Source organism: Sus scrofa, chromosome 13, assembly GCF_054392235.1.
Source record: "Sus scrofa isolate SSC_HxYL_T2T_F1_AM1 chromosome 13, Sscrofa_HxYL_maternal_Yorkshire_Landrace_v2.0, whole genome shotgun sequence".
Classification (NCBI taxonomy): Eukaryota; Metazoa; Chordata; class Mammalia; order Artiodactyla; family Suidae; genus Sus; species Sus scrofa.
Window position 1 is genome coordinate 213298438 of NC_139395.1, and position 53108 is coordinate 213351545.

Sequence of the window (53108 nt, forward strand, 5' to 3'; positions counted from 1 at the left end):
AGCGATGTGCTTTTTAAGCAAGCAAGGATGTCTGCTCTTTTCATAAAGAGCTTAATGTGCTGGAAATGCTGTAGTTGAGTGGGAAGCACCAGGATTTGAGATTCAGTGGAGGGCTTCTGAGAGGTCTGGCAGGTCCACGCAACGAAAAAGCTCAGCTTTGGCGCCACCTGGTGCCAGCTACTTAAATTTCAGCTATAACACCAAGGAAGAGAGAGGCCCATTGCTCAGAAAGGGACAAGAAAAGGCACTTAGACCACCAGAAACAATATTTTATGCTTTTTGTACTGTGAGCAGTTGTGCAAAAGAATAACCCAGAACTGGTTCTTTTATTTTAAAATTGTTGAGTCCAAGGAGTTCCCATGATGGCTCAGTGGAAACGAATCTGATCGTTTGCATCCATGAGGATGGTGGTTTGATCTCTGGCCTTGCTCAGTGGGTTAAGGATCTGGTGTGGCTGTGGCTGTGGTGTAGGCTGGCAGTGGCTACAACTCTGATTTGACCCCTAGCCTGGGAATCTCCATATGCCACGGGTGTGGCCCTAAAAAGAAAAAAAAATTGAAATTTTTGAATCCAAGATTATGACTTCTGGTAGTCATTTTTTTTCCTCATAGGTCAGTGGTGAGATGAGCTTGCAGGTTAGGTAGAGACCAGAGGGGTGGTGCATGGATGCCCTACACATTGCCTAGAACACAGGCGGTGCTCAATAAATGGACATAGCTGAGCTAGTGGCAACGGCTGTAGATATTATTGATGGACGGGGGGCAGATTAACCTTTGAAAGCTGGTCTAGTCATAGTCTGCAACTTCAGACAATAATTGAACTTTGATGCTTTTAGTAATTTCCTGAGAGAAGTTATTGCAACGGTTCATTAAAAACCATGTGACCAACAACCCAATTGAAAAATGGACAGAAGACCTGAATAGACATTTCTCCAAAGAAGATACACAGATGGCCAACGGGCACATGAAAAAATGCTCAACAGCCCTAATTATTAGAGAAATGCAAATCAAAACTACAATGAGGGACCACCTCACACCAGTCTGAATGCCCATCATTAGTAAGTCCACAAATAACAAATGCTAGAGAGGGTGTGGAGAAAAGGGTACCCTCTTGCACCATTGGTGGGAATGTAAGTTGGTACAACCACTATGGAAAACAGTATGGAGGTACCTCAGAAAACTAAATATAGAACTGCCATATGACCCAGCAATCCCATTCCTGGGCATATAGCCAGACAAAACTTTAATTGAAAAAGATACAATGCAATTATGTTCATTGCAGCACTCTTCACAAGAGCCAAGACATGGAAACAACCTAAATGTCCATTAACAGGTGAATGGAATAAGAAGATGTAGTATATTTACACAATGAAATACTACTCAGCCATAAAAAAAAGAACAAAATAATGCCATTTGCAGCAATGTGGGTGAAACTAGAGACTCTCATAATGAATGAAGTAAGTCAGAAAGAGAAAGACAAATACCATATGATAACACTTACATCTGGAATCTAATATGTGGCACAAATGAACCTATCTACTGAAAAGAAACAAACTCATGGGCATGGAGAACAGACTTGTGGTTGCCAAGGGTGAGGGAGCAGGGGTGGGATGGACAGGGAGTTTGGGGTTAGTTGATGGAAACCACTGCATTTAGAGGAGATAAGCCATGAGATCCTGCTCTATAGCTCAGGGAACTGTATGTAGTCACTTGTGATGGAACATGATGGAAGATAATGTGAGAAAAAGAAGAGATACATATATATCTGGGTCACTGTGCCCTACAACAAAATTTGACATAACATTGTAAATCAAGTATAGTAAAAAATAAAAATTAAGGGAGTTCCCATCATGGCTCTGTGGTTAACGAATCTGACTAGGAACCATGAGGTTGTAGGTTCGATCCCTGGCCTTGATCAGTGGGTTAAGGATCCGGCATTGCCATGTGCTGTGGTGTAGGCCACAGACGTGGCTCGGATCCCGAGTTGCTGTGGCTCTGGCGTAGGCCAGTGGCTACAGCTATGATTGGACCCCTAGCCTGGGAACCTCCATATGCCATGAGTGTGGCCCTAGAAAAGACAAAATAATAATAATAATAATAATAATAATAATAATAATAATTTTAAAAAATGTGAGAATCTGCAAGTGCATCTGGAGACGGGTTTCTTCAATGGCAGCAAAACACAAGGTTGAATTTCCTGGGCAAGACTTTCCCCCGAGGCTTAATCAAAGCTCTTAGGTCATGTGCCCAACCTTTGACAAGTTTCCAGAGACATCAGGAAGAGGAGACAGCTCTGCCCAAGACTTTCAGTGGGCAAGCAGGGAAGATGGTAATTATGAAAGGAGACTTGGGGGAAGGGGAAATGAGGGGATCCTTTCTCAGCATCTTGGTTCCTCCCTGTGTAGAATCAATGGGCTGGACTAGAAAAACTTTAATATTCTAAAGTCTTAGGAGTTTGTAACCATGGATGTAAAACACAAAGCTTTGCTGATGAGGATATGGAGCAATCTGGAATTTTCACTCGTTGCTGGCCAGAATGTAAGCTGGTACAGCATTTCTGGAAACGAATCTAGCAGTTTCTTTTTCTTTTTAGGGCTTCACCTGTGGCATATAGAGGTTCCCGGGCTAGGGGTTGAATCAGAGCTACAGCTGCTGGCCTACACCACAGCCACAGCAACGCTGGATCCAAGCCTCACCTGTGACCTACACCACAGCGAATGGCAATGCCGGATCCTTAACCCACTGAGCAAAGTCAGGGTTGGAACGTGTGTCCTCATGGATGCTAGTCAGATTCGTTAACCTCTGAGCCACGACGGGAACTCCTAATTTAGCAGTTTCTTATCAAACTAAATAAGCATCTGCGGTATAACCCAGATGAATACCCACTCTTGGGCATTTATCCCATAGAAATGAAAACTTACGTCCACACTCACACCTGTATATGGATGCTCAGAGGAGCTCTATTCACAATAGCAAAAACCTAAAAAAAAATTCAGATGTCCTCTAGCAAGTGAAAGGTTAAGCATCCCTATAATGGAACACGCCTCAGAAATGAAAAGAAATTAGCTCTTGACACACATGACAATTTGGATGGATCTTACAGGTATTATGCTGAGTGGAGCGGGGGAAAAACCAGTCTCAGAAAGTTATAGACTATAATTCTATTTATAGAACATCCCAAAATGACAGGTTTATAGAGAGTGACCAGGGGATAGAGAGTGGGAGAGAGGGGTGCAAGTGGGGGAATTTCTTGGTGGTGAGGGGGCAGCTGTGTACCTTGATTGTGGTGGTGTTTCCTTAAATCTCTACAATAGAGGAAATTGTACCAAAACACACACACACACACGAATGTAGGTGAAATGGTGGAATCTAAATAAAGTCTGTGGTATACACACATACACACACACACGCACACGCACACACACTTACCTATAAATGTAGGGAAAGTGGTGAAATCTAAATAAAGTCTGTGGTCTAGTAACTGCATTGTACTGATGTTGATTCTTTGATACTTTGTTACAGTTACCATAAGATGTTACCACTGGGGGAAGCTGGTTGAAGGGTACAGGAGATTCAGCATTTTTGTAACTTCCTCTGAGTCTGCAATGGTTTCAAAACAAAAATAATTTTTAAAAACAATGAATAGGAGCAAAGCGGTGGGATCCAAGCTGCCTCTGCAACCTACATCACGGCTCACGGCAACACCTGATCCTTAACCCACTGATGGAGGCCAGGGATCAAACTCATGTCCTCATGGATACTAGTCATGTTCGTTAACACTGTGCCACCTCAGGAACTCGGAATACAGCTATTTCTTGCCTATCAAAATAATAACAACAACAACAATAAGCAATGAATAGAATGGTTGTACCCATTCCTCTCTAACATAAAAATTTAAAAGGGAATAAGCCCGAACCTTGTTGAGGGCTACTGACAGTTAGTTCCTGCAGGGAGGCGAGCCCACCCGCCCAGAGCAGGGCAAGGCCATTTCTTCGGAATTTGCGGAACTGACCACGTGGGGACTGCGCTGCTTTGTGAGCCTGGCTGGCTTGACAGCGATGTGGGGACACCGTGTGGTCACTTTGAATACTGCAGCCTCTGGTTTAGATTTTCTTTTTCTAGCCTGAGCCCAGGAGAACCTATTCTGAACATCCTGCCTAATCAGGCTTGAAAGACCCTCAACTAGAAACTGGTCATCAGGAATTCTCCAGAGGTGGGCAACAGGTTCCTCTGGGACGTCCCTTTTCTGGATAGTCCTAAAGTTGTGCTATCTCCTTGAGGCCGTTAATCTGAAGCAAATTCCTTTTTTTTTTTTTTTTCAAGGCCACACAGTAGCATAGGGAAGTTCAGAGCCATAGCATAGTTGAATCAGAGCCACTGCTGCCAGCCTAACTGCAGCCACAGCAACACCAGGACGCTGGGGTTTAAATAGAGACCAAAAGGCAGGTATGATTCTTGGCAAAACGGAACGCCCAGTTTGCTGGTGAGACCGACCCCCTTCCCTGTTCCCCTGGCTGGACTGATCAGCTTTTCCCTCCAAAGGTCCAGGGGCGCTCTCACTGCTTCTAGGGGAGATGCGGCCCCGGGGCTGTCCCTTCCCGCCTTTCCATCCGGTTTCTGTCCCCACACACCTGTGGCCCCTGTGCTGAGGATTCTTCTCTATTTGATTCTCTTCCTCTTTGAAAAGCATCTTTGTAAAATAACGCTGGTATGATGGTAAGGCATCATTCAGTCCAGGTTAATGCATCGGGGAAGAAATGCACCTGCAGACGATGGGGCCAGCTTGGTCTGACCCTCATTTTTCTGCTCACAGAAGTTAAAGACACTGCCCTGCCGTGAAGCCCATGACACGGTGCACTTGGGCCTCGCTGAACTTGAGCAAGGTCAGGGAAAATAGAGGACCATGAAGCTGAGGCATCCTCTGGCTTTACCTTGCAAAGCAGGCCTGCCGCGACGTGGTGACCAGATTTTCATGCCTAGAAGCAAAGCTGGGAGAGCACCATGGATGAAGATTCCACCTGAAGAGGATAAACCTTACAAAATAATTTTATTAAAATACAGTTGGGAGTTCCCTTCGTGGCTCAGTGGTTAACGAATCCTAGTAGGATCCATAAGGATGTGGGTTCGATCCCTGGCTTCACTCAGTGGGTTAAGGATCTGGCCTTGCTGTGAGCTGTGGTGTAGGTTGTAGATGTGGCTCGGATCCCACGTTGCTGTGGCTGTGGCGTAGGCTGGCGGCTGCCACTTCGATTCAACCCCTAGCCTGAGAACATTCATATACCACGGGTGCTGCCCTAAAAAGCATTAAAAAAAAAAAAAAGCAAAAGTAAAGTATAGTTGATTTACAATGTTGTGCTGGTTTCTGCTGTATATATAGCAAAATGACCCAGTCATACATAGATCTACATTCCTTTTCTCATATTATCATGCATCACAGTTTATCCCAGGAGACTGGCTATAGTTCCCTGTGCCAGAAAGTAGGACTTTGTTTTTGATCCTTTCTAAATGCAATTAGGAAGTTTGCATCTACAAACCCCAAATGGTCTGTCGCACTTCCTCCGCCCTCCCCCTTGGCAACCACAAGTCTGTTCTCCACGTCTGTGAGTCCGTTTCAGTTCTGTAGATAAGTTAATTTGTGCCATATTTTTGATCCCACACATGTGATATCATGTGATATTTGTCTTTCTCTTTTTGACTTACTCACTTAGTATGAGAATCTCTAGTTGCTTCCACGCTGTTGCCTCGGCAGTATTTCATTGTTTTTATGGCTGAGTACTATTCCATTGTGTATGTATACCACATCTTCTTAATCCATTCATCTGTCAGTGGACATTTAGGTTGTTTCCATGTCTTGGCTCTTGTGAATAGTGCTGCAATGAACATAGGGGTGCATGGATCTTTATAAACAGTAACAAAACTTGCTTTGCTCTATCACTAAAGCCACATCTCCCAAGCATCCTACAAGGTTGCTTCTTTTGTTCCAAAACCAAAGAAGCCCACATGTTTGAGGAGTCCGTGGGGAAGCCCTATTTGTTGGAAATTGTCAAGTGTGTTTGCAGCTCAGAGAAGAAGAAAATTTCTAGTAGTTCCCCAGTCAAACAGTGTCATCCACTCAAGAACCATTGCCAGCTCTTGTAATAATCTGAAGCCGGGCAGGGACATTCAAAGCTCAGAGTGTAGCTGCCCGGAACTCCCAGTGTTTCTCAGCATGGCCGGCTCCAGTTTTTCACAAAACCATTATACCCACGCTAAGACCATTCACAAAAACCTGTTTTATGAGCTTCAGAAACATCAGGTACTATTAATGTTTCTGAAGTGGTGCTGAGGTTCTTCTCCAAGCATCTTTTTAAAAATGTTTTCTTCTTAAATTTTTCTTAAATTTTCTTCTTAAATTTTGTTGATTGTTGTGTTAATTTCTGCAATACAGTAAAGTGACTCAGTTATACATAGACACATATCCATTTTCTTTCAGATTCTTTTTCCACACAGATTATCGCAGAATATTGGGCAGAGTTCTCCGTGCCATACAGTAGGTCCAAGCATCTTTTTTTTTTTTTTTTTTTTTAGGCTACACCTGAAGCATATGGAAGTTTCCAGGTTAGGGGTCGAATCAGAGCTATAGCGCCAGCCTACGCCACAGCCACAGCAGTGCGGGATCCGAGCCATGACTGCGACCTACACTGCAGCTCAGGGCAATGCTGGATCCTTAACCCACTGAGCGAGGCCAGTGGATACTAGTCAGGTGTGTTACTGCTGAGCCACAACGGGAAATCCACATTCCATTTTGAATCCAAAAGCAAGTTCATGAGCATTTAAAACCATGCCCTTGGGAGGCAGAGGTGCCCTGTAACAATGTGGGCTGCAACCTGGTTTGGAAAGAGAACATTTGCTTTCTTGAACCTAGCATTTTACTCTCATTGGGGATGATGCAGAGGGAATCTCCTGAGAGCCTTTAGAAGAGGCCAAGAGGGCTGATGCCCATTGGGACAAAGAAGACACAGCTCTGCCCCTCTTCCACTTCCTTCTCCAGGCTGTAACAGACCCTTGGCTTGCATTTGCACTCTGCGTCTGCATCCATTTCATCAGGTCCCCATTGGATTCCAGTTGCATGAATTGTGTATCAGGGAAGACCTATGTAAAAACAAACCTTATAGAGCTACTCTACTGCAGGTGCTGGAATGTTCTTTTTCTTGGTGAGGCTGGTCAAGCTCTGCTTCTCACCGCCGTGTAATAGCAAAAGCTCACATGTGTAGGACACTTCCTCTCTTACTATGTATCAGGCTCTATACTACATGCTCTGTGTCCTTTCTTTCATCCAATTTTTAGGCCACCCCAATGAGGTAGGGATTCTTCTTCGTTTCATCTTACATTTGCAGAATCCACAGATCAGGAGTAATATGTAATTCGCTCATGGGTTTGCCAGCCTTCAAAGCCAAGCTCTTAGCTCAGGATTTACCAGCTTCTGGTCCTGCCCCCATTACCAAACCTTGGACTTGCACACTCTTTTGATGCTTCTTAACTTTGCACGATGAGAATTCAAGATGTGAGGTTAAACAGCCGGGGCGGCTGTAGCAGTGAGATTGGCGTCTGTTCCTTGTTTCACCAGCAGGTGGCACAGTCACTCCAGTGAAATTTCCTGGGGACCCATTTGAATGTCCAGCTTGTTTCTATGGAAGCACTTTCAGTCCAGTTGGACCATCAAACCATCACTGTCTGGTTGGGTTTGCCTTATCTTGTTCAGTGAAGACAATTTTCAAGGACACACAGTGTCATTAGAAGCTGGTGCCGAGTTTTAGAAATCCTTGTATTTCTTCAGATCACATCTAATTCATTAACAACTATAATTTGTAGGTAATTTTAAATTCCAGCCACCTTCCTCTTGCCCCCCAGTGAACTTCAAACCCTATTGTTTAGAGTACCATTTAATGAGAAAATCCACGATGAATGAAGGTTAACTTTTCTTTACATCATATTTACCTTACAGAGTAATGGCCAGCCCTATGACCTTCTAGTGACTTTGGTGGACGGTAGTTCCTGTAGCCGCCACTCAGGACTGGACTTGGCCCTTCTTCTGTGTCACTCTGACCCCCTTGCTGTGCCTGGTTTACTCAGCTGTAAAGTTTATAATACCTTCTGCATTGAGTTGTGACAACATGATGCTAATATAATAAGGGCATTTGGGAAGAACCTGGCTTGTGGTAAGTACTCCGAAAATGTTAGTTTTTATTAAGTCCCACTCTGCCCACTACGATAGATAAGGATAGACGAAGATCTTTGGGTAAGCAGAGTTTGTTCTGCTGGGGTTTCTTTGTTTTGTTTTATTTTTATTTATTTATTTATTTATTTTGCTTTTTAGGGCCACACCCTCAGCATAAGGAAGTTCCCAGGCTAGGGGTTGAATCAGAACTGCAGCTGCTGGCTTAGGGCACAGCCACAGCAACTCGGGATCCCAGCTGCACCTGCGACCTATACCTCAGCTCACGGCGGCGGAGCTAGATCCTTAACCCCCTGAGTAAGGCCAGGGATGGAACATGCGTCCTCATGGACACTGGTAGCGTTTGTAACCCCCTGAACCACAACAGGAACTCCCTCTTCTGCTGTTTTAAGGTCTCTGCACGTTTTGCAGACTTGTTTCCACCCACTCTGTAGACCACCTAATTGTGGCCAGTTTTATCAGACAACCGTGTTGTTTTAAGTCACTTGGAAATTATCCCACCAAGGGGTATTTCAACAAAATTGTGGCTCAGAGTTCCCATCATGGCACAGGGGGTTCAGACTCTGACTGCAGTGGCTCGGGTGGCTTCAGAGGTGAGGGTTTGATCCCCAGCCCGGTGCAGTGGGTTAAAGGATCCAGTGTTGCCCCAGCTGTGGCATAGGTCACAGCCGTGGCTTGGATATAATTCCTGGCCTGGGAACTTCATATGCCTTGGGTGCAGCCATCGACTGGCCTTCTCCTCAAGCATCCCCAGCCACTCAGAGATGGCCATGTCCCAGGGAGGACAGCTCACCACACTGGGGGCCCAGGCATGGCCCTGGCTGGAGCTGGCATCATGGAGCCTGAAGAGGGAACTTGCGCCACTCCTGCCCAATGCCAGACTCTGCAACCCCTCCGGTTTCAAGGTTAATTCCTAGCTGCTGGCTGGTATTTAACTTTCCACAGAAGATTAGATTAAATACTTGGGTTCATAAAAGCCTGGGATTGCAGGCTGGGTGAGCGAGGGCTTAGCTGGCTGCAGGCCGAAGCTGCTCAGCAGGCCAGGTTTACGCAGCATCCTAAAAGCTTGCCTGTCCCACCAAGAAGGCACGGAACAGCCTGACTTCACAGGGAGACATTCCCCACCGCTCACACACCACAGAGGCAAGTTTCCACGGCAAATTCTTAATTTCTTGAGAAATTAAGTTACAAAGCTCTCTATTTTATTCCCAGAAAATTATACAAGGAATGAGCTTCCTGGTACAAGGCCTGGCCCTCTCTTCCTTCCTTCCTCCCTTCCTCCCTCTTTTTCTCATTTTCTTTTTCTCCTCCTCCTTCTTTTTGTAGTGTTTTCCTTTCTCGTTTCTTCAGTCATTGCCTTTGGGTGCAAATTTAAGAAAAAATTTTTGATAATGGGCATTTCATGGTAAAGGTAGATCTTTCTCCTTTTCTATTCCCATTATAAAAAGGAAAGATGCGGCTGCCTTTTGTAGGTCTTGATGATGCTAGTGAGCCGCAGTCTTTCAGGGAGAGGGAACTTTGATTTGGGGATCGCGTGTGTGTTACTTACCTGACAGTGTCAGGCGGTCCTTGTCAGGGATTCTGCACATTTGTGACAGGTGCAGCTGGAATTAGGGGGTCATCGTATGACATGAAGATAAGGAAAACAAATTGATGGGCACAGGCCCAAGTTTGTTTGGTCATGTCCACAGCACCGGAAGTACCTGGGCCAGAGATCAAACCCACACCGTAGCAGTTACAGAACCGCAGCAGTGACAGTGCTGGATCCTTAAGCTAGGCCACTCCCAAGCCATGGTCTTGGTTTCATTTCTTTCACCCCGTGAGTTGACCCACCACAGGTGATGGAAACAGGGAGTTATTGAATTTTGTGACCTCTGCTAGGACAGAGTGGGTGCAGGGCACCAGCCCAAAGGACTTCAATCTCCCGTCTAAGCACTGTGACCGTGGATAGTTGACTTAACTTCACTGGGCTTAAGCTTACTCCACCTGCCAAAGGAGCAGATCAGCCCAAAGAATCTCTAGGGGCCCATCCTGTTCTTTGACTGAGCAAGAACCATCTATTAAAAAAACGCCTGGAGAAGTTCCCATCATGGCGCAGCAGAAACGAATCCGGCTAGGAACCATGAGGGCGCGGGTTCGATCCTTGGCCCTGCTCAGTGGGTTAAGGATTTGGCGTCGCTATGAGCTGTGGTGTAGGTCACAGATGCGGCTCGGATCTGGCGTTGCTGTGGCTGCAGTGTATGCTGGCAGCTGTAGCTCTGATTTGACCCCTAGCCTGGGAACCTTCATATGCCGCGGGTGTGGCCCTAGAAAGACAAAAAGAAAAAGAAAAAAAAAGCCTGGATATGTAGATCCACGTGTATGCGTTTGAACTTTAGGAAAGTGCCAAGGTTTGACCATTTTTAGCCTCTACCAACGGCAACCTCGAGTGATTCATCAGAATGTAAATAGTTGCTGCCTTCACATTCCTAAGGTGAATGCCTAGTACACATTCTGCTTAGAGGAGGGATTGATACCAAAGGCAGTCAACATCTATCTGCTACATAGTTATTCTGGGTAGCAGAAATGTGAATCTGTTTGTCTGAGCAGAATGTCCATCAGGGAAAGAGCTTTCCCACGCTGGGATGGTTTTGGCTTGTGGATGTGGAGCAGACACAAGGCTGCTCAACCACGTCTCATCGGATGGCATCTGGGCTTGACTTTCTCAGCCTGGCCAGGGATCAGCACTTAGGCATTTAATCCCCCCGGGCCCTTTTCAGTTCCATGATTAAGTCTTATCAAAAAGCATCGCTGATCTGCTTAGCAGCGGGGTTTGGTCCATGTGAGAAGAACTGAACAGTCAGCAGCGTTAGCTCTAACGGGCAGGGGAAAGCTGCCTTGCCCACACCTGGGAATAAAGCCAACTCTAGGGGAACTCAGCACAGAAGTCCTTCATCTCAGAGATTCTCGGTTGGGCTTGAGGGGCCCAGGGGTGCCCTGAAAGTGAATATAGAGCTTTGTGGGTGCCCACTTTTCTAGGAAAAAATAAAATCAGAGTTCCTGTCATGGCACAGCGGAAACAAATCCGACTAGGAACCATTAGGTTGCGGGTTCAATCCCTGGCCTTGCTCAGTGGGTTAAGGATCCAACACTGCCATGAGCTGTGGTGTAGGTCGAAGATGCGGCTCGGATCTGGCATTGCTGTGGCTGTGGCATAGGCCTGCAACTACATCTCTGATTCAACCCCTAGCCTGGGAACTTCCAGGTGGCTTTTTAGGCCACAGGTGCTGGCCTAAAAAGCAAAAAATAAAAATAAATAATTTAAAAATCATTGCTGTGGTAGTTTCCAGTTGAATTCTGCAGAACACAAAAGAAGAGCGTTCATTCATTCACCAAAGACATAATAAAGGTCAGCTGTCCACCAACCAGGGTGCAGGTCCCCAGTTCAAAGGCAACTGAAACAATCCCTGCCCTCTAGCTGCTCAGCCCTCATGTCCTTTGGAATCAAAGGACCTACTCTCTCAACATCAGTTTCCTCCTTTGTAAAATGGAAGTAACCATCTACCCTTTATTAGAGTGGTTTTGAGGCATTCCCGTCATGGCTCAGTGGTTATTGAATCCGACTAGAAACCATGAGGTAGCAGGTTTGATCCCTGGCCTTGCTCAGTGGGTTAAGGATCCAGCGTTGCCATGAGCTGCGGTGTAGGTTGTAGACGCAGCTCGGATCCCGCATTGCTGTGGCTCTGGCGAAGGCCGGCGGCAACATCTCCGATTGGACCCCTAGCGTGGAAACCTTCATATGCCACAGGAGCGGCCCCAGAAAAGGCAAAAAGACAAAAAAAAATAAAATAAAAATACTCTATTTTATTTTGATGGTTTTGAACATCCTGTGGATAGCATGCAGGCAATGGGTAACTGAAAACGGGCAAACCAACATGACAGTTTGCAAAAAGCAGCACTGAAAAGGTATCTCCAGCCCAGACTAGGAGGCCAGGGCAAAGCTTCTGGCTGGGATGACCACCTATTTGGATTTCTGAAACTATAAAAATACCACTTATTTATTTATCTCTCTCTCTATCTATTTATTTATCTATTTTCTTTCTACAGCTGCACCTGTAACATAGGGAAGGTCCCACGCTAGGTATCCAATCAGAGCTGCAGCTGAGACCCATGCCACAGCCATGGCAACACCAGATCTGAGCCACATCTGTGACTTACACCACAATGCCAGATCTTACCCCACTGAGCAAAGCCAGGGTTCAAACCTGCTCCCTCACAGAGAAAACATTGGGTGGTTAACCTGCTGAGCCACAACGAGAATTCCAGCAAACCACCTTTTTAAAATGTATGAGCCTGGAGTTCCCTCGTGGCTCAGTGGGTTAAGTATCTAGCGTGGTCACTGCTGTGGCTCTGGTTACAGCTGTGGCTCAGGTGTGATCCCTGGCTTGGGAACTTATACCTGTTGAGGGTGGGGTCAAAAAAAAAAAAAAAAGTGTGAGTCTGGAGATACTCAGCCCTTCTGCTAGGGAGCTGCATTTCTTTCTTCTGCAGGGCACCACAGGGAAAATCATGCAGAAGAATCATGGTACCCTCTCTGCTTTCACTCTGCCCTCAGTACTCACTTGCAGTGCTCCGTCCTCATTCCAGGGTGGACAACTGGGGCTTCCCCTGAGGCACTGCGGCCTGGCTGGCCTTGCTAAACATCAAAACACACCTCTGCCATGTCCCCTACGATCTTTCAGGCCCTGAGAGCACTTCTTAGGAGCCCCTGGCCCTGGCCCAGAGTTCTCACAGGTGGTGAAAAGCTAAAGAGGGGCTGTGATGAAAACGTGCACAGTACGATGTGAGCAGTGAATGTGGTCTATCCTATTGTCCCTCCCATGTGACACCGGGACTTTACCGTCTCCACTCAGGGGAGTCACTGGCAAGCCAGGCTCAGTGGCAGAGCCCACAGAGGGTACACGGGAAGTGGTGGGTGGCGGAGCTTAGAGCACTGAGGAGCCTGCAATGTCACACCTCTCAGGCGCGGGGTGGGGGGAGCAGGGCTCACCCGCTGGCTTCAAAGAACCACTGCCCAATAAGCAGAATGAGGAGACTAATTCCCACCTAGACAAAAGGACACGAAGGATCCAGTTCTCTGCCCAGAAGCGGCTCCCTCCATCCCTGTCTCAATTTCCACCTGCTTCACAGTCACTCAGGGCCCTCTGTGGTACCAACTGTCCTTTGTCACCACCAGCCCTTTATTTTGCAAACTTAGCTCTTCTGGGATTTTTTATTTGTTTCCTTTTTTGTTCGCTTTGAGTCTTGGGTTTTTTTTTTGTTTGTTTGTTTTTTTGTTTTTTTTTTCCTTTTTTAGGGCTACACTCATAGCATAAGAAGGTTTACAGGCTAGGGGTCCAATCAGGGCTGCAGCTGCCAGCCTATGGCACAGCCACAGCAATGCTGGATCCTTAGCCCACTGAGTGAGGCCAGGGATCGAACCTGCATCCTCATGGATACTAGTCGGGTTCATTATCTCTGAGCCACAACAGGAACTCTGTTTTTTTGTTTGTTTGTTTTTGTTTTTTGTTTTTTTTAGAGAGAGTTATTTATTTATTTTATTTTATTGTCTTTTTTTGCCTTTTCTAGGGCTGCTCCCTCGGTACATGATGGTTTCCAGGCTAGGGGTCCAATTGGAGCCGAAGCTGCCAGCCTACGCCAGAGCCACAGCAACATGGGATCCGAGCCGCGTCTGCGACCTACACCACAGCTCACGGCAATGCTGGATCCTTAACCCACTGAGCAAGGGCAGGGATTGAACCTGCAACCTCATGGTTCCTGGTCTGATTCGATAACCACTGAGCCACAACAGGAACTCCGGGAGTTATTTATTTTTAAATTATTGCTTTGAGATCTTTATTTTTTTATTTTTAAGTTCACACCTGCAGCATATGGAAGTTCCCAGGCTAGGGGTGGAATCAGAGCTGCAGCTGCCAGCCTACACCACAGCTACAGCAGCACAGGATCTGAGCCAAGCCTGTGACCTACACCACAGTTCATGGCAACGCCAGATCCTTAACCCACTGAGCAAGGCCAGGGATCAGCCCTAATCCTCATGGATACTTATTGGGTTTGTTACCACTAAGCCATGATGGGAACTCCTGGGAACTTTTTTTTTTCCCCCCTTTGGTTATGTCTATCTTCTACCCATTTTAAAATTTGGCTTCATAGAAGGAAACCCAGTTCTCTGTAGAGGGTGCAGTGGGGGCCGGAGGGGGGTGGGAAAGCTAGGAAAAATCAATTTTCTTTATTGGGTGAAGATGTGGAAAAGAGTTGGCAGAAACCGAGGGTGTGAACACGGGTAGGTGAAGGGACCCTGCTCTGACATATTTGCACGGCAAGTGCTGAGGGCACAGGGGTGGGAGTGGGTTGCCTTTTCCTGGATGAGACAGTTGGGAGCTCCCCCCAGAGGAGGAGACATTGGCTCTTCGAGGGTTAAGGAGCCAGTGGTGAAGCCTTGTGTTGGATTAAAGTCGCCTTAGCTACAATGTTTTCACAGGGAATTGTGTTATTTGGGTGGGGGTGGGACACATCTCTGTCACACGGTTGGAAAATGTGCCTGGCGTGTACTTTGGGGCAAACTTACCTATTAAGTTTCTTTTCAACGCACTCAGGTTTGCACGCAGGGGAGAAGGAGGAAGACCTGAGAGCTCTTCAAATAATAGAACTGAAAACATCTGATTAAGAAACTTAGATTGTCTTAGTTACGGTGGTAAGCAGGCTTCCCCCCTGCTCCATTGCTCCTGGTTCTGTTCACTGGTACTTGCCCCATTTGAGAACCACGCTCTGCTCTCTTCTCTGAGCTCCTTATCCCTCTGTTCACACTTCTTAACATCCATTTGCACCTTGCACTCTCATTGGTTTGTGTCTCTCCCACTCCACTGAGCTCCCACAGAAGTCTCGTATTGGTTCTTGCTGCGTTTCCAGTTTCAGCATGGACCTGCCCCGTTCATTGATTCATCAAACATCCATTAGGTGCCCATTAGGTGCCAGTCTCTGTGCCAACCTTCGCTCCGCCAAGGTAGGCAAAGGGGATACAAGTCCCACACAGACATGACGGTCAAGTGGGAAGGGTAAGACGGTATGCCAGTCATCACACACACACACACACACACACACACACACACACACGCACACACACCTGTGATGTACACACACAACTACCACAGATCGTGAAGAGTGCTTTGAAGAAACTAGTAAGATGCTGCTGGAGAAAAGTAGGGGTGGAGGTGGAGGAGACTGGTTGGGAGCAGGGCCAGGAAAATTTTCTCAGAAGTATCATTTAAGCTGGACCAGAAGGGGTGAGGAGATAGTAGAGGGAAGAGAAGGGAAAAGTATTCCAGGTTGAGGGAACAGAATGTGCAAAATGTCCTGAAGCAGAAGGTCTCCTGACATGGAGGAAGGAAGGCCAGTAAGACCAGTTGCCACGAGGGTAGAATAATTGGAGAGGAGGTCAGGGGCCAGCCCAGGGCCAGGCCGGATAAACCTGTTAAGGAATGAGATATATTTTTGAGAACAACGGGAAGATATCGCATTGTTTTCAAAAAAAAGGAATGATATGCTCCCCTTTTCCCCTTAAAAGGAGCACCTTGACTGCTGTGCAGGGCAGAGGGGACTCTGGGGAGACGGTGTTGGGGAGGGCGTTGAACTGCATTGTATCAGCCAGGTGAGAGATGCTGGGGGCCAGGCAGTGAGGTGAGAGATGCTGGGGGCCAGGCAGTGAGGTGAGAGATGCTGGGGGCCAGGCAGTGAGGTGAAGAGATGCTGGGGCCAGGCAGTGAGATGGAGAGATGCTGGGGTCCAGGCAGTGAGGTGGAGAGATGCTGGGGGCCAGGCAGTGAGGTGAGAGATGCTGGGGGCCAGGCAGTGAGGTGAGAGATGCTGGGGCCAGGCAGTGAGATGGAGAGATGCTGGGGGCCAGGCAGTGAGGTGAGAGATGCTGGGGGCCAGGCAGTGAGGTGAGAGATACTGGGGCCAGGCAGTGAGATGGAGAGATGCTGGGGTCCAGGCAGTGAGGTGGAGAGATGCTGGGGGCCAGGCAGTGAGGTGAGAGATGCTGGGGGCCAGGCAGTGAGGTGAAGAGATGCTGGGGCCAGGCAGTGAGATGGAGAGATGCTGGGGGCCAGGCAGTGAGGTGAGAGATGCTGGGGGCCAGGCAGTGAGGTGAGAGATGCTGGGGGCCAGGCAGTGAGGTGAGAGATGCTGGGGGCCAGGCAGTGAGGTGAGAGATGCTGGGGCCAGGCAGTGAGATGGAGAGATGCTGGGGGCCAGGCAGTGAGATGGAGAGATGCTGGGGGCCAGGCAGTGAGGTGAGAGATGCTGGGGGCCAGGCAGTGAGATGGAGAGATGCTGGGGGCCAGGCAGTAAGATGGAGAGATGCTGGGGGCCAGGCAGCGAGGTGGAGAGATGCTGGGGGCCAGGCAGTGAGATGGAGAGATGCTGGGGTCTAGGCAGTGAGGTGGAGAGATGCTGGGGCCAGGCAGTGAGGTGGAGAGATGCTGGGGGCCAGGCAGTGAGGTGAGAGATGCTGGGGTCCAGGCAGTGAGGTGGAGGATGGAGAAGAGGGTGGGAGTTGAGAAGTGAATGATCCCTCAGGTCATTCCTTTGTACCACTTTCAAGTACGGATGTTCCTACTCATCAGTTTGGGATACTTGGAACAAGCGCTGCCTAGACATAGGAGATGGAGCAGATTGCAAAGTCAGTCAATGCCCCTGGCAACCCCGGCCTCAGCGTTCTCTAAAAACCCAGAGCAGACATAGTCATTGCCTCATTCGGTCTGTTGAGTATCCTTTGTGAATAAGGCACTGTGCTGGCTCTTGCGAAGTGACTGATTGTTTTATTTATTTTAGATTTTATTTTTTACTACACTTGGTTGATTTACAGTGTTGTGTCAATCTCTGCTGTACAGAAAAGTGACCCAGTCATACATACATACATTCTTTTACTCATATTATCTTCCATCATGGTCTATCCCAAGAGACTGGATATAGTTCCCTGTGCTGTACGGTAGGACCTCATTGCTTATTTAGTCTAAATGTAATAGTTTGCCTCTACCAACCCCAACTCCCCGTTCATCCCACTTCCTTTATTATTTTTTTCTTCTTTTTATGGCCCCACCTGTGGCATATGGAAGTTCCCAGGCTAGGGGTCAAATTGGAGCTGCAGCTGCTGGCCAATGCCACAGCATGGCAACACTGGATCTGAGCCACACCTGTGACCTACACTGCAGCTTTCAGCGATGCCAGAGCCTTGGCCCACTGAGTGAGGCCAGAGATCAAACCCACACCCTCACAGAGACAATGTTGGGTTCTTAACCTGCTGAGTCACAATGGGAACTGTGACTGATCCATTTAGAAACAAAGTAAGGAATGCACGATTATTGATGAAAGATTTGGACATAAGAAAAATATAAGAAAAAAAATTGTGAGCAGTCCACCCACTATTAACACTTTAAGCTATTTATTTCCAGTCTTTTTTCCATTTTTATCTGCATATTTATTTACATATGTAAATTGGAATCATGCTACATGTAGTTTTATGTGCTCCTTTAAACTTTTATCGTAAGACAGCATACATGCTAGGAGTTTCCGCTGTGGCACACCAGGTTAAGGATCTGGTGTTGTCTCTGGTGGCTGCTGAGATGGGAGTTTAATCCCTGGCCTGGGAACTTCCATATGCCTCGAGTGCAGCTGGGGAAAAAAAAAATAGGTAAATAAATAAATAAACTAAAAATGCTTTAAATATATATGCAAAGTTTAAAGAATAACAAAATACGCACTCACATAATCACCAGCAGATAAAGAAGAAATAATATTACTTTCCTCCCTCCATCGCTTAAGGCAGAAAGAATCAGTTTTCTTTTTTTTTCCTTTTTCAGCCACACCTGTGGCACGTGAAAGTTCCCGAGCCAGGGGGTCAGGGATCAAATCTGAGTTGCATCTGCAATCTACACCACAGCTGCACCAATGCTGGATCCCTAACCCACTGCTCTGGGCTGGAGATTGAACTGGCACCTCCACAGAGACAAGCTAGATCATTAACCCACTGTGTCACAGCAGGAACTCCAAGAATCCATTTTCTCTTAACCTTGTCCATCTATTTTATTCTTTAAATTGCAGCAGGAAGGAAATATGCCTACTCTATCCAATCTGACACAGACCCTGGAAGACGTCTTCAGAAGGATTTTTATTACTTATATGGACAATTGGCGCAGGAACACGACAGTGGAGCAAGAGGCCCTGCAAGCCAAGGTTGATGCCGAGAACTTCTACTACGTCATCCTGTACCTGATGGTGATGATTGGAATGTTCTCCTTCATCATCGTAGCCATCCTGGTGAGCACGGTGAAATCCAAGCGACGAGAACACTCCAACGACCCCTACCACCAGTACATCGTGGAGGACTGGCAAGGGAAATACAAGAGTCAAATTCTGAACCTAGAAGAATCAAGGGCCACCATCCACGAGAACATTGGTGCAGCAGGGCCCACAAGGTCTCCTTGATCAGCGAGAGAGGCACAGAGCCAACGGCTGACATGCAAATATGAAGAGACACCTGTGCCATGGAGCAAATCCAGTTGTCATTGCTTAGAAGACACTAAGTTCCTCGCTCTCTGTTGGGAAGTTTCATGGAGATGATGTGGTTTGTCAATTAAGATAGAGGACATTTCAATCTCAGTGATTTTATCCTTGCTCATTGGAGCAACGTTTTATGACAAAGCCTTCTTTTACTTTCTGAGTGATGTAGATGTCATTTTAATCAATGTCAGTCCTGCTGTGGTGCAATGGGATCAGCTGTCTTGGGAGAGCCGGGTTGAAGGTTTGATTCCTGATCTCCTCCTCAGCAGGGCTGCTGAGGGATTCACTGTTGCCGCAGGTGAGGCTTAGGTTAACGACTGTGGTTCAGATCTGATTCCTGGCCTAGGAACTCCATATGCCATGGGGCAGCCAAACAATTTAAAAAAATAAAAAATAGGGATCGGGAGCTTGGGCTTATCAGACACAACCTAGAATAGATTTACAAGGAGATCCTGCTGAATAGCATTGAGAACTATGTCTAGATACTCATGTCGCAACAGAAGAAAGGGTGGGGGAGAAAACTATAACTGCAGTGTATACATCTAAGGATAACCTGACCCCCTTGCTGTACAGTGGGAAAATAAATTAAAAAAAATAAAATAAATAAATAAATAAAAAATAAAAAAATCAATGTCAATCGTAGAAATAAGGCCAAATTTGAAGTAGAGTGCCTGGGCAGTGGCAGTGGGACAGAAAGGAGAGAGGAACAAATCATTGAATCTTCTTTCTCAAGAAGCATTTTGTCTGTGACTAATGCAATTTATAAATAAACCGGGTGTATTACCCAGATGCTGAGGTTCAAAAATCTATCATTAGCTCACCAGATTGACATGGGGCACTTATTTAGTAATTCATGAATAGAGGCGCTGCAGTGATGAATGAACAGAACCATGGGTATGTCTCTTCCCCAGCACGGAGCTTATTTGGAAGTCTGAAAATAGAACAAATATTTCACAAGGGCAAGGAGTCCACACCAAAGAAGAATCTTGAAGAATGACCTGGTGCCACAGAAACATATTTTCCAATTAATTTAAAATTTTACCGAAAACGACCTTTTAAAATTCTTGTTATTATAGAAAAAAATAATATTAAAACATTACTGTATAAACAATTCAATCTTTTCACTCAGTTTATTTTTTTCTATTTACACTTAACTTAGTTTCACTCACGTTTCAAGAGACTTATTTTCACCGATGTACAGAAAAGTGTCTGAATGGCGGGTATCTATTGAAGAGCTAGACCAGAACTTCTTATTCTGAACTTTGGGGTTCATGATTTCCTAGGGTGTCAGGGCTGGAGGGCATCTTGGAGCTTATCATATTCTGATCACATCATTTCACTGATAGATGAGAATCTCCAGTCCACATATTAGGTGACTTGATTCATTAACTCGATCAGTAACATTTACTGTCTATCTATGTGGGTCACTGGCTTAGACTCCAGGAGTTTGGAGACGCATGTGACTCTCTGAGCTGGAGGAACTCACTCACTCAGCAGAGAGGGAATCAGACACATACACATCATGATGATATCATGTGACAAAGTTATACTGGAGATCAACATAAAGTGGGCAGAGCTAGAGCCAGGGCAGAAGGACTGGGAAGAGAAAGTCAATGGTAAGACAGATGCACGGGCTGGCGCTTTGTGCAGCTTTGTGCAGCTTCATTCCTCTTTGCTTACACTCTTCTCCTTCCTTATTTCCCATCTACTCAGCCAAGGCAGAGCAATTGTGAGCAGAGCCTCAGGGCTCAGGGCACTAAGACAAAACTCAAAAAGGAGTCTTGGGAGTTCCTGTTGTGGCTCAATGGTAACAAACCCCACGAGTATCCATGAGGATGCGAATTCCATCCCTGACCTCTCTCCGTGGGTTAAGGTTCCAGCGTGTGGTGTAGGTTGCAGACGCTTCTCAGATCTGGTGTTGCTGTGGCGGTAGCATAGGCTGGCAGCTACAGCTCTGACTCAACCCCTAGCCTGGGAACATCCATATGCCACCCGTGTGGCCCTAAAAAGACAAGAAGCAAGCAAACAAAAAACAAAAAAGGAGTCGTTCTTCGATGTCTTACATGGATTACAAGGTTTGTCTCTTTTGAGTGAGATAGAGAGGTCTGTTTCCTAATAATAAACATGTAAGTATGCCAACAGAAGCATTAAAACAGTGTTAGGAAAAGCCATTCATATTCTAAGAGCAGATACGGAAAGCATGGCTTCCCTCCTTAGATCAGAAACCCGGCAATGCTGTAGCACACAGAACATCTGAACAAGTGTGCCCAGAGCAGCAACCCAAGATACAAAATCCTAGCCTTGGTTCTGAATCCAGACAGGAATCCAAGGTTTCTACTAACTGACAAAGACTATCTCCTTGACCAAATTCTGGTTCAGGCTTCTCTGAATCCCCTTTGTGACTTGATCTCAACCTTGACCTATAAACATCTGTAGACACTTGACACAAAATGTATCCTCCACCTCCCCACACTAAGAGACTTGAACAAACACTCCCACAGTTTCTAATAGCTCTAGGCTGCCTCCTTAAGAGGACCCCAGCCCCCTTTAAAGTACCTGCCTAAGAAAACTCAACAAACTGCCGCGAGAATTTACTGTTTGTTCCAGCCCAAACCTGGAGATAAGCAAATCAGCCCCGAACCCTTCCTAGAGCAGTTACTTTAGAAATTTTACAAGTATAAATCCTTCGTCTCCCCACTGGAGGCGTAAACCTTTCTTTTTTTTTTTTTTTTTAGCTTTTTGGTGTTTTTTGTTTCCATATTCATGGCATGTGAATTCCCAGGCCAGGGATTTAACCCTCGCCATAGCAGTGACCCAAGCCACTGCAGTGACAAAGCGGCACCCTTAACCCACTGCAACACAAGAGAACTCCTGAAGTGTAAATCTTTGACCACCCAGGACTGTCTTGTCTCTTTGAAAATAACACATTCAAGGCAGTAACTCTCCCCAACAGACCCTTGCTTTAACTGGCACCACTGCCTCCAATCGTAAAAACAGGAGTTTGTTTCTCTTGCAGAGAAGTGTCCATCGACAAAGCCAGATCAGGCTGACTATTCCCTTCCACTTTTTGTAAATTTCCACTTCCCCCAACTCTGCCTGAGTGCCTGTGGCCCCAACCTCCTCATTCTCCTTCTTATGCCCAGTTACCTCTGCACCAATCAAAGTTGAGTTTAATTCATGCCGAATTCTCTTCCCTACTGTGATAGCGACTGAATCAAGTCTGTCCCTAACACATGAACCGGTGCCTGGCTTTATCTGTGACACAGGAAAACACATCAAGGGGAGGAGGGATCTAGGTTTTCCTAATTAAGTACATTTCATTATCATCATTTAATAAATGTTCATCAGCCAAGTTTACTTTCGGGGAATGGGAGAAATACCCAATCTTGACGAGCATTTTGGCTTGGATCCTGCATTGCTGTGGCATAGGCTGACAGCTGCAGCTCTGAGATTCAACCCCTAGCCTGGGAACTTCCATATGCTGCAGGTGCAGCCCTAAAAAGAAGGAAAAAAAAAAAAAAAAGAGTTCCTTTTGTGACTCAGTGGTTAACAAACCCGACTAGGAACCATGACGTTGTGGGTTTGATCTCTGGCCTCGCTCAGTGGGTTAAGAATCTGGCAATGCTACTAGCTGTGGTGTAGGTCACAGACATGGCTCAGGTCCACTGTGGCTGTTGCTGTGGTGTAGGCCAGCAGCTGTAGCTCCAGATTCGACTGCTTTCCTGGGAACCTCCATATGCCATGGGTGCGCACCCACCCCACCCCCCCAAAAAAGAAAAGGAACTCATGGTAGTGGCTGCCCTGATAGAGGCTAGATCCGGAGTCAGGTCCCAGCTCTGGCCCTTGCTGGCTTTAAAACCCTCCACGACTTAATCTGTGTCTTCATTTCCTCATTACAGTCATAATATGTCCTTCACAGGCCTGTCAGGAGACTTCAATTAGACAATAAAGTGCTTAGAACATTATTTCTGTTACTTTCTCCAGGAAACATTTCGTTTTTCACCACCACCAAGATGTCACAATGGGATATGGAATTGGACTGTCTGGTTCAAATCTCCGTTCTGCCACACCAATTTGCACGTTTTCTTGCGCTGGCCACTTCGTCTCCTCTTGCTTTAGTTTCCTAAACCACAGAAGGGTGAGCTGAGCATGGACTAAGGACTCTGTGAACTTTCCTCTTGCTACCCTTGAATTTCAGTGTCCAGTTTGTACCCTCCCTTACAGAAGGGTCTGAGTGCGTTGTAACTGCTTCCGTTTACTAAGCTCTTGTTGAATGAATCTGGGGACCTAGTATGGGCACCCCACCACTATTCCAAAGGAAAATGCACGCATTTTTGACAGAGACGATGAAGGCTAAATTTGGAAACTTCTGGGGACCCACGTGCCCTCGGCCACACACAGCAAGGATCACCCAAAGAAAGCGAGACAGCTGAGGGGGAGGGGCCCACAAAGCCCCGCCCCCCACAAAGCCCCGCCCCCACAAAGCCCCGCCCTCCATCCGCCGTCCTCCAACTCCAGTAACTTCAAAAGGAGAATGTGCCAAGGGCCTGGAGGAAAGCGCCTGGCCCACCCTCACTCGCCCGGCCAATCCCGTTCCGTGACCCACGTCGCAGCCCCCAGAAAGCCGCGCCAGCCCCAAGCGCGATTGCGCGTGAAGCGGCGCACGCATCAAGGCGGCGCACGCATCAAGGCGGCGCTCGCAGCGATGCGGTCCTGGCCCACTGCGCAGGCGCGCGGAGCGGTGCATTTCGGGACGTGTAGTTTTCCCGCGGCGTTGTAGCTGTCGTGTGTGCCGGCTGGTTCCTCCGCGGCCCGGAGCTGTAAGTGGGTGGTGTCCTGGGCCACGGAATCCTGAGCTGAGGCCCGGCAGCTCTTGGGGGCGCTGGGGAGTTTGGCGGCCGGCCCTGCGATCGCACTTTCTCTCTAGACGCTCACCGCCGGGCCCCCGGGCACGGCGAAGGTGACTGCTGCCACCTCCCGCCCCCCGCCCGCGGATTGCCCCTGTCTGGCTGGGTTGCCCCGGCGCCGCGGATCCCGCGCGGTGGGTGGAGTGTTGAGGCTGTCACGCAGGCCGGAGAGATTAGGAGGCGAGCGAATGCTCTGGACGCCCTGTTCTGTTAGAATGGCGGGGCGGAGGGGGCGGGGTGGGGGGCAGTGCTTGCCTTTGGCCCTCATTCTCGGGTGTGAGCGGTACAGGCCTTGCTCCCCAAGAGTCGGGGATGGAGAGGACCCTGGCCCGGCCCTCGGATTACTGTTACGGTTACGGAGAAGTTGAGGCCCAGCCCCTCGCCCTGGGAACCCCGGGCTGATCCGGGCTTGGGCCTTAGAGGCCAACCAGGTGATATCCTAGGTTCATCTTGAACCCCTTCCTTCCCACACCTACCGCTCTTTCAAAAGATTGGGTGAAGGGTTGGGGTGAAAAGGGTAGAGACTGGGAATGAGAACAGCTCCGGAAAGTTCAAACTAGGGACACATACTTAGTGGCTGGAATGAGACTCCAAGAGACAGACCGACCCTTGGGGTTTGTTAGGTGTGCCAAGAAGAAAATTGTGGACCATACATTGTCCATAGTGCTTTAATTGGCTTAATGAAAATAAGCCAGTAGCTTTTCTATTTTTTAGGAGAAATCTGGCAAAGGAGAACTCAGGACGTTTTTGCAGGAGAGGAAATAAAACTCTGAGCCATTGTTAAAAGGGAAGTTTAAAACTTCCAGCGCTTCATAGATTTTAGGCCTCTCAAAATTGTGGCTGTCAGTTTGTAGTTCAGCCCTCAGATACCAGCTGCCTCCTGGTTCTGGTGTTGGGTCAGGTGTACATATGGCAGCAGAGCAAATAGCCTGTTGATATTTTTAGCTTTCTCAGTTGTTCTTATTTGCTGAAGTCCTGCAGGGTGCTACAGAAATGGCTGAGTTGGAGCATGTAATTTAGGGGAGGTGGGAAAGAGTTGTAATTTGGAGCCAGTGAGTGGGAATGAGTTTGACTGATTTGCCCTCTCCTCTTTCACCCTCAGCCTAAGTCTTCCACTCCTTTGCACATTGACCCTAATTTTTTTTTTTTCTAAAGAGACTGAATTTTATCACCCTAGATATGAAGTTGAGTGAGCTGCCAGTATATTTTTAGTTAGATTCTGTGATATCAAAGAGGGTGGTGACTTAGGCATTGCCGAGTTTCAGCACTGTTCTTTGGCTTCTGATTTTTGAGATAACACTTTAGGTTAAAGAGGCTAATGACCTGTGCCAGGTCACTCACGTGCCCTGCCATTGGTGCCACCAAGAATTGAGCCCAGATCGCCAGTTCTCCTGGTTATCCAGTGCTGGTTCTTTATACCATATCCTGCTGTCTGCATTTTGACTGATACCACTTTTTATCAGCTTGACATGTCCATTAGTGGAAAGAGATATTTATCATAACAGTTATCGTTGGTATTTGTTTAGTGCTTTCCATATGCTGAACACATTGCTTAGTGTTTGCAGTCTCTGAAGGAGAATTGACAGACAGGGCAGCTGAGGCTTAGAGAGGCCAGGTGACTCGTCCAAGGTCACATCACTGGTAAACAGATCACCACGGGTGATCTTTTGATTTCCTCCTCTAAGCTTTTTGGACCTACTTGGGGTCCTTGACCTTGTGGCTACCATACCTATTTCAATTCTCTAGGTATGTCCTTTGGTCTCAGAAAACATGTGGAAAACAGCCAAGCTTGTCTACTTATATTTGTACACAACTCAATAAAAGCAGGAGTTGTAAAAATAAAGTTCATATGACCTTAAACCTTTACATTTACAACATGGCTAATTCCCGAGATTATTAGACATTATTCAGAGTGAAAATTCCAGCAACAGGTTATAAGCTGTTAGGAACCGAGTTGCCCAGTGCAAGTCAGAGTCTGCTGCTACTTAGACAAATGGGCCATTTATGCACAAAGGTAATGAGCACCTTCGGTCATGGTCATCGCGTTTAAACAGATTTGTGGTGTAAATTCCTGTCGTTAGCTTATCTGACTTTGGAAAAGTCATGGGGAGAACTGGGCTGTCTTGTGCCAACTGCCAGCTTGTTTTCAGGATACTATGACCTTGAGCAGATGAGGTCTGAACTTTTTTTTATATTTAATGCTTTTGTAAGTGAAAGTTTATTTATTTTTTTTAAAAAAAGAAATGTCTCTCCTAAAGTTTCTCTCCATTCTAAAGGACTCTGAATTTTTCTGATGTTTTTCGTCGTTCTAACTGTAAGTGCATTTAAGGAGAAGCATCCCCATGTTTTCTTACTGCAGAGCTCTTTGCCGTAGACACTGGAGCCAGACCGGGTGGGTTGGAATCCCAGTCCTTCTGTGTGACTCTGAACATGTCATGTAAATTTTGTTTCCTCGTCTCCAAAGTATACACAGTAAACTACCCCTCTTTGGGGCTGCCGTGGAGACGAGCTGCGTTAATGCAGTAGTGTGCTGTGGCACGGCCGGGCACCATAAAGTGAAGCTGGGATTATTATGCTTTAAGTTGCCAAATTGCAGAAAAAGCAGGGGCTCTAGAGCCCATGTAGTTGACACCAGACGGGACTGAGGCCCCAGGAGGGATGTTGCTTACCAGAGTGGGTGGGTTCTTCCTGCAGAGCTCAAGTCTCCTGACTTTTGGGACATGTGTCATATTCTAAAAATAGTGACACACTGGGCCTCGGAGCAAATCCTGCGCTCTGGCCATGTCCCTGCCTCATCACTTCCTGCCTCACCTTCCCCTAGGGTCTCCCTCATGTTGTAGGGGGAAATCTAATATGAATGGCTTTCTTAGGACAATTTTTTTGTCCTATCATTTATTCCCTTCCCTAGATATTTTCTAATTAAATTTTATTGGGAGGATAGTTGATTTACAAGGTTGTGTTAGCTTCAGGGGTGCAGCAACGTGAATCAGTCATATATATACACCTAACAATTCCTTTTCAAATTCTTTTGCCATTTAGGGCCACTACAGAGCATTGACTAGCTCTCCCGGTGCTGTATACAGTAGGTCCTTGTCACTCATCCATTCCATATGTAGTAGTGTGTATGTGTCAACCCCAACTTCCCATTTTCTCCCTCCCCATTACATTTCCCTTTGGTGACCCTAAGTTTGGTTTCAGAATCTTTGCGTCTGATTCTATTTTGTTAATGAGTTCCCCTCTTTCATTCTTTATTAGATTCCGCATATTATTGGGCTCCTATGATATTTGTCTTTCTCTCTCTGACTTAGTCCACTTCGTATGATAATTTCTGAGTCCATCCATGTTGCTGCAAATGGCATTTCATTCTTTTTTATGGCTGAGTAATATTCCAGTGTATATATACGCCACCTGTTCTTTATCCATTCCTCTGTCGACGGACATTTAGGTTGCTTCTGTGTCTTGGCTGTTGTAAACAGTGCTGCAGTGAACATTGGGGTGCCTGCATCTTTTCCCTCCAGATATTTTCAAAAACCAGGAGTAGCTTAATTAATACTCAGAAGACCTGAGAAATAAAATGGCACTCCTCCATAAGCCAGCTTTTGCTCAGGGCAGGAGGTGGGTGGAGGAACAGATTTTGGACCTGGGCTCTTACGTCACAGATGAATGGAATGGGAGCACGTGTCCCCTTAGGAGCAGTGCTGCCACCTTCTCAGGGGCTGTGCTCCCCTCCCTGGGGAAGGGCAGCTGGGGAGAGCTTGGTACTGTCTCTGCCTCACCCAGGCCTTCTGTTCCACCAGGCTCTGGGGCACCTTGTTGGGGATACTTAACCCTCCTCTCTGCAGAGCTTGCTGTCTTTGCTCATGTGCCCCCTCTCTCACCATCAAAGAGAAGCCTTCTGAAGACGGTCTGTTCTAGAAAACCCCAGTGGACCTGTTTCGTCTCTTCCCCAGCAGGACAGTGAGACCTGGCCCTCCAGCTGGCTCTCTTCCTATGCCTGTCTGAGTGGCCTGCACTGACCAGGAGTGAACTCCTAGTTGATCCAACATGAATTGGAAGGTGAGACTAACTTTAAACATAATGGTTTGGGTGCTTTCTCCTGATTGTAAAAATTCAAAATAATGGTTCTGTAGAGATAGGTTGATTAAGAAGGGATAAAGGTAGGGGGAGTGGATTAAAGCAGGAACCGCAATAACATTTAGTATTTTACTCTAAGTTAAAATATAAATGTACATTTATCCACCGGACTTTTGGAGGAAGACCAGGCTTTTCTGAGAGGCTTTTCTTTCTTCGTAAAACGGGTGGCTTGGAAGGTTCACCTGTGATTTCACGGTGTGGTTTCTTTAGTGTGGATAAATAAGATCTTAGGAAGCAGTCTACCTACAAAATCTTCCCAGATTTGTATGCTCTTCTTCCCTAATCTTTTACATTTGTGTGGCCAACAGTATTATTATTTTTCCCAATTCCAATTGAGTCTTTCAAAGCATTCACCTTAGTTTTCCTGGAAACAGTCTTTCCTCTACATAGTCATATTCCACGAGTATCATGTTTAAGTAAATGGTCTAGCATAACATCAAGTGCTGCTTAAATATGCTGGCTGCGGAATAAACACAACTAGCCCCTCTAAAACATTGGGTGCAACTGGTGGGAGCAGAAGTTCAAGGGCATCCAAAGAGTTCCCTGTTAGCCACGAGTGTTACAGGGCTCTGGGCCACAGTCAGCAGGCCTCGCAGATGGAAAGGGGAGATCAGGTTACACCCCTGAAGTAGGTGGGGTGGGGTGGGGTGGAGGTTGCCTAGACAACAGTCACAAAAATAGATGCTTTGAAAAGCATGAAATCAAGTCAAAATCATGTATCATCTCGCTATCCAGAGACGGCTGCTTTTAAGTTTTGGTGTATTTGCTTCCTGTATTTTTTCCACATATGTAACTGTAATGTGTGTACTTTCAAACTTAGGATCTCATTCTTTTTCTTTCTTTTTTGGGGGCCATACCTGCAGCATATGGAAGTTCCCAGGCTAGGGGTTGAATCTGAGCTGCAGCTGACTGGCCTACACCACAGTCACAGCAACGCCAGATCCAAGCCACATTTGCAGCCTACACCGAAGCTCACGGCAACACCAGAACCTTTAACCCACTGAGCAGGGCCAGGGATCGAACCCCCATCCTCACGGATACTAGTCAGGTTCTTAACGTGCTAAGCCACAACAGAACTCCCATATATAATATATATTTTAATTGTTATAAGCATTTCCTTGTTCAGAACAGCCACTGGCTCGTTATTGCAAGGAGAAGTGGAAAGTTCTGGAAGCAGGATCAGGAGTCAGGACAGTACACATCCCTCCTCCCCAGCGCTGTGGGGCATGGGGGGGCCATGCGTGAGGCCTCTGGGGACTGTTTTCCAGGAAGGACCTCGTCGAGGCTCAGGAGGCAGAGTGAGGATTCGTGAAGGGGCTGGAGACGTCGGAGTGTTTGTTTAGCGAGGTTGGGGTTCCCGAGCTGCCAGTAGAAATGTGGGGGAGGAAATATGAGGCAGCCGGGGTGGGAGATTGGGAGCAGAGGGCAGTGTGGGGTGAGATGTAGGGAAAGGCTGTTAACCTCGACAGACCCTGGAGTCGGTGGTGGTGACAGGCGGAGCTGGTGCCAGAGGCTACATCAGCAGGGGTCAGAGTGTGTGCCTGCACTGTGAGCCTGTGGCTCTCACTGCGGGGGCGTCTCAGAACCTTCTGGAGGACTAGTTACAATACGGATTGTGGCCCCACCCCCAGAGTTTCTGATCGCATAGCCCTGGGGTTAAGGGGTCCCCAGGCAACGCTGGTGGGTGTACCTGTGAGGCATTACGCGGAGGTTTTCTTTTTCATTGTAGACTGACCTCAATCCACTTGACCACGAAGCCCAGCCGTACTTGTTACCAACCCTACTTGTTCCTGGGTCGGGGACAGAACTGCCCAGACCTTCCCAACCTCAGGCAGATGCACAGCCCCGGGCTACAGGAAGCAGCTTCATTTTTTAAAAAGGAAGTTGGGGGGTAGTTCCCAGTCGTTAGAAAAGAATGGTCTCTCCTTATGTCCTGACCGCAGTGACCCTAGGAGGTTGAAGGTGCGCCCGGTGCAGCCTGACTTCCGTTTCTGGCTCAGTCAGCCCCAGTCAGCACTACCCGTGCATCAGGGTGTCAGCAACAGAGTGTGTTTTAAGTCACTCATTCTCATCACACAGGGGGTTCTGTTTTTTGCTTTTTTTAGAGATGCATCTGTGGTATATGGAGGTTCCCAGGCTAGGGGTCTAATCAGAGCTGTTGCTGCCAGCCTACACCAGAGCCACAGCCACAGCAGTGCGTGATCCCAGCCGTATCTGCCACCTACACCACAGCTCAAGGCAATGCCGGTCCTTAACACACTGAGCGAGGCCGGGGATCGAACCTGCGTCCTCTTGGATCCTAGTTGGGCTCGTTACCACTGAGCCACAACAGGAGTTTCCTATTGTTTTGTTTGTTTGTTTAACTGGTATGGATATAGTCCACCCCAACAGTGTTTTATTCATTGATCCCCTTGAATTTTTGTATGTTTTGGGAGTTAGTCTGAGAGATTTGTTAAAAGGAAATCAAAGGAAGAGATTGAACACAACTGAAGATTGAGCAAAACTACCCAAGAGAGATGCAGGAACAGGGGCCCCGAAACCCTTTGCTGTAGCCCTTGTGGTGTCCTTGACCTCCACTGCTAAGGCTCTGTCCCCTCTCAGTCCCGAAACATCTGCCTCCCCTCCACAACCTTTAGACAGTAAGTAAATACTGAAACTGCTTACCTGGGTCCATCTGTTGATGTTTCCATTTCAGTGGGTTGTGCTGTACACTCCTGAAGTGGCTGCTGCTAAGTTTGGATTTGTTTAGATCACAGGAACCGTAGGCTGTGATAGCGGCTCGATTGTATAGGACTCCCGAGGCTCATCCTCAGAGATTAAGAGGCCTGGGCGTAACACTGTCAGTCAGTTTCACTGGAAAGACCGAGTGGTCGTAAAAGGAAGTTTCATCTCCAAACTGGTGATTTTTGCCTTTTAAGGAGGTAAAATTTAATGTTCTTTCTTAGTTGGCTTATAAACATAGAGCCAAGGCTCATCTCTAAAATGTGATCTTTTGGAGTTCCCATTGTGGCGCAGCGGAAAGGAACCCAGCCACTATCCATGAGGACTTGGGGTCGATCCCTGGCCTCAGTGGGCTGGGGATCCGGAGTTGCGTGAGCTGCGGTGTAGGTCGCAAATGTGGCTCGTATCTGGTGTTGCTGTGACTGTGACCAACAGCTGCAGCTCCAGTTCACCTCCTAGCCTGGGAACCTCCATATGCCTTGGGTGGGGCCCTAAAAAGCAAAACAAAAAACAAAACAAAAGTGAACTTTCAGGAGGGTAGATGAATTACAAGATTGTTGGGGGAGATGTTGGTGAGAATAGCTATAGGTCTGAGGGAGGAAGGACCTGGACACCAAATCAGAATTCTAAGCTGCTTGCATTTGTCAGGATAAAAGGTTTCACTTTGGTAACTTTCTAGTCTTTTAGACTGTGGCTGATGTTGTGCTTATTCTTTACCGTTAAAATGATTTTGTGGTTGAAAACTATTACCTAGTTATTCCGAGTGTTCCTGGGACATCACTTTCTTTTGATTTCATTTCACTGGCATGCAGGACTCAGTGGAAAGACAGCTGGCATAGGGCTTGGAATGCTCTGTTCCAACTCTAGCCTCCTTGTGAATGTGGGACCGGCACAGGCCTCTCAGCCTCAGCGAACCTCACTTTCCTCGTTTGCAAAAAACAAGGTGGGGCGCCGGGTCATCTTAAAGTTCTTTCTAGCTCTCCACCTCTGTGAGCTCTGTGTTGTTGTCAGCTCAAGTTCTCACTAACTGGTTTCAGATCAGCTCTAGTTAAACCTTCAGAGGAAGGCACAGATGTAGTCTTCATAGCAGAATCTCATTATACTGGTGCTGCACATACAAGTGGTGTGTGGCATTTAACCTAATGATTTCATTGGAATACATCCTACCTAGATCCCTAGAAGAATGATCCGTCAACAAAGGCATACCTTTTCACTTGATTTAGGAAGGAAGGAATTTTTTTTTTTTTTTTTTTTTTGGTTTTTAGGGCCGCACCTGCAGCATATGGAAGTTCCCAGGCTAGGGGTTGAATCAGAACTGCAGCTCCCAGCCTATACCCCAGCCACAGCAATGCCAGATCTGAGCTGTGTCTGCGACCTGCACCACAGCTCACAGCAACACCAGATCCTTAAGCCACTGAGCAAGGCCAGGGATCGAACCTACATCCTCATGAATACTAGTCAGATTTGTTACCACTGAGCCACAACAGGAACTCCCCCAGGAAGGAATTTTTAATCATACAAAAAGCTCTTGTGTGATTAAAAATTGACTTATTCAGGTCATACCAGTCATGTTTACAAAACTAGTATTTTACTTGAGATACTCTTGTGATGCATAGAATTTCATGATAAAGCCTGCGAAGAATAATTCCAACCCCTAATTATTCCCTAGACTTCCTTCTAGCCAATGGGTTAAAACTTCCCTCCAACAGGAAATTATAGGAACAGTGAACACGTCTCTAAGTTTTAATGATATTTATGTAAGTTTTACTGTATTTATTTTCTATATATATATATATATATATATATATATATATATATTTTTTTTTTTTTTTTGGCTTTTTGGCTTTTTGGCTTTTCTAGGGCCTCACCTGCGCATGTGGAGGTTCCCAAGCTAGGGGTCTAATCGGAGCTGTAGTATTTTATTTGTTATTGATTTTTACCTTCAACTACCAGTGCTGAGGAGTAGCTGGAGCCAAGAGAAAACCATAGCATCCTGTGAGAGATGGAGAATTCAGAAAGAAGATGTAGCCCGGTCTCCCTTCGAAGGTGAAGCTCAGGAAAGCCGAGCGACTGACCCAGGTCGTGTGGTCTTTCAGTGACAGGGAGGGGCTGTGACCACCCCCCTGGGCCCAGCTCCTCACGCTGGATGGCGCCACTGCCTCAGATGCAGAGGGCCTGGGTGACGGGCAGAGCGCACGGTCAGGCTGTGACAGAGCAGTCACCACATCTGCAGTCCACTGGTGGTCCTCTCTGCTAAGCCAGCAGCCAGGGAGTGAAGAAGGGCACAGCTGAAACTAGACTGTCGGCAACACGGGGACAGGCACCTGCCTGTCCCATACCAGCGAAGCCCCAGCACCCAGCCCCGGGCCCAGCGCATAATCATCCGTGCCCAGGAAATGTTTGTTGAGTGAAGGAGCACAAGCAAAACATTCCTTATCAATTAGAGATCATTTAGAATAGTTTCTTTCTGTTTCCAGGCTCTTGAACACATGCCCCTGCTCCTGTATATCCTGGCAGCGAAAACATTAATTCTCTGCCTGGCATTTGCCGGAGTCAAGATATACCAAAGGAAAAGATTGGAAGCAAAACAGCAAAAACTGGAAGCTGAAAGGAGGAAGCAGGCCGAGAAGAAGGATAACTAACGGGAGAGGAAAAGGTACTGAGGCTGCGCAGATAAGAACTCCACATCCACAGGGGGCGAGGAGGGCGGCCCCGCAGCGGGCGCGCTAGTTCACAGGCCTCCAGATCCGCTGGGTGGGTCTGAAGGCCGCGTGCGGGCGGGTGGGCCACCTGTCATCGGAGGTAGAACAGCTCCGCAGAAGGCGAGGTGTGCACAGCCTGTCAGATGGGGAGCCCCGGGGCCCGTGAGATTAGTCCACACCTTTGCTGAGCCTGCGGTGGCTCTGCCTCGTCAGGAGCAGTGGGGCTTAACAGGAACTGGGCCACAGGACTCGAGAATGTCCCGCAAGTTGTGGGCCTTCTTCCTGGAGAAGTACACACATGGCACATGAACTGGCGGACAGAGATGGGAGGAAGTGGGGTCACGGGTCATTAAGACCCCTGCCTCTACGTAAGATTAAGAAACCCAGAGTTCCTGTCGTTGGCTCAGTGGTTAACGAACACGGCTAGTATCTATGAGGTTGTGGGCTCCATCCCTGGCCTTGCTCAGGGGGTTAAGGATCCAGTGTTGCCGTGAGCTGTGGTGCAGGTTGCAGACACGACTCGGATCCTGTGTTGCTGTGGCTATGATGTAGGCCGGCAGCAGTAGCTCTGATACGACCCCTAGCCTGGGAATCTCCATATGCCGAGGGTTTGGCCCTAAAAAGGCAACAACAACAGCAACAAAGATTAAGAAACCCTGCTAACTGGGAGTTCCCTGGAGGTCTCATGGTTGGGATTTGGTTCTTTCACTGCTGTGGGCAGCCTTCAGTCCTTGGTCTGGGAACTGAGAGCCCACATCCCACATCAAGCCTCTGTGTGCCAAGGCCAAAAAAAGAGAAAAAAGAGAAAGCCCTGCTGACATCAGGATAAAGGCCATCTCCTGGCCATGGCATGTCAATCCCTTCCCATCGTGCACTTCGCCCAGGTCACATTCGGCCCCGCTGCTGCTTCTCCTTACGCTCCTGCAGGCCATTCTTTGACCACAATAGACTTTCATGCCCCTTGGCCTTGCTTGCTAGCCCCCCCTCCCCTCTCGCCCTCTCCCCTCCCCCTGGGCCTAGAGAGCCTTCCCAGTGACCACCTCACTGGGTCCAGGGTCTCCCTCATTATTGTAGCCCCATGCCTGTGCCCAGAACGTCTTGGTTGCGTTTGGGCACCAGGAAGTTATTAAACTGAACATGTGACAGTTAGCAGCTTCCTGATCTCTGGTGTGCCATCCAGTTTCATCGCTGAGCACCTTGAGCTCTCTGCTTTTCTCTAAAGGGAATAAAGGGTTCAGGGAGTACCTGTTGTGGCTCATTGGAAATGAATCCAACTACTATCCATGAGGATGCAGGTTCGATCCCTGGCCTTGCTCAGCGGGTTAAGGATTTGGCGTTGTCATGAGCTGCAGTGTAGGTTGCAGACATGGCTAAGATCCCACATTGCTGTGGCTGTGGCATAGGCCAGCAGCTGCGGCTCTGATTTGACCCCTCAGCTGGGAACTTCCATATGCTGCGGGTGCAGGCCTAAAAAAAAGGAAAAGAAAAGAAAAAACAATAAATAAATTTTAAAAAATAGTAGTTTCAAATATGGTGCCAGGGAATTTAGATCCATAGGTCTCAGACTTGGATGATGGTCAAGAATTTAGATTTCCAGGAGTTCCTGTCAAGGCTCAATAGAAACGAATCTGAGTAGCATCCATGAGGTCACAGGTTTGATCCCTGGCCTTGCTCAGTGGGTTAAGGATCCGGCGTCGTGAGTTGTGGTGTAGGTCACAGACACAGCTAGGATCCAGCATTGCTGTGGCTATGGTGTAGGCCAGCAGCTATAGCTCCGATTCAACCTCTAGCCTGGGAACCTCCATGTGCTCTGTTTGTGGCCCAAAAAATACCGAACAACAAAACAAAACAAAAGCCTCAGATTCCCAGGCTCCAGCTTCAGAGAAGTTCTACCTATATCTGTGGTTGTATCTGGGCCTCTCTTCTGTTGAAAACCTAGTGGGTGATTCTTACGTAGTCTTCTCAGCAACAGGTCCCTGTAGGAGCCACTGGTTTGGTGACTTTCAAAACCCCTGTCCACCCTGAGACAGGCTTCTGTAGAGCTGAATTCCCTTACAGTACTCGTAGACTTGTGGAAGCTAAAAAGCGTGTTTATTGGTAATAATCGCAGTGTGTATTGAATGATCGTTCTGGGCATTTCGTATCCAGCGATGTGACTGACCACTCCTGACAGCCCTGTGTGGTCCATTCATACTGAGAAAGCAGCCCACCCTGTCCCTGGTGAAGAGCAGAACTGGACTTGAATCCCGGTGGCACATTCCATCACAGGGTCTCGCCCTGGCTGCACCGGGTCAGAATGGAGGAAGGGCGCTGCAGGAAGCCCTGGTCCTCACCCCAGGTGGGGACCCTCCTCTCATCACGCACTGCTCAGGGGTCCTCAGTGAGCTCTGTGCTTCGCCCCGCAAAATAACTTACTGTCATGAAACCTTGCCTTTAAAAAAAAAAAAAAATGTTTTATTGACTAAAACGCAGGAGTAGGCACAAGACAAGTTCCCTGGTGGCTTAAGGATCTGGCATTGTCACTGCTGTGGCTCTGGTAGCTTCAGCGGTGCAGGTTTCAGCCCTGGCGTGGAATTTCCAGTGCAGTGGGCGTGGCCCCCCAAAAGGGGCGGGGAATGGGCGCTAGAGAGCACCTTGAAATTAAAAAGGGTGAGGGAAGGCAGTTTCCATTGGAATGCTCATTGGATTTCTGTTCCACACGGAGTCATCACTTTGTGTGTTAAACCCCGAAGAGGAAGAAAAGATTAGGTGTGGGATCTAAACCCTTCTGACCTCACACAAACTTCAGGAGAGGCCGGTGAGGTATAGGGATGGGCGGCTCACACTGCTGAGCCTGGAACAGACCTGCCTGGGCTGGCAGCTTATTAGAGCTTGGCCCTGAGCCCCCTTTTAAACAAAAGGACTTTAGATGAAAAGAAATAGTGCTGCTAAAAATACATTCATCAATAGATAAGCCTCAGTGGTTACCGTTGGTGAAGTCACTTAGGCTGAACAGAAAGGTTAATGCTGAGCAGGTAAAACATTCACAATTATTCTGTCAGACATGTCACACTTACCCCTTTGGTCTTCCCTTCTAGATTGTGTAATTTAAATGTCAGCTTGAGTGGACTCCAGCTGAGAAGAAAGCCTTAATTCCTGAATTATGTGTCAGAAGATGAACTCCCAACCTGTAGCCTAACTTAAAATGATGGGAATTTTTATATGCTTTTAAAAGAACCGGTATTTTATTTACTTAAATAAAATGTCTTTGTAAAAAGGATATCTCTGTTCTTTGGAATAAGCCAGTGTGTGTGGGTGTGGGTATGGGTGTGCGTTTGCTCATGTAAGCTCCTCCCACCTCCTCCTCGCTCCTGGCCCCGCCCTCCTCCCCCTCCCCCCTCTCCCCCACCCCTATGTGGTGAGAAGAGGGAGTTTTGCGTCTCCAGCGTTTCCTGGCTCTGGGCACCAGATCACAGGTGCACCTCCACAGAGGACTGGGCCACCGATGCGGCATCGGCCTGCCCGCCCCCACCCACCCCTCCACCCCTCTCACCTGCTGTCCTATCGCATGCACTCTTCTTTTCCCCTCCTGTAAGCACTGTGGTCGTGCCTTGTGTTTCCATTGCTGGGGTGGAGAGAGGCTGTTCGCCCCTCCAGCAGCATCGTGCCTCTGCCAGCCTGTCGGGGTCCAGAGAGGAGTACAGGATGAGACCCACCTGCCATGATGGCACCCAGTCCGGGAGGAACTTGCTCCCCTGAGTCCTGTTGTGAAGGAATAGGAGAAGCCCAGGGGTGCCTTCCTCCTGTGCCCCAGTTTGCTTATTGGGATTTGCTCCTAAGAGGTGAAAGGTGGGACCTCCGGAGGAGACTTTCAGATTTGAGAGAAGCGGGGTTGATAGGTGTTTCCACTCAGCACCTGACTGAGGTGTCTATTAATTAAAAGGTTCATGTTTTTTTCGCTTTTCTCAAGACACCAGAGTGGATGGGAAATGAAGCAGTAACCAGTGTCATAAACATGGTGGAATGTTTGGCTTCATTGCTGGCAGCCACAAGGCAAATTTGCATGAATGCATGTTAGTGAACACCCCTCTCCCTGCCCAGATTGATGGGACATGGAATTTTAAACTCCACGCGGAATGGAATTATATCTGTCTTCAATTTTACTTTGATTGCTGGATGTTCCTAATCACAATTTAGAAAACAATTTACATAGAATCCAAGTTTTAAGTATGGGAGACTCTGACCCTACAAGCTCCAAATCCCCAAAATAGTCAGAAAGGGTCTTTCTCTTCTGCTCGCACCTCAGTCCCCCTGCAGGATGCTGCTCTGGCCTTTGCTGGGGAGCCTCGCTGTGGCCTGGGTCTCCCGCAGGATGAACCGATGCCCCAAACAGAGGTGTGATGCCCTGGGATTTCTGCAGCCTGGCCCCCAGGCTTCCCTGACCTCGGGTGGGGTCCGGAACTGACCCTGGGCCAGGGCCTTTCCTTTTGCCTTTGTCAGGGTGCCCTCTGCAGCCTGCCTGGTGACTCAGCCTCTGCTTCCTCACCTCTCTGCAGGACTGCTCCCAGCATACCTGGCACCATACTTAGCACCCTGGGTGCCCTCTCTTCCCACATGCCTCACCCAGATGCCTCTAAGTCCAAGGTCAGGGGATGGGGGTGGCTGGTCTTGGCTTTTCATGGAGAATCTATACCTGCTTAGATGTTCAGGTTTATTTTAAACACAGGTATTTTTCTAGGCTTCGGTATTTATTTATTTATTTATTTTTGTCTTTTTAGGGCCGCACCCGAAGCATATGGAGGTTCCCAGGCTAGGGGTCCATTTGGAGCTATTGCTGCTGGCCTACACCAGAGCCACAGCAACGCCAGATCCGAGCCACATCTGTGAACTACACCACAGCTCACAGCAATGCCAGGTCCTTAACCCACTGAGCAGGTCCAGGGATCGAACCTGCAACCTCATGGTTCCTAGTCGGATTCGTTTCCCCTGCACCACTACGGGAACTCCTATTTCTTTATTTTTAAAAATGATTTTATTTTTTCCATTATAGCTGGTTTACAGTGTTTTGGCAATTTTCTACTATACAGCAAGGTGACCCAGTCACACATACATGTATACCTTCTTTTTCTCACATTACCATGGTCATCGTAAGTGACTAGATACAGTTCCCAGTGCTATATACAGCAGGATCTCATTGCTTATCCATTCCAAAGGGGCTTCGGGATTTAAAACACAGTTTTGGAATTTGTGGAACATCTGGCCATCGTGGAAAATTTAGTAGCTGATAATGTAAGGATTGGACGAGCCATTGTACATGCCCGTGGGTTTTCTGTAAACAGTGTTTTGGGGTTTAGGTTAACCTTTCTGATACCCTCTTCTACCACCAGGGGGAGATGATTAATCACTAGGTGGAGTTACTGATACTAATATATTTATTTATTTAGGTCTTTTGTCTATTTAGGGCCATACCAGCAGCATTGAAGATTCTCAGGCTAGGGGCCGAAGAGTCGGAGCTGTAGCTGCTGGCCTACACCACAGCTTACGGCAATGCCAGATCTTTAACCCACTGAGTGAGGCCAGGGATCGAACCTGATTCCTCATCGATACACGTCGGGTTCGTTAACCACTGAGCCATGACAGGAACTCCCGGAGTTAATGATACTATTGATCATATACATGAAGTTAAAGATGTGTAGTTTGATTTTAATTGGTTGGATGAATGAATGTGTGGGTGGATGGAGGTGGATGGAGGGCCAAGCCCACACCAGGACGCATCTAACTGCACCTACCCGGCACCTCTCTGGACCATAATTGAAAATGGATCCCTAAGAAGACATGTCTGGGCAGCTGAAAGATGTTTAAAAGAGCATAAATGGGAATCTGTGTCCTCCTGGTACAGGACAGCCCCTGGCTCTCTCACACAGACCGTACTTAATCTTATCAGATGTGTTCCTAACACATTTTTGGTTTTCAAGCTTCTGACACACCTGACGCAGAAAGGAAGAAAGGTAGCAGATATACCTCAGAACGACAGAGACGGTCTTTGAGCTGCAGATCAGGCCTGAGAACTCATCCCTGCGGTCGCCAAGCCCACAACAGGAACACCACCCATTATGACCTCTGTTCATGACAATGATTCTAATTATTACAGGGCAACACTGTATTTATACACTGAAGGAGGCAGAGACTACATAATGTATTTCGGGAACTGAATATTTCAAACAAAAAACCTAGGGTGGTTGAAAAGGGTCACCTCTGGCCAGCCTGTCTCCAAATTCTCACTCAGGGAAGCACCTTGGCTTGGATGACGTCATCTTCCCAACTGCTTGTGGGAGCCCGGCCTGGGCATGCGCGGTTCTCCGTCTCACCAGATTTGGTGACATCCAAGTGGGCTGAGATCCGCTCTTCAGCTCAGGTCTTGTCCCAGTTGGAAGGAAGCTGGGGGTGATGGAGAGTCTGGAGGGAAAAAAGGATTGAGGCTGAGTTCTCAAACATGAGCGTGCACGAGAGCCTATTTAAAACACAGATTGGGGAGTTCCCACAGCGGCTCAGTGGAAACGAATCTGACTAGGAACCATGAGGTTGAGGGTTTGATCCCTGGCCTCGCTTAGTGGGTTAAGATCCAGCATTGCTGTGAGCTGTGGTGTAGGTCGCAGATGCGGCTAGGATCTGGCGTGGCTGTGGTGTAGGCTGGCAGCTCTAGCTCTGATTCGACCCCTCGCCTGGGAACCTCCATATGCCATGGGTATGGCCCTAAAAAGCAAAAACAACAACAAAACAAACCACAGATGTCAGCGGCTGAACTCCAGATCCGCCACATCAGAACCTGTGCCAGAGAGACCAGGAATCTGTGATTTGAACACCCCCAGAGGATTCCGATGAGGTGGTCACTGAACCTACTTTGAACTTCAAACGATGGGCAGAAAGAGATGAGCGGGAGACCCCGCCGGAAAGAGCATCCGGGCAGTAGAATAAGGAGCAGGAGAGAGAATATAGCCTTGAATCCTTATTCAGCACTTTCTCTTCCTCCCGCTTTTCAACTATTACCTCCCACAGTTGGCACGATCCCCTTCTCACAGATAAGGAAGCCTAGGCACAGAGAGCTTAATCTCTCTGTCCAAGGTCCCCCAGCTGGCGAGAGGCAGGGACAGGTTCTGAATCTCGAACTTCAGCTCTGGATCTGTACTCTTCACTCGTGTGCAAGGACAGGGAGGGCACATATGCTTGTTCTTTGAAGTTGTGGGTCATCCAGTCTTTAAGACAACACAGTGAGGACAGAGGCCAGGTTGTGGGGCTGGAGAGGGTGTGAGGAAGCAGAAACAATGCATTCTTATTTTGAGCTTGAGTGTGTGTGTGTGTGTGTGTGCTGAGGGGGGTGTTCTGCAAAGACAGGAAACAAATCTATGCCTGAGCAATATGTTAGTTACAAATTACTCGTTAGTTTTCAAATAATTGGCTCAATATTTTTCTTTTTTTTTTTTTAGGGCTGCATCTGCAGCATATGGAAGTTCCCAGGCTAGGAGTCAAATCAGAGCTGCAGCTGCCGGCTTACAGCACAGCCACAGCAATGCCAGATCTGAGCTGCATCTGCAACCTACACCGCAGCTCATGCCAACACTAGATCCTTAAGCCACTGAGCAAGGCCAGGAATGGAACCCGCATCCTCATGGATACCAGTTGGGTTCTTAACCCACTAAGCCACAACGGGAGCTCCATGGCTCAGTATCTTTCTTATGCTTCCAGATGTTTTGGACACTCAAATGTATTGATTGTATTTTTCTAAGATTCTCGATTAGCCCCATTGAATTAAATTTGGAGGGATTTCACCTGAAAACACAGAGAGCTGATTATTTGAGAATTGTAAAAGAAGTCCTCCCAAATTTGCTGTGTACTGCGCTCCTCAAAGTAGGGACAGAGACACTGGCAGCCTCAGCTCCAGTTTCCCGTCTTCCTGCCACTCTGCCCACGTCTCCTGGCACCAGGCCCTGGACTCCAAGCCCTCACTCCCCCCATGTCCAACATCTCACTGACCGAGAGGTTCCTTGATCACCAGCCTGACCACCTCAAGAGCCTGAGCTTAATTTCTCTGGGCCCCTGTTCCAGACATACATTCCAGGCACACAGAAGGTACTCGAATGTTTGGTGAATCAATGAGCAGTAGCCCCAAAAGGAAGGGGAGTAGGGATTTTCCACTCGCCACATCGCCACCCAAAATAAAAGACTACCTTTCCCAGATTCCCTTGCCACTGAGTCTGGCCCATGAGATTTAAGCGGAAGTATTGAGACTTCCTGGAATATCCCTTAAAAGGGAAGGGATGACCCCTGTTAGCTTTGCCAAGGGAGGAATGCATAAAGGCAAGATGGCAAAGCAAGAGAAATTGATGAAGGCATCAGAGGGGATGGGCTGAGCTCACGATGGTGCCAGTGGTGACTGTGAGGAGATGCTAGGCTTATAAAGGATCTGTGGCTGGAGATCATGGCGGGAACGTGTGGCAGGAACAATAAAGAAGGAGGCGGGGAAAGGCAAAGAAGGGGTAGGGGGTCGGGTCCCATGACAGAGGGCAGTTAATCCTTGTAGGAGTTTAGTCTATGCAGGCAGTTTTTTCCCCTGCAGGCCATTATTTCTTCCTGCCCAGTATGAGCCTCCACATTCTAGAGAGGATGTAAATCTTGTACCAGCTGTACCCATATCAACAGCAGGTCTCCTAGGTGAACAGCCTCCTGGGCACCTATCAATCCCCTTTTCCTCCTTTTTTCCTTCTTGACTGCCTGGAATGTTAATGCAATGGCTCTCTCAGCAGCCATTTTGATCAATGAGGTGACTTTGAGGATGGAACCAAGTCTAGGACAGTAGAGTAAAAAGATAAGACCCAAGTTCATGATCATGGGTATTAACCCTGAACTGCCACCTCAGCACTTGTTTTGGAGGGAGATGTGGAGGGTGCCATCTATTTTGTTTAAACCTCTGGGGTTAGGTCCCCACTACCCATAGCCTGACCTAATCCTAACTGACCCATAGAACCAGCCAGAAAGGGGTGTGAGGTAGAAAGATATGGTCTAGTCCTGACCCTCCTGTCACTACAGGTGGACATGCCTCTAGGTGAGTCTGTCACCATCTGGCCTTGTCTTCTTTTGTAAAATGAGCTTAAGAATTCCTGCCCTGCCTACGTACAGGTGGTTATCGAAACTGAATGAGGGGAGTTCCTGCTGTGGCTCAGCCGTAATGAACCCAACTAGTATCCATGAGGACTTGGGTTCGATCCCTGGCCTCGCTCAATGGGTTAAGGATCGAGCATTGCCCTGAGCTGTAGTGCAGGTCACAGACGTGGTTTGAATCTGGAATTGCTGTGGCTGTGGTGTAGGCCAGCAGCTGCAGCTCTGATTCCACCCCTAGCCTGGGAACTTCCACATGCTGCAGATGCAGCTCTTAAAAGACAAAAACAAATAAATAAATAAACTGAATGAGGTCGAGTGTGTAAAATTGTCCTGTACATGTAAAATGGTCACTAGAGGTAGGAGTGTGTATGGCCTAGGGGCGGGGGTGGGGGGGAACTCAGTCCCCCGATTGGCCAGGGGCAGCTCCATCAGCTCAGTTGAGGCTTGATCTTCCTTGAGTGGTCGAGGCCAGAGCCAGTGGGCACCTGGCTCCATTTGCCAATTTGCCTCTGAGCTTGTTCCAGGGCAGTGCCATTTTCCAATGCCCGACCTCCTGGGCAGCACCCTGGTCCATGGGGAGGAAGCGGGGATGTGGTTGCTGGTGTGGCAAGGACCAGAAAGGAAGGAGAGTTTTTAAACAAAAATAGCTCCTGTTGGTCTATGTTGTGCCTCTAAAAATCTGAACCCACCCCCTTTTTAGGGCCACACCTGTGGCATATGCAAGTTTCCAGGCTAGTGGTTGAACTGGAGATGCAGCTGCTCGCCTACACCACAGCCGCTTCAACACCAGATCTGAGACATGTCTGCAACCTACACCACAGCTTGGGCAACACTGGATCCTTAACCCACTGAGTGGGGCCAGGAGTCGAACCCACATTCTTATGGATACGAGTCAGGTTCATTACCACGGAGCCACAACAGGAATCTCCCCCCTCCCTTTTATCTACTGCAAAATAACATGTCTTTAAAAGGGACCTGCCTCTATCTCTATTTTGTGCTGAAATACATTTTGTTGTGGTGTCCCAGTTGGAGGCGGCTCCTTTGCTGGCTGATGTCCACCTGATGTCCAAGCTGAGCCCTGTGAACTGTAGGAATGATAAAGAAGGAGCCGGGCTTTGATAACCAAACCTAGCATGGGGCTGGGCGCATGGGCTCTAGAATCTAACTGGCCCAAGTAACTACTCAACATCTCAGTTTCCTCATCTGTCAAATGGGGGAGTGGCAGAACCTCCCTGAGGGCTGGTTATGAGGATGAACTGAGCTGCCTGTCAGGGGAGAGGCTGTGTGAATCACAGCTCTCACCCGGAACCCTGGACTTGAACCTCAGCTCCTCTGCCCTGGAGCCAGTTACAGATCTCTCTGTTCACCCTTCTGAGCAGTGGAGAGAATGGTAGTACCCATCACAGGCTGCTGTGAGGAGTAAGTGAGTTAAGCATGTGTAGCTGTTAGTTCTTGTCACTACAGAGCTCTGGGCACATGCAGGAGAAATATGAGGTGGCGACAAAACACACTCACTTCCCCAAACCCAGGCCACCGACATATGGACCTGCACGATGCCAGGGCACTGAAGTCACCAAGGAGGCCGGAGTCCTACTGGTTGCTCTCAGGGAACTTAAATTCTAAAACAATGGAAAACAGGTAGTGAAAAAGACCACACAAAAGTTGCACACAGTGAGAGCCACTGCCCCAGCTTAATTGCCAATGAGAAATGCAATATTTCAGGTTGGCAGATAAAAGGCTTTCTTTACAACTGAGGTTCAGGAGTTCCCGCTGTGGCACAATGGGATCGGTGGCATCTTGGGAGCACTGGGTTGTAGATTCAATCCCTGGCCCCACACAGTGGGTTAAGGATCTGGTGTTGCTGTAGCTGCAGTTTAGGTCATGACTGCATCTCAGTTCCCGGCCCAGGAACTCTGTATGCTGTGGGGTAGCCAAAAATGGAAAGGAAAAAAAAAAAGAACCTAGGTTCAGCTACATAATGGTCCCCAAAGGTATCAGGGTCTGAATCCTTGGTATCTGGGAAGGTTACCCTCCATGATGAAAGAATCTTTGCATGTGGGAAAGGATTTTGTGACTGAGATGATTCTGGATTACCTGGACAGGCCCTAAATGCAATCACAGGTGTCCTTATAAGAGAGAGGCAGAGGGAAGATTTGACACAGAAGAGGAAAAAGTCATGCGGCCACAGAAGCAGAGATTGGGGTGATGTGACCACAAGCCAAGGAATGCCAGCAGCCACCAGCAGTCACCAGCAGTCACCAGAGGCCAGGAATTGCTTCTCCCTTAGAGCCTGTGGAGGGAGCATGGCCCTCCTGACACCTTGATTTTGGCTCAGTGGAACTGATTTTGCACTTCACACCTCCAGGACAGGGAGAGAATAAGTTTCTGTTGGTTTAATCCACCAAGAGTGTAGTAATTTGTTACAGTAGCCACAAGAAAGTCATACTGCACCATTGACTGTAAAGTGGGAGCTATAGCTGAGACTGTCTGGTTCCAAGTGTAAGTGGTAAGTGCCATTCATCCTCAGATAAAATGCGTGATAACAGGGAGTTCCCATTGTGGTTTAGCAAGTTAAGAACCCGACTAGTATCCATGAGGATTTGGGTTTGATCCCTGGCCTCAGTGCGTTAAGGATCTGGTGTTGCCACAAGCTGTGGCATAGGTCACAGATATGGCTGGGTTCCAGTGTTGCTATGGCTGTGGCATAGATGGCAGCTAAAGCTCCAATTCAACCCCTAGCTTGGGAACTTCCACATGCTGCAGGTGCAGCCCTAAAACAAAAACAAACAAAAAAAATGCATGATAACAAAATGCTACAGAAGTCAACCACTTAGTTGCTATAAAGCACTGAGCATCTGTTTTCTGACAAAATATTTCTAAAGAATCCAGGAAGTTTCAGGAAGAAAGGTGGACAGAAAGACAACCAAAGAATTTGATTTTTCTGGGCTTGGCTAACGGGAACCTGGCTTCGCAATCCAATACATAGACAAGGCTTTTAGGAGTTGAGTAACAGTTTTCAGAGGTTATTTTTGATACATTCCAGAAGAATTACACTTCTATTGTAAAATTGCTGCCTGAACATATATAAAGACAAATAAATTTTGTGATATGTTTAAAAGGAGGCAGGCCTTTTTTCTATCAAAATGAAAGGTACCGTGGCAAATCCTTACAATCACTAGCAGCAGCAGCCCCAAACTTGAATAGGATGCTGTTGCATCAGCTACAGGTGACTCAGCAACCAGGGCCCCAGTATGCACTGCATGACAGTCTAATGGCCTCCTGTTGGGAGTCTTAGAGTTGAGACATGAGACGGATTGGATAAGTGGGTTCTGTAGATCCTCCCCCCCTCCCCCGTTTCCATCGCTTGGTCACCCACCAAGTCCCCTGGAATCCATCACCGTCGTAGCTTCCCAGGCTCCTTATGGGGATCACCAACTTGCCTTGGAGGATCTGGATGGGGTTTCACCTCCTTGGATGTCTCCTGCTCACCTCTGCCTTCTTGCTTTCAAGCAATGGGAAGGGAGGAGCCTCTTCAGCCTCCATCTGGACCACACCTGCTGATGGCAAGCTGTGGATTATTTTGATGGGCTGACACTGGTAGGCACACTACTTAATTTCCACTTTTTGTGACTGCCCACTTGCTTCTCTCTCTCTCTTTTTAACTCTCAGACCTAGACAGTTCTCTTCACCTCGGATCACCCACCACCAAGCTCCCTTGTTCTGGCTTAACCCTAATCTTCCCACTGACCTTATAGCCTCCAGAGCAGCCTTAACAAGATCAGAGTCAAGATCGCTAATTCAGCAACAAGCTTTAATGAAACCTCCAGCAAGCCGTAAGTACCCTGCTAATGCCCTGAGAAGCCTCCATCCTCACAGCATCCCGGTGAGATTATTGAAAGAGTATCTTTGGCCTCAGTGGTCCAGAATTGAGCTCAACAGAGTTGGGAGAGGTTGTGCCCATAGCACAATCCTACTGCTTGTTAGAGGAATCCCCCTTAAGAAAATTTACCAAGATAGTAGTTTTCCCATCTTCGGACTTTGTTAGTTAGTGTTCTCCATTTGCTTGGGTTTATCCTTTCAATCCCTTTGCTAATTAAATCACTGAAGAGTATATACTGGTAAGAATAGACACTGTCGATGGACTGCAAACAAAACTCCTTCCTGTTATTGATGATAAACCATTTCAGAGAAGACCAGGCTGAGTCTAAAGGGTTCAGGTAATTGTAAGGGGAAGGCAGAGAGAGTAGTTTATGGCCATAGTACTTGGCTACCTCGGGGCAACATACGATGCTCGTTAAGTTAATGACGGATGAGACCTGGGCTTCAGACTCTTTGTCTTCTTTTGGCTTCATCTCATCCTGCTGCCTTCTCTCTTTGATCACAATGGCACACTTCCCATAGGTCTTCTGGGCCACCTCACAGAACTCAAAGAAGAGGCTGTCTTCTTGTTTGATGCATAACTCATCCCTCAGGAACATTCGATATGTCCAAGGCACCCATCCTTTACTCCCCCCGGCATGAACAATACACCACGTTGGAGTCGGCAGGAAAGAGCCATCACTAAAATCTTCCCCAGTGACAAGACTCTCAGGGATATCAGTTTCCCCAAGATATATGGTTGTGAATCCATCATACTGCAGTGTTCTCAAGGTCTTCAGGTATTGGAGACATTGCTTCCTCTTGATGCTATCAAATAGATTTCTGATAATGATGTTTCTTAAGAGAGGGTTTGCGAAGTGAGGCATGGTAGCTCTTTCCGTGGTGTTTTTCAAAGCTCACGTGTCTCCTTTGCAGAGATCTGCCAAGAGGAGAAGGATGACCTCACAAAGGGCTTTCTTACAGCTGAGCCAGTCCATAGATTCACTTTGGCTCTCAAAGCATCGTGGAACACACACTCAGAACCATGCCTTTCTGCTTTATATGACATGGGAACTGCTAGCCACACAAAATACTACTTTGACATCGCATCTGCAGTTGACCTGGAGAGAGAGACTGACAATTGTGTTAGTTTGCTAAGCCTGCCTTTACAAAATACCATAGGCTGGTTGACTTAAACAACAGAAATCTATTTACTTTTTCACAGTTCCAGAGACTGGAAGCCCACGATCAAGGTGTCAGCTGATCTGGTTTCTCCTGACTTTTCTCCTTGGCTTGTAGATAGCCACCTTCTTGCTGTGTCCTTATTTGGCCGGTCTTGTATGTGCCCATGAGCCTTTGTCCTTATAAAGACCCAGTCCCGTGGGGTTAGGGCCCACCCATATGACCTCATACTGCCTTAATCACTTCTCTGAAGACCCTGTCTCCAAATATAGTCATATTCTGAGATACTGGGGGGTGAAGGCTTCAACTCTGATTTGAGGGAGACACTATTCAGCCCCCTAACGGCAACCATTTAACAACGATGAGCCAAGTTTCCATTTGGGTCATGATGACGACAAGCAGTACTTATTCATTCATCCATCCTGAGCACCTACCAGGGACCAGGCATTGTTCCAGGCCCCTGGGTACATTCACAACATGTCTGCTAAGGCCTGGGCATGTGTGTGGTTTATGTCTGCGTACAAATGGGCTTTGTGCCCGATGCCTGCCCTCCTTCACAATCAATCGCGGTTTTTCCAGGTGGCAGAAAGGGGTGTGGCAAACAGCAAAAGAAAGTCAGCCTGCGTACCTATATTTCCCTGGGGCTGCCAATTCTTGAGCTAACACAATACCCCATCTGCAAAGGACTTTTATGTACTCAAAGCAAAAAGACAGCTTCCTTCAAACTCTAGCAGCCTCTTCAGTTTCCTTTCTTTGTATTTTCTGGTCTCCTGAGAGCTAAAGATGTTTCATAAAGGTGCGTAATGGATTCCCTCCAGTGAAGATGTGGATGGAATGATTTATCAAGTCCTTCACTTGACTGTTGAAGGGATGAGGATTTTCTTCCCACAAAGATTTCCTGAGACTCAGGTTTAGGCAGTGCCAGACCCTAGGACTAACCCAGCATAGTTAGTCAGCAAAGTTAATATGAAACCTGGGCTCTCCGAGTGCCTTTCTTAGAGGCCAGGATCAGGGGGTTTGGGTTGATAATTGTGGCCATTTTCTCTTAGAATTTTTCTTTCAGCAGCAGGAACCCTCTTCAGACCCAATTGATGTGGAAGTGAAATATGTAGAAGAGAAGGGTGGTTTCTCACTGAAGTGGTAATGGTGGCCCTGGAGTCCCCCTCTTCAGCCACCTCCCTTCTCCCCTCGGTCCCACAGGACCCTGTGACCTGGAACGGCAACGTGAAAACATTATAAAATACAATGAAATCAATTCTAAGACATAAATCCTTTACTTCTCTCTCATCCCATTTTTAGTCGTGTATGGATATGGGACACATGCTCAGAAGTGTAGAAGAGCAGTTCCCACTGTGGCTCAGCAGTTAGTGAACCTGACTAGCATTCATGAGGATGCGGGTTCGATCCCTGGCCTTGCTCAGTGGGTTAAGGATCCGGAATTGCCCTGAGCTCTGGTGTAGGTCACAGATGCAACTTGGATCCCGCGTTGCTGTGGCCGTGGTGTAGGCCAGCAGCTACAGCTCCAGTTGGACCCTTAGCCTGGGAACCTCCATATGCTGTGGGTGTGGCCCTAAAAATGACAAAAAAAAAAAAAAAAGAAGAAGTCTAGAAGAAAACGTACAATATGTTATCTTTGTGTAAATACGTGGTATAAGTGATAAATAATATGCATATTTGATTGTATTGTCCAATATAAACAACAGAAAAATAAACCAAATACTAATTAAAAATGCTCACCTATGGGAGTTCCCATCTCGGCTCAGTGGAAATGAATCTGACTAACATCCATGAGGATGCTGGTTTGCTCCCTGATCTCGAGCACTGGGTGGGGGATCTGGCCTTTTGGTGAGCTTCGTTCTAGGCTAAAGATGTGGCTTGAATCTGGTGTTTTGTGGCTGTGGCTGTGGTGTAGGTCAGCAGCTGCAGCTCCAATTTGATCCCTAGCCTGGGAACTTCCATATGCTGAGAGTGCAGCCCTAAAAAGCAAAAAAAAAAAAGCTTACTTGTAAAGGAAGCGATAGAACAAGAGGGAGGAAATCAGTGCGAAATCTTTTCTGAATGTATCTTGTTTCCTAGTTTTGACTGGAAAATGTAAATGTTACAGGCTTCAAGTCTACTTTATGGAGATTAAGCCCCAAAGCCTCTGGCCATGTCTCACTGTAATGCCCCTTCCCCCACCTCGACCTGCCTGGGCGGCTCCCTCCCTGCTAAAGAGGGAATGTGGCCCATTCCTCACCAGGCCACCCTGTAACCTATTCCCCATGCAGATAAGGTCTCCTGCCCAAGACCAATCAGAAGGTCAAACTGGGTCTCCACTCAGGCATTGGGGGATATAAAAAACATTGCAGAGTGAGTCAGGCTCTCTTTTTAACCTGCGCCCATGTGCGTTCTCTCACTCTCTTTCTGAAAATGTACTTTCACTTTAATAAGTTTAGAAAACACCCACTGTTTCGATGCTTTGTTGCAGTAAAGCAGGGACCGAGGAAACTATGACTGTATCATAAACATTTCACATTAAAAAAAAAAAATGTAAAGGAAGTTCCTATCGTGGCACAGTGGAAACAAACCCAACTACATCCATGAGGATGTGGGTTCCATCCCTGGCCTCGCCCAGTGGGTCAGGGATCTGGCATTGTGGTGAGCTGTGGTGTAGGTCGCAGATGTGGCTCGGATCCCGCGTTGTTGTGGCTGTGTTGTAGGCCAGCAGCTATAGCTCCGATTTGACCCCTAGCCTGGGAACTTCCATAGGCCATGGGAGTGGCCCTAAAAAGAACATTAAAAAAAAAAAAAGAAAGAAAGAAAGAAAAAGAAAACTAAAACATAACAATCTCTAAAATATACAAGATCGTATATAATTTTATACAATATAAAATATACAAAACTGAAACTAATGAACCTAACTGCTTATCAGTAACCAAAATGAACAAATAAAAAGACAGTAGCAAATTATACTCCTACCTTCTGGATTATGGCCTCTAAATATCACTTCCCACTGAAGGAAGAGGGATCCTTTGATTTTAGGTCTGGGGATGGAATGTAGAAGATGAGCTTGGGACATCTTGTCCAGCCTGATGGCAAGGAAGCCTTTTCTATGACACCAAGATCTACACTCACTGGCCCAGGACTAAGGCAGGACCAAGGAATAGCCTGCCCGGCAGCAAAGTGGGGCCTAATGCATTGCTCTGTGCATGACCAGAGAAACTCAGAGAACCTTTCCCTTTGCTCCTTCCCCTGATGTTTGGCCTTGTGGACTCCCCTTCTTGACTTGTTTCCACTGAAGGATACTGAGGGCCTGGGATAAAGAATCAACTTCAACTGGATGACATCCTACTTGGAAGACTTTGCAGGGCCATGGAACGACCACCAGGGGGCAGTGCATGTATGTCTCCAAGGCACCACCTTGAAATTGTCAACTTAACCCACAACCTGAATGAAAGTGGAGAGTTAAGTTTTATTTGGGGCAAAATTAGGACTTAAGCCCCGGAGGCAGCTTCTCAGCTAGCCCTGAGAAAACTATTCTGAGGAGGTGAGGGGGGAGCTAGGATTATATAGGATTTTTGGCAGCAAAGGGCAGGGAGCAGGAACACAAGAGGTCTGGCCTCACTGAAACCGTTCCTTTGATAGGCACCTCAGCCATGGGGCCAGCATCCTATATTTTCTGAGCCTGAGTTTCCTCAGGGCTCCCTGTTAGGCTTGGCTGCAGTCTGATGGCTGCTAGGTGGCAGGTATGCTTTGTTTCTTTCCTGAGGTCCCTCGGGGCTCACGGCTCACCCTTGGAGGTAGCTGCACTCACTGATGACTGTGACATTCTTTGTTTTGTTGACTCAACCACAGCCCTGAAAAACGGCCCCAGAGAGGCAGGGGGAAATAATATCAGCGCATATGATAAAGGTGAGGGGGCGGTGGATGCAGCTGTGTACCGAGACCAGCTCAGCAGGTTGGAGCTGAAGAACGGGTGCTGTGAAACTTAAGGAAAAAAGTTAACATTAAACAAGACACAGAGACATTTATCTTAAGTAAAGGTAGGAACTGAGGGACTCAAGGTCTCAGGGACCAAGAGCCCCACCTCAAGAAACCACAGTTCTTTTATTGTGCTCTTTAGGATTATGTCAAGTGAGGAAGGGGTTGTAGATGCAGGATATAGGTTTTTTTTTTTAATTATTTTAAAAGTCACATAGCCGGTTGCTGATTAAGCTTTTATTCTGACCTTTAGGCATTTAACAATCATTAGCATTTGAGGAAGCTTGGCATCAGCTATCTATGCATAGCATTCTAGAGAATCACCATCGTGCTTCTGCAGACAGCGTGCCCATCTGCAGCAACCTGGTGTGCCTAGATGTGCACCTCGGTTCTCCTTGCTAATGCATTTCCTGCTAACGACCCCTCATAAACCCCTTGGGGCCATGAGGCTCATCTTCCTCTTGTTCTTTAGAGGATATGTCGTGCTTATGCAAATGGCATGCCTGTCTGCACAGGTCCAATGTACCTAGACCAACGCATTATGTCCTCATTCAGGTGACCCTATGAATAACTTATGCCTTTGGGTCTTTGTTCTTAAGCTTAAGTCATTTACCAGCAGAGCGACTGTGTTTCCAGCAGGACGATGGGGTAAAGTAAAACAGGACAAGATGGAGTTTTCAGCATAGAAAATAGAAACAACGAGGCTAAGAAAAGATTGTAGAAACATGTCTCGCGACAGCTGTGAACACATTTTACAAAAGTTTTCTGCTGGTCTTGTGACGGTTGCTATGAGTCATGAGGAGCAGATATCACCATGAAGGGTTTTAGTGTTTTTTGAGATATAAGGAAATGCAAGAATTGGGCACATAAAATTTTCTCCTACAAATGCTTAATATCTGAAGAGCTGTTAACCTCCACCACAGCTCACAGCAACGCCAGGTCCTTAACCCACTGAGCAAGGCCAGGGATCGAACCTGCAACCTCATGGTTCCTAGTCGGGTTCGTTAGTTAGCTGCTGAGCCACGACGGGAACTCCCAGGGTGCCTTACTCCTGATTTCCACCCTGAACTCCGCTTAGGGAGTGTTGCAGGTCAGCAGTGGCAAAGGCTCATGATTTAACCCAGGTAGGGGCTGGTGGCAAGTGCCAAAATCCAGTTCATGTAAGTACCATCCAGGACTTGAGATAGAACCTTGCTTTCCCAGGAACCCAATGCACACTCCCGAGCCCTTCTCAATCACAGCCTTCTCTCTTGACTGTATAATGAATAACTATCTGTTTTTCTAGAAAATACTTCCATATGTCTTTCTTCTCCATTGCCAGGTAATGGATATTCTAAGATAAAACACTGTAAAATGTTTAACTCATTTAAATTAATTTGGTGTAACTGGGATATCAAGTTTCTTCCAATTATAGAAAGTGACAGACACCTTAACCTAGCAGGTAAATATTGCTATGGTTCTGTTGGCACACCTGGCACAAACTGTGCCTGTCACACAGAAAAAGGGAACATTCGGAAACTGGTTTCACCAACCGGTTTCACCTCTTCCCCCCCGAAACCTCATAATCTAAAACAGTTGCCACACATGTAAGTAGATAGATGGATACATATATGTGTTAGTTTGAGTCTTAGCCCACAAACTTGGTTGTGCAGGAAACATGATGCTTATTTAAATCAATCACAACGGACTCAGGGGTTGT

The 53108-nt window shown here is 47.4% G+C and overlaps 3 protein-coding genes across 16 annotated transcripts; 2 read left to right on the top strand and 1 right to left on the bottom strand.

Moving 5' to 3' along the window:
• The first annotated feature begins 9211 nt into the window (after positions 1-9211).
• On the top strand, positions 9212-19921 carry KCNE2 (potassium voltage-gated channel subfamily E regulatory subunit 2). The gene is made up of 2 exons (XM_084989762.1): positions 9212-9361; positions 18359-19921. Exon 2 carries the CDS (start codon positions 18364-18366, stop codon positions 18733-18735), a length of 372 nt encoding a protein of 123 aa, XP_084845888.1. The 5' UTR covers positions 9212-9361; positions 18359-18363; the 3' UTR covers positions 18736-19921.
• A 3646-nt stretch (positions 19922-23567) lies between these two features.
• On the top strand, positions 23568-36530 carry SMIM11 (small integral membrane protein 11). 11 transcript variants are annotated; one of them, XM_084989766.1, is made up of 6 exons: positions 23568-23851; positions 25994-26031; positions 26757-26799; positions 27668-27773; positions 33050-33228; positions 36352-36530. In XM_084989766.1, the coding sequence occupies exons 4-5, from the start codon at positions 27762-27764 to the stop codon at positions 33212-33214; spliced, it is 177 nt and encodes a 58-aa protein (XP_084845892.1). In that variant the 5' UTR covers positions 23568-23851; positions 25994-26031; positions 26757-26799; positions 27668-27761; the 3' UTR covers positions 33215-33228; positions 36352-36530. The 11 variants fall into 11 exon arrangements, with proteins under 11 accessions (XP_084845892.1, XP_084845897.1, XP_084845895.1 ...); XM_084989771.1 differs by lacking the exon at positions 26757-26799; XM_084989769.1 differs by having other exon boundaries at positions 23568-26799; positions 27515-27773.
• Positions 35347-47184, bottom strand: C13H21orf140 (chromosome 13 C21orf140 homolog). 4 transcript variants are annotated; one of them, XM_084989765.1, is made up of 6 exons: positions 46419-47184; positions 45850-45963; positions 43925-44028; positions 39548-39709; positions 36807-36931; positions 35347-35705 (listed from the first exon to the last, which is right to left on the bottom strand). In XM_084989765.1, exons 1-2 carry the CDS (start codon positions 47152-47154, stop codon positions 45872-45874), a joined length of 828 nt encoding a protein of 275 aa, XP_084845891.1. In that variant the 5' UTR covers positions 47155-47184; the 3' UTR covers positions 35347-35705; positions 36807-36931; positions 39548-39709; positions 43925-44028; positions 45850-45871. The 4 variants fall into 4 exon arrangements, 3 of the variants coding, with proteins under 3 accessions (XP_084845891.1, XP_084845890.1, XP_084845889.1); XM_084989764.1 differs by lacking the exon at positions 43925-44028; XM_084989763.1 differs by lacking the exon at positions 43925-44028 and having other exon boundaries at positions 45850-45966; positions 46419-47180.
• Between the last annotated feature and the right edge of the window lie 5924 nt (positions 47185-53108).

Excerpts from the sequence above, each read along its gene's own strand:
- C13H21orf140 (XM_084989763.1), bottom strand. The coding sequence starts at position 47,154 with ATGCCTCACTTCGCAAACCCTCTCTTAAGAAACATCATTATCAGAAAT. Across the intron at positions 45,967-46,418 it reads ATGGGAAAACTACTATCTTG|CAGGTGTGGTCCAGATGGAG; the intron begins GTAAATTTTCTT and ends GCTTGCCATCAG.
- KCNE2 (XM_084989762.1), top strand. The coding sequence starts at position 18,364 with ATGCCTACTCTATCCAATCTGACACAGACCCTGGAAGACGTCTTCAGA.